Source organism: Cupressus sempervirens, chromosome 8, assembly GCF_028749045.1.
Source record: "Cupressus sempervirens isolate cs-2001-9-10 chromosome 8, ASM2874904v1, whole genome shotgun sequence".
Classification (NCBI taxonomy): domain Eukaryota; kingdom Viridiplantae; phylum Streptophyta; class Pinopsida; order Cupressales; family Cupressaceae; genus Cupressus; species Cupressus sempervirens.
This window is the reverse complement of record NC_143125.1, coordinates 574,807,409-574,879,497: the sequence shown is the minus strand read 5'-3', so window position 1 is coordinate 574,879,497 and position 72,089 is coordinate 574,807,409. Positions and strand designations below refer to the sequence as shown.

Sequence of the window (72,089 nt, the reverse complement as noted above, 5' to 3'; positions counted from 1 at the left end):
AAATAAACCCAAAGTAAATAATTATAAGTATTTATCTATAAAAGAATCTATCCTTAGGAAATCCCCCTCCAAAAGGGAAAAAACATCTCCTAATAACAACCCTTCTTCGATCCCTTAACCAAGAAAAATTGAAAGAAAAATTATTGATGTTTTTGAAGTACTAGATAGCTTCCAAAAGAAAATGGGTCTAACCCCAAAGTACAAAAAGGGCTGACAAAAAATAGTTGGAGGTTACCACCCACCTATCTAACCAATACTAGTTTTAAACTTCAAACAAAAAATATAGAAAAGCTCCAAACTAGAGTATTTATTACAGTCCACCCTATTCTTAACAAGCATATAAAAAGTAAAAACATACCAGTAGCTAATAGACTTATTATTACTATCAGTCTAGTACATGATAAAAAACATATATAACAAAACCTCATAGGGCACCAAGTTTGTTGGGACCAAAACATAAAAACAACAACAAAAAATAGAACCACAACTAGTTACCCACTTTCTTTCCAACTTCCTCATTTGTCTTCCCCTCAAGCTCTTCCTATTTATGTCCACCCCCTCCTCTTCGATAGATTTCTCAAGGAGAGTTTTGATCCAATCCTTCATGATAAAGATGTAAGTGGAGCGAGTAATTATTGATGTTCATAAGAATGGGTAAGAAGATATCTATGGTAATAAAACATGAAAGCCCTAATGCCAAGGATAAATATGATTCTAGATTTTGTGAAAGTGTTGAAAATTTGGCTAGGATAGACATTATGATGTTGTCATTCATGGAAACATATAAGTCATGTGAAGTGTGTAGAGCATGAAGATGAAGTTCTAGAAATTAGACTTAAAAAATTGTGTAAGTATTATGTAGCTTATCTAGAAGAATAGTTAGAGTTTTGATTAGCGACCTTCATAGGAATATTATGGAAATGTGTGGAGTTGTGTATGTCTAATAGAGACTATAATGATGTTGTGTGAAATTTCACAAAATAGTATAGTTAGTATAAACAAAGTTATAGTGGTTTTACCAATTATAGTATTTTTTAGGTAGAAAATAAAAAGCTAAGGAAATGAGTATTTTATCTTAAGAAAATATTTTGTTTAAGAAAATAATTACTTAACTAATTAGAGAAGACATCCTATATGCTAAACCTAATTTAGTGAGAGTTAATTTTCTATTTTTATAAGTATAATAAAGGTACATGAAGGCCGATGGAGCAAAAATTCATGAAATAGCAAGGTATAAAGGAAATATTGCAAATGTGAAGTTAAGCATAATATTTTTAGTGATCAAATAAAATTGTATATGATTTGAATTCTGATATATGATAAGAGGAATGCAACTTTTTATTTTGTGATGAAAAGCTAAGGCAATATCAGATATTGAATATATCTACAACAGTACAAAGACTTTTGTATCTATCTTTTGTATTGAAAAACATTATTGTACATTGCATGTTTCAACACTGGGTTCATCTTGCATACATTTCATAATTATATATAACAACTCCTAATAGGGTCAATATTTTTAAAAATAATTTTAATTAGTGGATCATTTTGTAGATACCATCCCCACCACAATTTTCCCTTAGCTAGGGTTTTCCTAATTAATAAAATATGATGTTATGACTTACTTTGTTTTATGGTTATTTCTACTCTAATTCACCTCACTTTAAGCATTTCCTTTCCCCCATTAATTCATCGTATTTCATTTTCCTCAGCCTAATGCTTTTGAAATTTTGGAGTGAAATGATGTCAGTGTGCACCTTTTCTGTATCACATCTTGAAAAGAATATCGCAAAGATGATTCTTGAAAGCATGGGTCTGGATGCCAACACTTTCTACAACTCTCACTTGATAAATGTGCAGTAGTATTGCATACAAATGACTATCCAAAAAATAACCTATCTATAAAACAAGAAGCATTTGCTGGGTATACATGTCAAGTCCAACATTATTTCATTTAGTATTGTTTCCCTCCAACTATTTGCCTCTTCACTTCCCTTGAGACTCTGTGTGTGTGTGTGTGTGTGTGTGTGTGTGTGTGTGTGTGTGTGAGTGTGTGTGTTGAAGGTTCATTATTACATATTGTATTCAAAGAGCTAAAGTTGTAGCTATGATGTAAAGTTCATAATTTAACACTAATAATAAATCTTCCCTATAGTACTAATTTGTTGTCAACCACAATAAAATTATGTGCTTGTATTTTTCCTCTTTCTTTCTATTTTGTTCTTTCTTAGTTTGCACTTTCAGCAAACTTCACAATTGGTATTAGGAATTGGTGTAGATGTTGGAATCAATTTTGGTGTTTGAAAATCTAGAGTCATGGAAGATTTGCTAGTGTAGAAATTCTCAGGATAGAATTTTAGTTTGTGGAAAGTTCATATGCATTTGTTGCTTGTCAAGCAAGACTTGGCAGTAGAAATTGATGGAAAAGAAAAGAAACCAGCTACATGAAGAATGGAGACAAGGATAAAGTTGGTGAGAAAGAAAAGGTGATAATCTTTCTTTCTTTATCATAGAATATTTTATTCAACATACACAATGAATCTATGACCAAGGAATTTTGGGATAAACATCAAACTATATACGAAACAACCTCAATTGCAAATAAAATATTCATTATGAAGAAGCTCTACAAGCTGAAAATAAAGGATGGGACTATGATGTCAAATCATATAAATGATTTGAACACTTTATTATGTCAAGAAACCTTGGTTGGCATGACATAACATGAAGAATCTAAAGCTATCATATTGGTGTCTTCCTTAACTGATAGCTAGGATCCTGTTGTTACAACAGTTAATACTTCTAGCTCCTCAAAGAATAAGATAGTATATGATAAAGAAATGGCCACTCTACTTAGTGAGGATATGTGTAGAAGAAAAAAGGAATCCTCATTCAATGAAGCCTTGATAGTGGTCAAAATTAAAACTATAGAAAGAAAGCAAAATAGGGAAAGAAAAAATCATCATAGAAGATCAAAATTAGCTAGGTGCTCAAAATCAGGGGAGAGGAAAAGAGGAGACTACTAGTTTTGTGGAAAAAGTGGTCACATGAAAAAGGATTGTAGAGGTTATAAAAGAGCATGAGTGTGGGAAAGTCAAGAAACACCATCTATGACAAAGATGATAGTGTATTGATTTTATCTACAACTGGGACTACTTCATCCTCATTGGTTTTGGATTCTAGAGCATCATTTCACGCCTCTTCATGAACAAAATACTTCTCAAATTATCAAGAAGGTAAGTTTAGTCAAGTATAATTGGGTGATAATAAAGCACATGAAATAGTAGGCAAAGGAGATATGTTATTATCTTTGAAAGGAGGTGTTAAATGGCTATTAAAAGGTGTGCATCATGTTTCAAAACTAAAGTGAAATTTAATTTTTGTAATTCAGCTATATGCACAAGGTTTTGTCACATCTCTAACTAATTCATGGAAAGTCACAAAAGGATCCATGTTAGTTGCAAAAGGAGAAAGATTGGGACTTTATATATTGTAGAAATTATCAATCAAGTGGGGGCTACCATGACAGATGAAGATAGTAATTTAAAATTGTGGCATCAAAGGCTCAGTTACATGAGTAAAAAGGGCCTTGTTGTTATGCATAAAAGGGATTAATTATTGGGGCTGAAATTAGTTGACTTGCAATTTTGTAAAGATTATCTCTATAGAAAATAGAAGCAAGTCAGCTTCTTATGGATTGGACAAAAGAAGAGAGGCACTCCTTTGACACTTGTCTATTCCAATATGTTTGGATCCATCGAGGAAAGATCTATTGGAACACACTTATCTTGATGATTGCACAAGAAAACTATGGATTTACATATTGTGTAAGAAATCTAATGTTTTCAAAAAGTTAAAAAAAATTAAGGCTTTAGTTGAGAATCAAATTGGCCACTAAATAAAGTGCTTGTAAATGGATAATGGTAGAGATTTTTTCTTAGTGGAGTTTGATTCATTTTGTGTGGATAATGGCATCTGCAAAAATAAGATTGTTCCATTCACCCCACAAGAAAATGGAGTAGTAGAGAGGATGAATAGAAAAATCCTTGAGAAAGCTTGTTGTATGCTTTCTAATGTCAGGTTAGGCAAGGAGTTTTGGGCAGAGGCATGTAATATAACATTCTACTTAATCAAGTGAAGTCCCTTTTCTCGGTTGGATTTTGGCATACTAGAGGAAGAGTGGCTAGGATATAAAATCTCATATTCTCACATCTAGCTATTTGGATGTGAATTTTATGTACATGTTCAAAAGTAGAAAAGAAGAAAGCTTGATCCAAAATCACAAAGAGGCATATTTATGGGCTATGGTGAAGACTAGTTTGGTTTTAGAATTTGGGATCCACTTAGCAAGAAAATGATAAGGAGTAGAGATGTTGTCTTCAATGATATGGTATTTCCAACATTAAACAAGGAAGAAAAAATGGTATGTGAATATGCCCCTTTCTCTATATTTCATAATAAAAATGTTGATACAAATTAGAATCTTATCTCTCCAAATGTACTATCTCCCACCTTAGTCTTAGCCCCTGCCCCTCCATTCTCTTCCTCTACTAGTATGTGGAGTCAATCCAACACAAATAATGATCAAATATTTGATGAAAATAGTCATTACAACATCCCTCTATCTCACAAAAATTGATGAAACACTCCCACTAGCTACAGAGAAGATACTTCTCTATTTGAGTACATAGATATAGAGTCAGTTTGATCACAACATGTTGATGATGATCAAGTCACTATCGATGCATTTGGTCATGAGTATTTTAATGTTGAGCAAAAGTCACTCACAGGTGAGTTGGAATCCATATAGGAGCCTCACCCATGGTCTTGCCTACACCCTAAGAATGGAGTCAACATTGGGCAAAGACTCTCAAACTATGGACCATCCACCATTGTAGTCAACCACACAGGAGAATCTCACATCACTGGTAGTCAGCCGCCTATCATTCATAGTACATTAGGGTTACCTATCAAATAGGCCATGTAGGAATGGTTCGGACCACTACCAGACAACATTCCCAAGATAGCTTTGAGCTAAGCCTACTTACAGTTGCATTCACACATCTTGAATTAGGTGATGCAGTTGTCAGACCCACAGGTAAACCGAATGAGCTATGATCTTCTTCACACATTTTTCTCCTAGGCTCCCTGCAAGCACACTCTCACACCGACCCTCATCACTACTATGAGCATGGTCTCCACACAGAGCCTGATAATCAATCCAAGCATCTTGAACCACATATAGGAAATTACAGAGGGAGTTTCTTTGACAAGAATAATGTGGATCAACTCATACAAAACCATGACATTGTCACCAATAACCATATGAATTCTGATAATAGAAATAAAGAGTTCAATTAAAACTTATAAAACTCTCACATGGATGCTGGAAATAGGAATACGAGTAACATCCACACTTTGCCAAGGGGTAGCCCATATGAACTACAAAAATTCAATTCTCAACCAAATACCAACAATGCTGATAACAGTGGAAATTAGGATGCACATAATGGGGATAATATTCAAGGGCTGAAAATTCTACAAGATAGAGAAGGCTTCCTGCAAGATTCTCTTATTATGAACTATTACATCCCAAAGAAGTAAAGCCAAAATGTTTTCTTTTAGACCAAATTAGAAAACACTCAAAAATCAGGAAGAGATGGATTCTCTATTGCAAAATAAAACATGGGATTTGGTTCCTTTGCCACCAAATTAGAAAACACTCAAAAATCAATGGATTTATTGGTTGAAAGATGAAGGAAAAAGTTAGGAGCGTTATAAAGCCAAGTTGGTTGTTAAAGGTTTCAATCAACAAAAGGGTATAGATTTCAATGAAATCTTCTCATCCATGGCCAAGATGACTACAATCTAGGCTATTCTTCATGTAGTTGTTGCGCATTATCTTGAATATGAACAACTAGATGTCAAAATGACATTTCTCCATGGTTATCTGAATGAAGAAATCTACATAATCTATCCTGATGGATTTATTAAATGTGGCAAAGAAAACTTATATTATAGACTAAAGAAGAGCTTGTATGGTCTCAAGCAAGCTCTAAAGTAGTGGTACCTCAAGTTCAATCAATTCATGATTAAAACTAACTTCATTTAGTGTGAATTTGATCCATGTGTCTACTACAAGAAGTTATCTAATGGTTCCTTTGTTCTTTTATTGCTCTATGTTGATGACATCCTAGTTACCAGTTCTTCTGTGAGGCTGATTTCAGAATTGATAGAGAAGTTGTCACAAAGGTTTTCTATGAAAGACTTAGGGGCAATGAAATAGATACTTGGCATGGACATTATCCATGAAAGACACAAGAGGGAAATAAAGATTTCTCAAGAACACTATGTTCTCAAGGTGTTAGAAAGATATGGCATGGTGGATGCCGAACCGATCAGCACTCCTCTTCCTAATCATTTCAGATTATTTTCAGCCATGCCTCCTAAGACACGAGAAGAATAGAACTACATGAAGAACATCTCATATTCTTCAGCTGTGGGTAGTTTTATGTATGCAATAGTTTGAACTCATTTGAATATTGCCCAAGCAGTGGGGGTTGAAAATAGATGTATGAGTAATCTAGGTAAACAACATTGAGATGTGGTTAAGTGGATCTTAAGATATCTTAAGGACACTCATGATTTTGTATTATATTTTGGTGGCAAAGACACTTCAATCAGAAGTTATACTGATTCAAATATGGCTGGAAATTTAGATAATAGAAGATCTACTATTGGTTATGTATTTACCTTTTCTGGAGTCGGGATTAGTTGGGCATCAAAGTTGCAACAAGTGGTCTTACTTTCTACTACTAAGGCTGAATGCATTGCTTTCACTAAAGGAGGTAAATAGTTGATTTGATTGCAATGTGTATTTGGTGATTTTGATTGTCCTCAACAAGGATCAGCCTTGTATTGTGATAGTAAAAGTGCCATTGGCTTAGCCAAAAATGTAATGTTTCATAGTAGGACTAAGCATATTGAGGTATATTATCATTTTTTTTGAAGTAAACTTGAGGAGGGAAAACTTGAGGACTTGAAGATTAACACCAAGGAGAATCCAGCTGATTCACTCACAAAGGTTGTTCCACAAGAGAAGTTCGAGCTCTGCCGAGATTTTCTCGGCATTGTAAAGAAATAATAGTAGGGGATTCAGAGGAGACTCATACATTACAGCAGTTGGACTTCAAGTGGGGGTTTTTTGGGTGTACATGTGAAGCCCAACAGTCTTTCATTTATTATTTTAATCTATTATTGTTTCCCTCCAATTGTTTGTCTCTTCATTTCTCTTGAGACTCTATATATATGTATTGGAAGTTCATTATTACATGTTGTGTTCGAAGAGCTGAAAATACAGCTGTGATGTAAAGTTCATACTTTAACATCAATAAAATCGTGTGTTGTGTTTTTCCTCTTTCTTGCTGTTCTGTTCTTTCTAAGTTTACACTTTCAGCAAACTTCACAGCGCTGTCATCGCATACAGATCCAGGGTGCGTCACTATTCCTTACTAGGATGATGTTGGAGGGCTTCAGATTCGATCTAAGGAGAGCGAGTGGTTCAACGTGACAGCTCTTCCCCATTCTTTCATTGTCAATTTCGGGGATTCGCTTAAGGTAAGATGTTTTCTCAATGTATACCATTTGAATGGTCTCTTTCCATTATTAGGGTTTGATATCAGACAAATGTTTGGAGGCGTGGAGTAACAGGCGATACTGCAGCCCAGAGGATCGTGTTGTTTACAATGTCTTGAGAGATTGCGTTTCAGCCAGCTTTTTCAGTTTGTTTCCAAGAGAAGACGAAAATCTAGGCACCAGTAGAGCTTGTGGACGATGACAATCCAAAGCGTTACAAGACTTTTCGATACTCAGAATTGCTACAAGGCCATCAGAAGGATACACGAGTTAATTCACTGGAAAGAATCAAATGTTTATAAAGAATTGTTGCATTCAGCTACATGTTCAATGCTTCTGGTATCGACTCATTTGCTATTTTATGAGGGAATCAATTTAAATATATTAATTTCAAATAAGCTTTTAACAAGAACACCAGATATCCACATGATAATATTTTTTTTTATAATTTATGGAAGTTAACATAATTAAATACGAGTAAAATTGTTATAGTTTATCATATAAAAGAACATTAAGCTCCAAGCAAACTCATTTGTTGAAATTGGGAGTAAATAACTTTTTAGATCGGTCCTTTTAAACTACATGTTTGTTTGGAATAATATATATTAATTCTTCAAAACTATACATTATTTTTATTATTTTAAATATTTTTAAAAATTAGAGTTTTTACTCTAAGTTGTGACAATATAATTTTTTCTTTTATACTCTTATTTTAAGTGTATGAATTAATAGTTGTAAAGGGTCCACAATTAAACATTTAAAAATGAAAGATATAATTCTTCTTTTCATTTGTCTTTTATATAGATCTTTTAAGTATGACTTGAAATAGACAATTTAATATTACATTATGATAATACGATCCTTATTGGTTTTCCTCAAATAACATGTGAACTTTGATTATAAAAGAGCAAGCGAAAAACTAAAATATCATATTCTATTCTTACTTTAGACCCAACTAAAATAGTTTTTTATTTAGATAAATAGAACATGTGGTTCCGTGACTAAATGTTAGACATGAAAGAGAATATATCATAAACTAATGAAGGTCCTCATCAATTTTTGTTTAAATAGTCAATGGAAGAATTGATAATATATACAAAGGACAACTAAATTGTTGTAGATTTCTTTAAATTTTGAAAATAAAAGGGTGGGCAATAAGAAACAAGATTTTTTTGATAATTATATAAACCCATGCATAATGAAGGTCCTTTGTAGACAAGGGACTTTTTGAAGTTCTAAAATTAGGTTGCTAAGGAAGGAGGTGAAGAGAGTAATGTCCAACAAAGAAGTACGTTTATTGGAGATATTTCATAAGTAGAGACCTCCTCTAGAAAATATTGATGATTAGAACCTAGATTATGCATTAGAAGTAGTAGCGTTATGGTGACCTCATGAGCTTAGAAGAATTAATGAGAAAGGGAGATAATCTACAACTGAATATAATAGGGGAAGATATTAATTTGTTCATCTAGTCTCTCAAAGTGGTGGAGGTGAAGAGGTTGGTGGCCCAACTTTAAGAAGTTGAATTCTTTATTTCTATTATTTATTTTTATTGATTCTGAAATAGTATTTAGATTTTACAACTCAATTGGTTTCACTAGTACTAGTCACAAAAATTGCTCAATTGTTTTGAGAAGAGTTTGACTATTTGTTTTTTGACAATTATAGTAGCTAGTAGCTATAGTTCTATGGAGAATTTTCTATTTGAATATTTGACTTGCTTCAAAAGCATTAAACATTGGTAATTATTTTAGATGATTATGGCTAGTTTATTTTTTATTTTTTATTCTAAAGATACTGATGAATATTTTATTTTATATAATCACAAGTATATTTTAAAATTTGCTAGTATAGATGTAAACATCACTAACTTAATGCTTTTCACACATAAAAAATTATGGTATACATAAACTTAAGAAATAAATAAAAATGTCATTGGCTCTGATCTTGTATATAATAAAACATAGACTTTAGTAGCTTAAGACCATCATACACCATACAAATATTTTTAAAAATATAACTAACACAATAAGATTAGTTTTGGAACAAGTCTTAAATTAGGGTTTATTGAATTATAGCATAAAAGAACACCTATCATATTCTAAGTATCTAATAAATAATTAGGAAAAAAGAGATATGAATTATATTATTGAAATGAACCTTCCATAATATATCAATTATCATATGTTTAATTTTATCAAGCCCTTAAATAATCAACCCATCTTAGTATATTATTAATTAGAAGAAACCAAACAATTTATTTGTGAACATATGACCCTATATAAATTAGAAATTATGTAACCTCCAAGAAAATTGTCTTAGGGAGTCATGTCAAATGAAAGAGGCACATCTATCCATATAGAACACAATTATCTCAATTTCTTTTATCAAAGACACTATAGGTAAGTGCACAAAATCATGGTATCAAAAATGATGTTTAAGGTGCCACTTTATTTGGAAGTCATTAATTTTTGAACTTTTCCAAAAACATAAAATTAGTTAGACTCAAAAAAATTGAGATACGACACCATGCAGTTTTAGTCCTCTGAATCAAGTTTCTAACTACTATCCTTTTTATGAAATAATAGATTTTAAGGCCCTTAAAAAGAGGAAGCACACAAAGTGGGAAATTGTTTTTGAGTAAAAACATAACATAGTGTCAAATGTGGTCCCCCTAAAATGCTAACACTTTTTTTGAAATTCTTTAATCTCTAGTAATAAGTTACCAAACACCACATATTTTATCCCAATTTTTTTTTCTAATGTTTTTATTTATATTGATCTTATTACAAATCTTGTAAGCTGACACATCCAGAATATGTGAATATTTTTTTCCCTATCCTAAAAATCATTGAAAACTAACATTGAGACAAGGAAAACCTAGGGAAGACACACCAAAAAAATTATGAATTTTTGGTGAACATTTTGGAAAATAGATGTTAGACCTACTTGAGGGTGCCAAATCTTTGGGTTAGATCTCTAAAGCGAACCCAAACATTAGGCTGTATGGATTTTAATGCATTAATAAATATGCTGACCCTAGAGTGTGAGCACACTATAGTGTGAAAAGGCTACTAAAATATAGTGTATTACATAGTACATTTGTGCTATCCTATGCATGCACTATAGTGGATATGCCCTATGGGGAAATAATGAGAGACTATAAAAACAATTTAAATAATACACTGTCATGAAATTTTTAATACTAGAATAATACATTAAATGTAACATTTAAGTTTAATTTGTAAACTCTTCCTTTCTAAGAGTTAAGTTATATTTTAGGTATATATATAGGATGTGAAATCATCCTTCGTTAATGGTGTATTGAAAGAGTAAATATATATAGAGAAGCCTCTTGGTTATGAATTTCTTCATAAAGAAGGTAAAGTGTATAAGCTATAGGGGGCTCTTTATGGGGTGATGCAAGTGCCTACAGCATGGTCTAGCCAAATTGATTCATAGTTAATGAGCAATAGCTTTAGCAAAAGCAATGGTGAGCTTATTCTTTACATTAAAGAAGTTGATGATAAGATTTCAACTATTATCTTATATGTTGATAACCTAATTTTCAATGGGGATGATGATTTCCATATTTTGAATTTCAAAAAAATTATGAAGAATGAGTTTGAAATGAAAGATTTAGGAATCTTGAGATACTTTCCAAGCATAGAAGTTTAAACAAAAAAATACATGATGGTATTTTTATTTATTAGGAGAAGTATGTGATGGATCTTCAAAAAATTATCCTTCATAAGAGAAACTATCTCAATTTTCATGTTTTGTTATAGAAAAAATCATAACTTAGCAATTTTTTAGAGTAATGGATATGTAGTAAAAGGATGGTCCTGATTTCACGATTTTAGGAATAAGATAACTTGGCTTCTCTAATTTTTTGTTTTTGTTGGATAGTAAATATTAATTTTCTAAGTTCTCAATTTTTATGAGCACTAAAATTCAGCCTACCAATTCCATTATTTCACATCACACAAAATTTTTTGCATCCACTTTCACCATTTTATAATTCATGATTTTATAACATGTTGATTTCATTATTTCCCATGACGAAGAATTCTTCCAAGTTATAACTATAAAGATCAATATTTTGAGGAAATATTTCTTTAGTACTATGACAAGACTTGTGCATTGAAAAGATAAGTATATTTTCGTTTCTTTCTTAAATTAGTACTAAAATAGATATAATAATTTCTTTACGTATATGTATCTAAATAAATGGTTCAACTAAATGCACTACTTGACCATTTTTAAAAGGATATTGTGATATTATTTCATATGCAACATTATTGTAGAGAATTTCTTGTGTTTTTTTTGAGTAGATTATAAGGATTGTCTGCAATGGGATTGCCAATTCATGCTCGTAATGAAGAAGATTTTCCAAAGTAACACAACCAGATTTGACACTTGCATGAGAAGACTAGCACATTTTCCTAAATAACACATATGCAACTTCTTAGGATCTTTGAACAAGTTATGCCATTCATGTTAGCAATACTCATGAATCGAAACTTGAAGAAGATAGAGGTGAGGTTCGTACCCTCCTTGCTGAGTTTTCTTACCTTTATGGAAACTTGCATTATGAAGTAATTCTTGATATGATACAAGAATTATAGTTTTGTTTTAATCTTAATTATTATTTATGGTTGTTATTTTTGGTGAATGGTTAGAAATATTTTTTAGTTAGTTTCATTTATTAACATATGAAGGTTTTTTGAACTCTTTTATTTTCTATAAGAAAGGGTACCAAGACCTTATATGATATAGATAGTTACAAATAAAAATAAATATATAGAAGGCATTTTTATCAAAATTTATACATGTAGCATAGGGTCGATATTGCAACTAGTCACAACTCAATTGTACTTATTTTTAGAATCAATAAAAAATTCATATTCTCTTTTGAAGCACATGAATTGCTTATAACTATTCATATTTGCAAGTTGACTTCTTGGATTTATATTATTTTTTTGATTGATTGAAATTGGGGAAAATCCTTGATAAGTCAAACTCACAAGGTTTCTTTTTGTAATTAATCTTCATCTTTTTGAAGTTAAATACTGTTAGAAGTTGTAATCTTTCCTTGGTGTGTTTATAAACCAAGGTTAGACCTCCTTTATTTATTATTATAATATATTAGGATATAAGCCAACGTATCCTAATATATTTCTTTTTTGTCCTTTTTCCACTACATCTTATTTTGTCATCTAGTGGAATATGTGAGGATAAATATGTATTGTAATTTCTAATTTTAGATTATTCCTCCTTAAGAGGAATCTCACACTTGGCCTCACACACATATGAATGGTGGCATTCATAGACATGGGAGTTACATTCTAACTCCTCTCTCTCATCTCTATTTAAGAGATGACCCTCTTCTCTCATCTAACAATGACGTTTCTTCCTCTTCTCAATTATTGTATGAGCATTGCTCTCTATCTCTCTCTCTCTCTTCCTTCTTAGGCTTTTCATGCCTCATTCATAATGTCACAAGGGGTTTTCTTTGCTTTCCCCTTTCCAAATATCTTGTCTCATGGTGTTGGAGCTTGAAGTTTTCTCTCTCCTATTTTATGGTAATATCTTTTCATGCATTTACTCACTTAGATTCTTTCCTGCTATTGCTTATGTACAGATTTCTTTTTCCATTTCTAACATGGTATTAGAGAAGTTTAATCTTTGTTTTGAGTGTTTGCATGAAGGTACGATTCGAAGGAGACTCTTGAGAGAGATTTCACTAATTTCTCCTTTAATCTTCTTAAGATGGAAGAAATTGAATTTTCTTTTGGGTTTGGTTGGTTTACCGCCAAACCTGATTAACTTCTATTTTCTCTAATTTGTGCAGGTTACTTCTTATTTTTTATTAGTTTTTATCTCACTCCTTTGGCAGGCTTGCCGCCAAAAGGGTTTTCCTATCTAGATATCAATTTTTTTTTACTCTTGTTAATAGCAGATCAAAACATTTCTTTGTGCCTCTATAAAACAAAGGAATTGTTCATTTTTTCAGTCTGAGTCATTTGGAGCTCTATTTAAGAAATTGCTCTTTTTCTAAATCATTCTAAAATTTTGTAAAATGGGTGTGAGAATAGTGAAGTCTTTGGAAGGACTTATGCTCTTGCTGAATGTCTGCATGTACGTGACTGTTGCTGGAATTGCTAGATGGGCACTCAAATTTTGTGGAGTCTAGTCATGTGGATATGCATCAATTTGTTGCAAATCTGAACCTTCCCAGTTCAAATAAACCCTTCTATCGTCTATGACTTCATCTGTGGAATTCTGGTCAGGGACATCCAGGACCATATCGAGCCAATCATTAATATCTATGTGGTCTTCAAGGATATCAATGCCCACAGAAGGGTAGGATTCTGGGAGCAATTGTAGATTTCCTTTAGCATCATTTTCCTACAAAATATTTTGTGACCTTTCTATAGGCTGATCTTCAACAGGGGAAGGCGCTGCCAGTGTGCCAGGGGAGGAATCATTCTTTTTGGATAATGAATCTTCATTATTCTCAATTATTGCAAGACTTTTGTCATCATCCTTTGTCCCTAACCCATTCTTCTTGAAAACACGACATTACACAAAGGCATCTTGCAAACCTGCCCCTTGGCACTCCCTTTCATCCAAACGATATTCATGCATAACCCAATCTGTCCATTCTCCGAAAGGAGGCAGGGTAGCATTATCTGTAGTTGTAGTGCAAGATATCTTTTCATCGTATCCTCCCGATCTGCCAAGGTGAGAAGGGCCATATAATGAATGGCTCTCCCACCGCTTGGAAACCGTTACATCAGGCTTGGAAGATGATGGTTGTAGTAAACTGGGGCAAGATAAAGCTGGTTTGGAGTGTTGCTTTGACAGATGAAAATCATCCCCATTATGTTGTTTGAAATTTGGTATCCTCTCTTCCCTAGCCTCAAATTTGGCCATCTTAAGGGAACGAGTAGTCTCTGTTCTATCCACCGTCATCTAAATTGTATGTTGCTCAATAGTGTTTGTACTGGAAGATGGAGGACTATCCCTTTTCTTCCTGGCTGACTTGGTTTCATTCTCAGGCCTACGGAAGGCACTTCTATTGCCATGTGATTGAATCCCACCTCTCGACTTATCCACCGCCAATCTCTCTGAATCCCTACTTGAACAACTAGGGTCAGCAAAAGCGAGAGACGGCCCCCCTGTAAGCCTTGCCAGTGCTGAACACACACTGTTCTCAGCACAAATGTCAATAATAGCCCTTGAAGAAGATTTCACAGAAGCTACCCCCTCTAGGTCAGGCTGAGCATAAGCAGAAGTCCCACCATTCCTGAGATTTCCATTGCCATTACATTACCTATTTTTTTCTTGTCATTGAGAACTTATGGCAGGTTTTTTTTAGCTAGCTATGATTTTATTTGGTTTCGTCAGTCTATTCCTGAAATCTATTATTTTTAGTAACGTTTTCTTGTCTTTTCATGCAAGATTCTTTTTCTTTTTTGAGCTCTTGACAGAGGCATCATTTTCTTTTATCATTGCCTTTTGTCAACCTATTTTTGGCATGAAATCATTCATTGTCAGACAAGTGCAATATTCTATTCTAAATCTCTCTTACTCATTACAAGCTTTTGTTCAAACTTTTTTTAGAAAAGTTTTTTAACTCTTTTTAGTATATTCTTATCTACCAGATCTGACCTCTATCATTAATTACTAAGCTTTTTTAGTTATATCTTTCTTAATGTTTTATTTCAAAAAAATTCTTTTTGAATCTCTTCCAATCTTGAAGGCATAGTATGAGAAAAATGGGGAGATCTTTTTGCCCCATGACTTTATGTTCTTATTACTTTGAGGTTATATTTTTGAACCAATGTAAATCTTGTGACTTTTTATTGTGACTTTCCAAAATATTAAGTATGGAAAGGTGATTATTTTCTTTAACCAATCTATTTTCGTATATTTATTTGAGTATATATGGGGGCCCACATATATGCCCAGATAAATATATAATTTATGACTATAATATTTCAAAAATTAATATATACCTTTGCAAAATGAATTAAATACTCATGTTTACACTCAATGGAGTTTTATACCTGATATCTATATTTAGTTGATCTTCCTTAAATCATTTTACTTAATTGGATTATTAGTAATCTTACACTATTGCCTTCATTATTTAATGATTTGGTTTTATTGATCTATCTATACATGGTTGCAGTCTTATGCTTTTATATCATCGTTCCATGCCCATGTTGGCACTTTATGATTTTTGATATACATGATTTAAATGATATTTTTTGAGTTGCATAGGGAGCCAATTTTTTCAAGGTTAACTATGTAGGTCCCCTCAGTATAACTGATACATAGTTTCCTTATCTAGCCCATGGAGTATCCCTCCATCCTATATTGGTATGCACTCATTTTATATGGAGTTTCCCTCCATTTGATCCTATCTATTCCATTTTGATAGGATAATATTTTTATGGAGTTTCCCTCCATTTGGTTCTATTGGTTCCATTTTGAAAGATTGATATTTATGGAGTTTCCCTCCATGTTGTTCCATTTTGTTCCTCAATGAAGAGGATACTATTATTGGAGTTTTCTCTCCAAATTCAGATGATTTGATCCAATTTGAAGGCAATATGTTGTTATATCCTCATAATTCATTCTTTTGATTATCTTAACAAATCATGATAATTCTGTTTTGATTAGCATGTCTCTCCTTTATGTTATTTTCATATATTAATGTGATAATGATCTGCATACATTACTGCTTAGATCATGAGTCATGCATGTTATGGAGGGACGCCCCCATTAACTTGAAGTGGGATGATTCATTAAGTGGACTATCTATATCCACATGATTGATGCAATGTTGATGCATGTTTCATTAGTTGGCCTTGTCTATGGTCATTTGTGCATTAGTATCATATACTTTTCATGAGAGCATTGATCAAGCTTTTTACTCAATTTGTCCTTGTTGACAATTTTTTAGCATATAATTTATCTTGATATCAGGTCATCTCCATTGTTTTGTGGTAACATGTTTTACTCATTGTTTCTCTATGAGACTTTTATTATCCTTATTCAAAAGGATTTCAAATTTTGCATATATGATGGCATTCTACTTGTGGATATTTGTCTTGTTGTTCTCTTTTTTTTCAGGTGATCCATCAAGAAACCTTCTTGGTTTTCCACATATGAAGATGTGTCTATGCTTCCACATTCAAAGAACTCGTGTGCTTCTCTTGGATCTACAAATGTTCCATATGGCTTGAAGACAATCAAATTACTTCATATTGAAGATTAAGTTGCAGATTTTTGTAAATTATGGGTTTAATACCCTTTGATGTAATTACCCCAAGTAAAGATTAAAGGGGGGTGTTAGAAGTTGTAATCTTTCCTTGGTGTGTTTATAAACCAAGGTTAGACCTCCTTTATTTATTATTATAATATATTAGGATATAAGCCAAGGTATCCTAATATATTTCTTTTTTGTCCTTTTTCCACTACATCTTATTTCGTCATCTAGTGGAATATGTGAGGATAAATATGTATTGTAATTTATAATTTTAGATTATTCCTCCTTACGAGGAATCTCACACTTGGCCTCACACACATATGAATGGTGGCATTCATAGACATGGGAGTTACATTCTAACTCCTCTCTCTCATCCCTATTTAAGAGATGACCCTCTTCTCTCATTTAACAATGAGGTTTTTTCCTCTTCTCAATTATTGTATGAGCATTGCTCTCTATCTCTCTCTCTCTCTTCCTTCTTAGGCTTTTCATGCCTCATTCATAATGTCACAAGGGGTTTTCTTTGCTTTCCCCTTTCCAAATATCTTGTCTCATGGTGTTGGACCTTGAAGCTTTCTCTCTCCTATTTTATGGTAATATCTTTTCATGCATTTACTCACTTAGATTCTTTCCTGGTATTGCTTATGTACAGATTTCTTTTTCCATTTCTAACATGGTATTAGAGCAGTTTAATCTTTGTTTTGAGTGTTTGCATGAAGGTACGATTCGAAGGAGACTCTTGAGAGAGATTTCACTAATTTCTCCTTTAATCTTCTTAAGATGGAAGAAATTGAATTTTCTTTTGGGTTTGGTTGGTTTACCGCCAAACCTGATTAACTTCTATTTTCTCTAATTTGTGCAGGTTACTTCTTATTTTTTATTAGTTTTTATCTTACCCCTTTGGCAGGCTTGCCGCCAAAAGGGTTTTCCTATCTAGATATCAATTTTTCTTTACTCTTGTTAATAGCAGATCAAAACATTTCCTTGTGCCTCTATAAAACAAAGGAATTGTTCATTTTTTCAGTTTGAGTCATTTGGAGCTCTCTTTAAGAAATTGCTCTTTTACTAAATCATTCTAAAATTTTGTAAAATGGGTGTGAGAATAGTGAAGTCTTTGGAAGGACTTATGCTCTTGCTGAATGTCTGCATGTACGTGACTGTTGCTGGAATTGCTAGATGGGCACTCAAATTTTGTGGAGTCTAGTCATGTGGATATGCATCAATTTGTTGCAAATCTAAACCTTCCCAGTTCAAATTAACCCTTCTATCGTCTATGACTTCATCTGTGGAATTCTGGTCAGGGACATCCAGGACCATATCGAGCCAATCATTAATATCTGTGTGGTCTTCAAGGATATCAATGCCCACAGAAGGGTAGGATTCTGGGAGCAATTGTAGATTTCCTTTAGCATCATTTTCCTGCAAAATATTTTGTGACCTTTCTGAAGGCTGATCTTCAACAGGGGAAGGCGCTGCCAGTGTGCCAGGGGAGGAATCATTCTTTGTGGATAATGAATCTTCATTATTCTCAATTATTGCAAGACTTTTGTCATCATCCTTTGTCCCTAACCCATTCTTCTTGAAAACACAACATTACACAAAGGCATCCTGCAAACCTGCCCCTCGGCACTCCCTTTCATCCAAACGATATTCATGCATAACCCAATCTGTCCATTCTCCGAAAGGAGGCAGGGTAGCATTATCTGCAGCTGTAGTGCAAGATGTCTTTTCATCGTATCCTCCCGATCTGCCAAGGCGAGAAGGGCCATATAATGAATGGCTCTCCCACCGCTTGGAAACTGTTACATTAGGCTTCGAAGATGATGGTTGTAGTAAACTGGGGCAAGATAAAGCTGGTTTGGAGGGTTGCATTGCCAGATGAAAATCATCCCCATTATGTTGTTTGAAATTTGGTATCCTCTCTTCCCTAGCCTCAAATTTGGCCATCTTAGGGGAACGAGTAGTCTTTGTTCTATCCACCGTCATCTAAATTGTATGTTGCTCAATAGTGTTTGCACTAGAAGATGGCGGACTGTCCCTTTTCTTCCCGGCTGACTTGGTTTCATTCTCAGGCCTACGGAAGGTACTTCTATTTGAACAAAAATAGAGAGATTTTAACACAGCAAAAGACTCAGGAAATGAGCGCTGCTAAACTCCAGGCCCAGCCAGTCTATTTATAGCTGAATGTACAGAGTATTCTAGAGAAGAGTTTGGTAATGTTTTTAATGAGATTAGTTGGCAGTTGGAGGGATGGCAGCACATGCCTTCTGGAAGCATCTGGTCGGTGCTGACCATGCTTTGTGTTGGAATTAATTTACGTTGACATCCCCCCTAAATTAATTACAATAGCTATACTAAATATCTAATATCTAAATATCCCCCCATAATCTACATATGATGGGTCCTGGCCTAAGGCCTTGTTAGGTACCCATTTACAATCTGTTATTTCCTAAATACAGTGGTTGGAATTCATAAGAATTCCCCCTGAATGACAACCATGAGACAATTATGTCACTACTCTTAAGCCCAAAATATGTTGAAGAGATACAAACTTGGCTTCACTTAAAGCCTTGGTGAATAAGTCAGCAATCTGGTCCTCTGTCTTGCAATATTGAAGATGAATCACCTGTTGTTGGAGGAGATGCCTGATATAATGATGATAAACTTCAATATGTTTGGTTCGAGCATGGAACACAGGATTCTTAGACAATGATATGGCACTTTGATTGTCACAATGAAGTAGAGAAGGCCCTGCATGATGTTGCCTAAGGACTGATAAGATAGCTCGTAGCCAAGTGATTTCTTTTGCTGCTTCGTTTGCCACAGTATATTTAGCTTCTGTAGTGGATAGAGCTATGGTAGATTGCTTTTTACTACACCAAGAAACGGGACCTGCACCAAGATAGACAACATAACCTGTAGTGGACTTACGATCTTCCATGCATCCTGCCCAATCAGAATCTGAATAGCCAACAAGGGAAATATCTCCATGAAATGAATAATAGATGCCCATCGTTAAAGTCCCTTTCACATATCTTAGTATTCTTTTAGCAGCTATCCAATGTGGGACTTTAGGTGAGCTCAAAAATCTGGAAACCACACTAACTGCAAAAGAAATATCAGGACGAGTGTGTGTTAAATATACAAGACTACCAACCAATTGCCTATATAAGGTAGGATCAACATCTTCACCTTCCATGTCCTTGCTTAATTTCAACCCCAGAGCAATTGGATTAGATACACTTTTACAATCTGTCATTTGAAACCTCTTCAATATGTCTAGGGCATATTTAGTTTGAGAAAGATAAAATCCATCATCTTTTTGCCATACTTGTATACCAAGAAAATAGTGTAGAAAACCAAGATCTGTCATCTCAAATGTATTTTGCAAGCTTAACTTTATGTCACTAATTTTATCCATGCTATGTCCTGTGATAATAAGATCATCAACATAAAGCACAATGATTATGATATCACCACTAGAAAATTCTTTCACATACAAATTTGGATCATGTGGACTATTATGGAAGCCTTGAATTTGAAAATATTCATCAATTTTAGCATACCAAGCCCTTGGAGCCTGTTTGAGACCATATAAAGACTTCCTTAATTTGCAAACCAAATGTTCTTTCCCTTGTATTTCAAATCCTTGTGGCTGAGTCATATAAATCTCTTCATCAATTTCACCATTCAAAAATGCATTTTTAACATCCATTTGGTGTAGAGGCCACTTAAAATGAGCTGCTAATGCTATAATAACTCTGACAGTACTAATCTTTGCTACTGGGGCAAAAGTTTCAGTGTAATCAATCCCTTCTTTTTGTGAATACCCTTTGGCTACTAGTCTTGCCTTATGTTTTTCAATACTCCCATCTGACTTGAACTTGGTCTTATATACCCATTTATTGTTAACCATATTCTTACCTTTTGGCAACTCTACCAATTCCCAAGTGTTGTTTTTTATCAATGAATCATACTCATTTTTCATAGCTTCTTCCCATTCATGTTTTCCTTTGGCCTCTTCATATGTTTGAGGATCATTATTCTTCATTATGGTGGTCATCAAAGCATAATTAATTTGATGAGTCCTTTCATAAATTTCTTGAATACTCTTGGTCTTTGGAGAAGGACTAGATTTTTCATCCATGTCAAAGGGTTCCTTAGAACTTTCACCAGTTTCAAAATCATTAGGATCTTCATGATTCTCAATGGCCATATGTGGAATAGGAGTGGATATTGGCATATCGTCAAACCCTTCATTAAACTTGACATCCCTACTTGTAAACACATCTTCCACACTAGGATCATATAACCTATATCCTTTCCTTTGGTCATCATACCCCACAAAGATGCACTTAATGCTTTTCTTATCAAATTTCTTTTCTCTAATCTCATCTGGCACATGGGCATAGGCTTCACATCCAAACACTCTAAAATACTTAACATTAGGTTTTCTTCCACTCCAAGCTTCTTCAGGAGTAATGTTTTGCAAAACATTTGTGGGAGATCTATTCAAAACATGAGATGCAGTATTAATAGCTTCAGCCCATAAAAACAAAGGAAGATTCTTAGATTGTAGCATACAACGTGCCATTTCCACTAAAGTCCTATTCTTCCTTTCAGCAATACCATTTTTTTGAGGAGTATATCTATTAGTCATCTCTCTTTTGATCCCATGATGATCACAAAATGATTTGAACCTATTGTTTACATATTCTCCACCATTGTCAGTTCTAATTCTCTTGATCTTATTTCCACTTTCATTTTCCACAAGAGCTTTAAATATTTCAAATTTGTTAAACACTTCATCCTTTTGTTTCAAGAAATAAACCCAAATTTTCCTTGAAAAATCATCAATAAATGTCAAGATATACCTAGCTCCTCCCTTTGATGTTGGATTCATAGGACCGCACAAATCACTATGGATAAGTTCTAGACTTCTCTTTGCTCTCCATGTAGACCTCTCAAAAGTGTCTCTATGTTGTTTACCAACCATGCATCCTTCACACACATTTGTATTTAATTTTATCCAGGGCAATCCATCAACCATATTCATCTTTGAAAGCATAGCCAAACTTTGATAATTTAAATGACCATACCTTTGATGCCATAATTCACTTAAGGATGATCTTGTAGTGATATAAGCCTTCTTAGCAACACTAGCTTGAAATTTATATAGTCCATCATTCTCAACTCCTCTAGCAACTATTTTGTATCCATCATTAATATTCTTGATTAAACACTTATCTGAATAAAACTCCACCTTATATCCATGTTGAGTTATTTGACTCACTCATAGAAGATTTTTAGCCAATCTAGGTACAAAATTCACATTAGTTATCTCTAAATTTTTACCATCATTACCTTTCATTGAAATTGTACCTATTCCTTCTATGTCATGTGAACTATCATCACCAAGAAATATTTTTGCACCTCTTGTTGCTTCTAAAGAGTTAAAAATATTTTTTTTGTGAGTTAGATGTTGGCTAGCTCCTGAATCAATATACCATGCATTACTTGAATCACCTTGAGCAGCCAAAGAAGCTATCATTATATGATGATCACCCTCTTCTTGAACAAAATTTGATTGCCTTCTTTGATTAAATCTCTTTTGCCATTTCTTAAAACATTGATCACTTTTATGCCCTTCTTTTCCACACTTGAAACATTTGATAGTATTTGCTCCTTTGAGATTATTATTGTAATTTCTCCCTTCATTTTGTGGCCTTTGATAATTTTTCCTATTTTGATTATCTCTTTGTTGAGACCATTGTCTTTGATTATTTCTATATTGATTCCCTTGATTAGGTCTTTGATTTTGATATGTTCTTTCTTGATTATAATACTTGTATTCCCCTCTAGCTACAAATGCTTAACTCTTGCTAGACTCACTTGTAAACTTGTGAAGCATTTCTTCTTCATTTAACAAAGCACCATAGACTTCTTGCAATTTTATATTTTCAAATTTTTCAGTTAATTCTAAAGTGCGAATGAAATTATTATACTCCTCTGGAAGACTTTCAATTAAAAATTCTATGATTTCATCATCTTTGTACTCAACCTTCATCATTGCAAGCTGATTTCTTAAGTTTTTCAATCTAGCAATATGATCATTCATGCTATCTCCTTCTTTCATTTTCAAATGAGTTAATTGTCTCTTAATATCCATTTCTTTTAACTTACTTGTTCTTTCATACATTGTTTGTAAAGTTTCCCATATTGCCTTTGTTGTTTTTAAACCTTGAACATGAGGCCTAATCCCTGGACTAATTTGCCACAAAAGTGTAGCACATGCATTCATATCTTTTTTATTCCATTTATTAAGTTTATCTTGATCCTCAGGTTCTTCTTCTATGACTAGTTCCCATAAATCTTTCATTTGTAAAATTAACTCCATCTCACATTTCCAATTAGCATAATTTGAACCATCCAATTTTTCACTAACCACAAGATTAGACATCTCACCAGCCATAGTTAGATTTCAATCAAATACCAAAAGACCACCCTTGATATTGGCCTTCTTATGAACTAATCAAACAAGGACTTTTAAATAAAAACCTTTATCAAATTTGTCTTTTCCACACAAAGTTACCCACTTTCTATTCTTATCAATCTCTTCACGATAAATCTTTAATAACACTTCTTAATCACATACATCCACACACCTTGAAGCATACATAATTTGTATCTTCCAAAAGATACGCTCACTTCTCAATCATACAAACATATCTAAACAAACAAAGGATTAGTGCATCTTCTAAATCACAAGAGCATTCAACACTTCAACTGTACTTGAAAAATCACAGTAAGATAGATAACCATAATAATATAAATGGCACCCAATTCTGTCCCACATAGCAACTTAATCCTTCAATATTTCAAATAACTCTTCATCAACACCACTACCATGAACAAACTTACTCAGTTTCTTTGAAATAACCAAATGGTCATTAACAACTTCAGATTTAAAAACACATTCGATAGTTCATTGCTTATTTCAGTGGCACAATATAATAGAGAAAACTCTATATTAAAACAATAAGCATTACAGCCCCACACAACACTATTCTCTTTTATCTTTCAATACGTACCTCTTAGAAATTCAAATGTACTCTTTGACCAACAATAATTTTTGCTCCTTCAAGAATGGCTGCAACAGATCTGCTTTCTTCAGCACATTATCTTTCTTCTCTCAGACAATGCCAATGCCAACAATTCAAAGAAACACTTCAACTCCAACAGCAGCTTGTAGATTGTAACAGCAATCTCCTTCAGTTCACACAGCAAAACAAAACATTCACCAATCATTAATCATGGCTCTAATACCATGAACAAAAACAGAGAGATTTTAACACAGCAAAAGACTCAGGAAATGAGCGCTGCTAAACTCCAGGCCCAGCCAGTCTATTTATAGCTGAATGTACAGAGTATTCTAGAGAAGAGTTTGGTAATGTTTTTAATGAGATTAGTTGGCAATTGGAGGGATGGCAGCACATGCCTTCTGGAAGCATCTGGTCGGTGCTGACCATGCTTTGCGTTGGAATTAATTTACGTTGACACTATTGCCATGTGACTGAATCCCACCTCTCAACTTATCCACCGCCAATCTCACTGAATCCCTACTTGAACAACTAGGGTCAGCAAAAGCGAGAGATGGCCCCCCTGTAAGCCTTGCCGGTGCAGAACACACACTGTTTGATACAAATAGCCCCTAAGTGGGTCAAAGACAAGTTTGATAAACTTTTGGGTGTGATCAAATACCTTCATGTCAAATATAATAAGAGTGAGGAAACAATGTCAAGTAGAAATGTGAAACCTTGTTACAAAATAGCTAGATATATATTGCAACACATGCCTTATGATACATCTCTAAAATATGGTAGATTAGTGAGAAATAATGAAACCCATGATCCTTTGAACAAAAGTAATAATAGTGGGGAATTGGTCCCTTGTGTTATCCTTGGAAACTACCTCATATTCCAAAACAATGTTTTCGAGAAAGAAGCATATCATAAGAATAATTTCACCCAAGAGATGATCATCAAAGTGTGAATACATTATCATCTGAACCATTTTGGGGAGAGGACATGATTCTTCTTAGGAAGAGTACAATGCTAATATCCATACAAGGAGAATAATACAACAACATACTCATCAATTTTATTTTTTATAATGATGAAAAACCAATGTAAAGGATATCATCTAAAGAAAAATGAAGGGCTTGTACAATTATAGTAGTTGAACAGGAAAGGGGTAATTATAAGATTAGAAAGAATACTGTAAGTCATATGGAAGGAAGATAATTAAAATAACTACTTTATACATAAATAATTATGAGAAAATGGTATCGAATGACCAACACCAAATGAACCCACATGCAATTCATCCTACATGATATAGACAACATGTAAGTAATAGTTCATTCATTTCTAATAATTTATCTCAATTGAAGATTTCAATGCTCTTTTTAGAAATTCTCAAAATTTTAGAATGTGGAGAATAAGTCTTAAATATTTTGTCTCAAACTAACAAAAAAGGGTTTATCAATATTAGTGAGACTTGTCTTGTTTGTTTAGGGAAAAATATCAAGGAGAATGCCTTGAAGGTGGATCCTTTTACTCAACCTTATTAATAAACAATAAATTAGTAAGAAACCACACAATTGAATTAGGAGCAACTTTGACCATAATGCTTGTTGAAATTATGAAAGTAGATATCTCTTACAGAAAGTGCTATGTTATGGATAAAAGATCAGTAGGGCTTGTATGATTATAATAATTGAACAAGAAAGGCATAATTATAAAATGAGAAACAAGACTATAAATCTAGATGTAGGAAGGAGAATTGAAATACCCACTTTACATAAGAATGATAAAAAGAAAAGTGTATCCAATGACCAAAACTAAATGAACTACTAGGTAATTCATCCTATAGAAAATAGACAACAGGTAAGTAATAGTTCATTCATTTCTAATACTTCATCTCAATTGATGATTTCAGTACCCTTTTTAGAAATTGTTAAAATTCTAGGCTATGGAGAAGAAGTGTTAAATATTTTGTCTCAAACTAACCAAGAAGATTTTTCAATATTGGTGAGAATCATGTTGTTTATTTAGGGAAAAATATCAATGAGAATGCCCTGTGGGTTGATTATTTTTACTTAACCTTATTGATAAACAATAAATTAGTAAGAAAATGGACAGTAGACTTAGGAGCAGCTATGAACATAATACCTTCTGATGTTATGAATGAATTAGGATTGCAAGTAGAAATCCCTTATGAAAAGTGCTATGCTATGGATAAAATATTAGTACCTATGGTGGTTGTGATTAAAAATATTGACTTCATATTTCCTACCTATCTTGATACCTTCTACAGGATAAATAGTCAATATAATGGTCAAATTTAGTTGGTGAACATATATACAATTGGATTTGTACTATGCAACTATCCAAATTAATGGCCACAACATTAGGATTGGTAAAGAGATCATGTATGAATACCTTATTGAAAACTTTCAACCCGATAATAGAATTTTTTTTCCTAGACACATATTGACAATTTCCAGGTAAGTATAGGTAATCCTATTGAGATTATAGAGGACAAGAATGCAACTCTTATATAGGAAGAAGATAATGAATTATGGAAAATACATTTTGATGGAGCATGTAGTAAGGAAGGGAATGGAGCTGAGGTGATTCTCACAGCACCATCAGTTAAAATATTTAGGTGTACCTTTCTATTGAACTTTGAATGTATAAACAATATTGTTGAATATTAAGCTTTGATTCTAGGTCTAAATCTAGCCAAATTTCATAAAATAAAGTTAATTTCAGTATTTGGAGATTTAGAGCTGATTATATATCATTTAGAGATAAATTTATGATGAAAAACTTAAAGGTTGAAAAGGTGTAGACATTATGTATGGGATTTATTAGATTTTTTTGATGTATTTTGAGTTAACTAGATTCATAGGACATATAATTGTTTAGCTGGTATAATGGATAATTTAGCGTTTAAACAATTTAATATCCAATTACAAGAAGTTTGTATAATTTGAGATTAAAAAAATACACCATTTGTTTCTAACATTGTGCACAATTGACATGTTTTCAAAGATGAAAATTATTTATTGGAATTCTTGACATGTAAAAATAATTATTGGGATATTAGTATCTATTGGAATGGGCTAGTGAAAAATAAAAATGGAAAGGCTCCTATGTTTGGAGAAGAGATTGTGCAACTTAAGTCCAATAAGATATCGAAATGATTGGTAGCTTTGGAACACATTTTTAATTAACATAAAAAGTTTTTAAAAAAATCTCTTGTCACCTTGAAAGAACAAGTTGAGAAGGTTAATCTTGGGATTGAACACTCTTCAAGGGAACTTTTTATTGGAAAAAAATTATCAGGTAGGATAAAACTTGAGCTAATTGCCTTGTCAAGGAAATAGAGACATGTTTTGGAATGGTCTTATTATGATTTGAATGCATATATAGAATATTTATTTTAGCTACTAAAATCAAGTGGTAAACCTTTTAGACAAAAGAAGAAACTAATAAATCCTATGTTAGCTTTAAAAATGAAAGAATAATTGATTAAAATGGGAGATGCTAGCATAATTAAACATATTAGATATTCTATGTTAGTCTCAAATATGGTCTATCTTAGAAAGAAAAATAGAGATATAAGATTTTGTGTCATTAAAAGATATTTATGTTTTCTAAAGCATGGATGTTTTAGTGTAAAGGGTAACATGAAATAAATTGTTATCCATGATGGATGGTTTTTCTAGCAATAATAAAAAAAAGTCAAAGAAATAGAGCAATACAAGACAACATTTACTACTCCTTGGGAAACATATGTCCATACTAGAATGTCATTTGTATTAACAAATGCTCGAGCAACTTTTCAAAGAACTATTGATGTTTCATTTTACGAACTTACTAATCATATATTGGTAGTCTACCAAAATGATCTTATTGCCTATTCCAAGAGGGTTGAAGATCATTGTAACCACTAAGAGAAGATTTTTAAGAAGGCTTTTTAATATGGGATGTCTCTTAATCCTAAAGAATTCCAATTTTGTGTTAAGGAGGGAAAATTATTGTGACACATTGCTTCCAAGGAAGGAGTGAGAATAGATCAAGAGAGAGTTAATGTCAATGAATCATTTTTTGGATGGACTAATTTTGTAGGAAAATTTGTGTCCAATTTTGTAGAAATTATTAATCTCATATCTAAAATGTTAAAGAAAGGAGATAAAGTGTTCTAGGATGATGATGTTGTACAAGCATTTTCTCATATAAAGAAAGCAATAAAAGAACCCCATGTCCTTAAAGCCCTGGATTTTAAAAATCCATTTAATTTTATTTTCTTTGCATCGTATCACACAATTGCTCTAGTCCGACTTCAAAAGGCTAAAGAAGGATATAAAGAACCTAATGCATTTCCTAGTAGAAGCATACATAGTTCAAAGATGAATTATGATATCAATGAGAAGCACATGTATGCTTTGGTAAAATTTGTTAAATATTTTAGGCCATGCTTGGTAGGTGATGATGTAGTAGCATATATTCCTAATGTTCCACTTAAGGGCATTTTTAGATAAACTGAGACTACAAGGGGAAAATGTAGAAGAGTTAATCAAATACAATAATTAATATAGATTTTCAAATGATCAAATTGGTCAAAGGTCAAAGGTTAGCAAAACTTATGGCTGATTAAAATTTGGAAGTAATATAGATAAATTGAGCAGAAGAAGAATATCCCCAAGAAAGTATTGAAATATGTCCTTTGTATTCTAACATTGCCTACTATTTGAGGTGTACAAAATATCACAAGGGCTTGAGTAATAATCATAAGTGAACTATAAAATTGGAAGCAGTAAAATAAATTTTCATTCAGGGTGATCTTTACTCCAAAAAAAGATATAATATATCATATTTTTTTGTCTTCATATGGGTCAAGTACCTATGATTCTTAAAGAAATACATGAAGGAGTTTGTGAAAGACATTTCTCTATGAAAACCTTGCCTATAAATTCTTTAAAATGACTGCATTGGTTATATTATAAACTGTGAAGTATGCCTAGAAATTTCAAGAAAGCTTAAGTATGAGGGAGCCTTTCCTTGTAGAACCTACAAGTTGAATAACTATTTAAGATGTGGAGTATTGACTTCATAGGTGAAATAAGAAATAAATCAAGTAATGGACATAATTAGATTGTTTTTGCTACAAATTAATTAACTAAATGGGTTGAAGCAAATCAAACCAAACATTCCACCAATATGATTAATACCAATTTTTTGATGAATAATGTCATCACTAGATTTGGAGTTCTTAGAAAGATTGTCATTGACAATGACATGTTGTTTAGATCAGAGGAATTTCAAAATTCTATAGTAAATATGGTATTCAGGTTTCCTACTCTTCTCCTTACCATCCTCAAGGGAATGGCCAAGTGGACTCCAATAATAAAAGTATAATTAAAATGATCAAGAGGGTGTTGGGTAACAATAAGAAATTTTGGGGGTGTTGGGTAGCAATAAGAAATTTTGTGATTGTAAGGTACATATTGTAGTATGTGGAGACAAAGTTAAAAAGGAAAAGGCTGTAGGGTTTTCAACATTTGAGCTTGTGTATGCGAAAGAAGCTATACTTCCCAAAAATAATTTGTTACCAATTTACATGTTTATCAAGAAATAATTGACAAAAGATATGGATTTTATGGATGAGAGGCTGAATGTAGTAGAAGAAATAGATGAAAAAATAAGAGCAACATTAGAGAATAACACTGAAAGACAAAAAAGGGTTAAATATCTTAATGACACAAAATCATCGGATGGAACTTTAAATGTTGTTGATTAGGTTCTAAAGTAGAAATTGAAGTATCAAGACAAAGAAAAATATGGAAAATTTAATACTCTTTGGTTAGGACTTTTTGTGCTATTTGACAAAGAAAGAGAGCACTCATTCTTTCTGTAAGAAAGTAATCAGAATATACAATAATTTCCCATTCATGTCCAATATCTTAAACCCATTTTCTTTTAAAATTCCATGTCATTTTTATATATTATTAGAATAGGTTTATTTCCATTTAATCTATTTACTTTTGTTTCTTGTTTGTTGTTACAGAGATATATGGATTCTTGTCATATTCTGATGAATATGCATCCCCAGAAAGAGCCACTAATGGAGCTTAAAAATTTAGTTCTCCATAAGAAAAATATTCTCCTTTTTCATATTTTGTGATACATAAAATTGCAATTCAATGATTTTTTGGATTATTAGATATGTAGTAAAATGATGGTCCAAATTTTAAAATTTTAGGAACAAGATATCTAGGTTTCTCCAATTTTTTGATTTTGCTACATAGTAAATGTTGATTCTCCAATTTCTAAATTTTCCATGTCGTATTTTCTTAATTTTTTGATTCCCCATTGAGCATGGTTTCTCATGTTGTATTTTGTCATTTCACAGTTCATAATTTCATGGCATGACAAGTTTGTAATTTCACATGAGGAAGAATTATTCTAACTCATAGTTGTGAACCATAGTTGTGAAGATCAATATTTTAAGGAGATATTTTTTGGATACTATGACAAGACATGCACATTAAAAAGTTAAGTATATTTTCATTTTGTCTTAAATCACCATTGAAAAGGATGTGAAAATTTAGTTATTTTTTCACATGCAAATAGATGGTTAAATTAAATGCATTCCCTAATCATTGTTAAAAGGACATTGTGAGATTATTTCATCCACATTATTCTTGCTAAAATGTTTTTTTGTTTTTGTTGTATGGGTTATAAGGACTCTCTTCCATGGGATTGCTAGTTTAGGCTTATAATAAAGAAGATGATCCAAAGCCAATAATGACACAAGATTTAATGTTGGTGCAAGAATACTCATTGGACCCTTAAATATCATGTATGTTGCTACCTAGGACATGCAAAAAAGTTATATTGATTATTTTTGTGATACTCATAAATTCAAACTTGAAGAAGAAAGAGTTGAGATCTATGCCCTCCTTATTGAGTTTAATGACCCTCATGGAAACTAACATTTTGAATAAATTCTTGATATGATACAAGAGTTATAGTTTTTTCTAAGAATCTTTAAGCTTTATGATTGTAAATTTTGGTGAATGATTGCAATTAGTTGTTAGTTAGTTAATTTTGGTGAACGATTGCAATTAGTTGTTAGTTAGTTTCTTTTGTAAAGGTCTAAATCTTTTTTGGGCCCTTTTGTTTTCTCTAACAAAGTGTACCAAGACCTTATAAGATATAGATAGATACAAAAAAAATAAAATTTTATATATATATAGAAGGTATTTTCATTGAAATGTATACATGCATCACAAGGTATATATTACTATTGACATTAAGGTCAATTTGTCTATTAGTGACTTAACACTTAGTTAGTTGGCTATATTGCTATCAAGTTAAATAGTCAGAATGTAGTTCATGCTAAGCTTCACAATGTCTACCAAGCATGTGAGACAATTTACTATATCACTCAAGCATAGTAGAGCCTACTGAGCTATCCAATAGAAGTGATCAAGATCTTAGTGTTAACTAAGCTCTATAGTGTTAATCAAGTTCTATAGTGTCTACCAAGCTTGCAGTCTTAATGAAGAGAATCCAGTGTTGACCAAGTCATGCAATGTCAACCGATTGACTGAGTATCTACTGAGTTTCTCAATGTTCACCAAGTCATATAGAGCTAACGAAGTTTGAGCTACTCCAAGTGATTAGTATGGATTATGCTTCAACTTCAACTGAGTGCCAGAGTATGTCGAGTGTCAGAACATCACTAATATTGTCTTTTGAACCCAAATTAAAATAATGGGTTGAATTTGTGAATTATGATGAATATGAATGATTCATTCTTTGTGCCCGGAGCTTCCCCTACAATTTTAGAATGAGGATGTTTTTGTGGGTGTAGCATATTCCTTTGGGGAGCTCCTATCAATTGATCTGACTATAGCCTCTAAAAGATGCCTAACCTATGCTTGTATTTACATACATGTAAGGAAAGGAGTGGAAATGTTGGAAGTTTTGACATTCCATTCAAAGCTAGGAGTGTATTTTCAAAAATTAATTTATGAGATGGTGCCTTTTGCATGCTTTCACTATTTAAAATCTGGGAACAAGGCCAACCATTTCCCTAAAGCCAAAGTAAAGAGGAACAAGAGTAAGCCTATCACTACTCCAGGGAAGGAAAAGAAATTGGTCTAGAAATAGAAGAAGACAAAAAAGCTAGAGAACTAGGTAGAGGCTAAGGGGAAGACAAAGGCCTTCGCATAGGAAGGAGACCTAAGTAATGTAGATGCTATAGAGGCAGAGGAGTCAAAAAATAGGGTTCAATAGAATAAAAACTAGGCCAAAATAGTGATAGAAAAAGATTCATCAATTATACAAGAGCAAGGAGCAAGTATTCCGAGGGATTATGGATCAGGAGTACAACCTAAGGATAGTGTCCCCCCTCTCAGTTCAGGAAGTAAAGGAGCAAAGGTGAGCTAGTCACAAGAGGAGTAGAAGATGGTAGAAGAGGTGAAGGATCAAGAACTCTCATTGGACCTCCCTTTGGTTCCTTTGGGGAATCTACTAGTTTCCACTGATCAGGGGCTGAAGGTTTTGGAACTAATCAACAACTCTTCCATAGAACATATTTCAAAATTGGAAGAATGGATACATAGTTGTTCTAAAGAAAAAAAAGGAAATTGGAATATGGTTAAAAGGAATAAAAACCAAGACCATCCCCTAGTGTCACCAACAATGACCAAAAGCAAGGTTAAAGTTGATGCTCGGGTAAAATCTAACGCACCAGGTAGAAAATGCTTGAGCTAGGTAATGTAAGAGGAGGCTAGAAGGAAATTGGTAGATAGGAGCCAAAGAACCATTAAGGATTGCTTTATTAAGATGAGGTGAAGATTATTTCATGGAACATAAGGGACCTAAATGGTGCCCATAAATAGGAGATAGGTAGGAATATGTTTAGAGACTGGGTCAATGACCTAATTTTTTACTGATCCAAGAAACAAAAATGAGAAAAGACATGACAGAGAAGTCATCTTTCAATATTAATATTTGTAATGGGTCCATGGACTCAGAGGGAGTTTCAGAGGGGTGGGGGGCTTATGCTCTTCAACAAAAAGGCTTACAATATCTCCACAGTTATTAATGAAGGAAATGCTCTCCTTTGCAAAGTTTTTCATATCTGTAGAAGATACATTTGGTTTCTCTTAAATGTGTATGCTCCCAACTCCAAGAGGGAAAGAAAGATTTTTTGGAAAAAGATTCATGATGCCATTCAAAGTAGTAACATTAATAAAGGTATTATTATGGGGGATTTCAATACCCCTCTCTCAAATGATGAAAAATCAATGGGGTTAGCCCTAGATTAGGACAGTAAACTAAATCTTTCAAATTTTATCAATAGATTGGCTTTTATGGATGTTGATCTGTCCGGGGGGAAATTTACTTGGTCAAACAGGCACTCTGGTGGGGATTGCATCTAGGTCCTTCTTAATAGAGCCCTCATGTCTCCAGACTAGATGCAAACTTGAATGTACAGACTCTCCCTTCTCCCTAGGGTTGGATCAGATCACTCACCAATTTCAATCTCATTTAGCCCTTTGATGGCTAAATGAAACTTCCCTTTCCACTTTGACAAGATGTGGACTTCCCACATGAATTTGTATACTACGATTTCCTCCTAGTGGAACATTGAGGTGGAAGGTACAAATATGTTCAGGATTACAAAAAAAATGAAAAATGTGAAAAGAAATATCAAAGCCTAGAATAAGATAGACTTTGATCATATCTTCTAGGGCAAGGAGGAGAAGATAGACATGCTCTAAAAGGTGCAAGAGATGATACAACATGAAGCATACAATGATCAGAATAGAATCGAAGAAAAGTCAATCCTTACAAAACTCCATAATATCATAAGTAGGGAATAACACTACTATAAGAAAAGGTCTAGAATCAATTTTCTTAAATAGGGGGATTAGATGACTAGGTTCTTCCATCTATCTACCTTAAAGCACCAAGCTAATAATAGGATTTTGGATATAAAGAAGGGCCAAGGCTTTTTGACAAATGATAGTGAGATCGCAAATGAGGCAATGAAATTCTTTTCATCTCTTCTTTCTAGGGACTCTTTGCTATTAAAGAAGGACTAGGAGGAAATTTTAACTTCAATCCCCAACATGTTACAAGACCATCTTAATTCCATATTAAAGGAAATTCCCACTATGCATGCAATTAATCAAGTCCTATTTTCACTACCAGCTAATAAAGCTCTAGGGCTAGATGGCTTCTCGACCTTCTTTTTTCAGATATATTGGGAGGTGGTCAAAGGGGATGTGGTGAAGGTAGTGCAAGAATTTTTTGGGGCTAGGAATCTATTGAAGGAGCTCAATGCTACCTTCATGGTGCTTATTCTAAAATCCCTAGGGGCTGATTTGATGGATAATTTTAGACCCATTAGTCTTTGCAATTCTTCCAATTAAATCATTTTAAAAGTGCTAACCATCAGGATTCTCAATGTGCTCCCTTTGATTATCTCCCCGCAATAAACTATCTTTTTCCCAGGAAGACAAATCCTAGACTCAATAATGATAGTTCATGAGGTGATCCATTCCTTAGAGGTAAGGAAAAGGGAGGGCTTCCTCCTCAAGTTAGACCTCTCTAAATCATACGACAGGGTGGATTGGGACTTCCTTAAGGTTGTTCTCCTCGCTTTTGAATTTGATGCTTAGTTATGCAAACTTATTCTTCAACTAGTCTCTTCCCACTCTTTGGCTATTATAGTTAATGGTTCTCCCTCCAATTTCTTCTTTCCATCAAGAGGGCTTAGATAGGGTGATCCTTTGTCCCCTATTTTGTTCATTATTATGGCAAAGTGTATTGAGAGGTTAATTTAGAGGAAAAGATAGGAAAGGACCATGCATGGTATAGAGCCCTCCTCTAGAAAAGTTTCTTTCACACATTAGCAATTTGTGGATGACACAATTCTAGGTGGGGAAGTTATGGTTCAGTAGGCTAAAGTGTTAAAAAACCTGCTAGACACCTACATGAGGGGTACTGGCCAACTAATCAAATGGGAGAAAAGTTCAATTTTCTTTGTTAACACCCAAAATGACCAACAAAGAAAGATTACTCAAATTCTTGTATGTGGACTAGTATCTCTCCCATCTAGTTATCTTGGAATGCCCATGGGGTTGAAACCTCTAGAATCTTTTTGGAATGGAATTAATGATAGATTCAATAAGATTTTGGTGGGTTGGAAAGGATCCACCCTTAGTCAGCCAGGAAAATGAATCCTAGTAAAATCTACTCCCTAAAACCTCCCAACTTATGCTCTAAGTCTATTTGGGATTCTGGTTAAATATGCTGACAGAATGGAGAAAATCCAAAGGGATTTTTCATGGATAGGATTAGAAGAAAACAAAAGATATCATTTGGTGGCTTGGGATACTGTCTACCTTCCCAAATGCTATGGTGGTTTGGGCATAATAAAAATTAAACAACTCAATATTTCTCTATTAGTAAAGTAGACATGGCACATTTTTTAGAGCACTAGAGAGTGGAGGGATATCATGGTGGAGAAGTACTTGAGAACACCTTCCCTTAGCTTTCTACTCAGTAAAATTGATATTTCACAAGTATCCTTTATCTGGAATAGGATCCTCAAGGCAAGATCTTTGGCCAAATCAAAGGCAAGGTGCAAAGTGAAGAATGGTGAAAGAATAAGTTTCTAGCAAGATAATTGGTTAATTTGAGGGCCTCTCATAGATTTCCCTAATTATGAGAGATGTGTTGACTCATGTATAAGAAGATTTGGATTGAAAGTTAGTTACTATAGGATAGACCAAGGGTGGAAAGATCTATCCTTAGTATCATAGGACCTCAAACCTCTAATGATTATACTAAATGCTATGGTTTTAAATAATAAGAGGGATGAAATTATATGGGGGGACAATACCAATTGGTGATATTCAGTTTCTTTTGGCTATTTTTCACTTTGGAATAGGATGGATAAACCAATTTAGGCTAAGGCTTGGATGATTGGTCTCACCCCTAAAATCAACATCTTCTTTTGGTTGATGTTAGAAGATAAAATTCTTACCATCAACAATCTAGCTAAGAGAGGTCAGTATATTCCTAATAGGTGAAATCTTTGTAAGAATGATCTCGAGATGGTTAACGATATTTTTATTCATTTTCCCTTTTCATTGGAGGTATGGGAACTTGTGACCTAGAGCTATGGGGTCAGCTAATGTAAATTGGCCAACATCTAGGATTACTTTAGTCAATGGGATTTTTTTCATAAAGGCATGAAGACTAAGACAATCTACTCCTAGACCCTACCAAATTTTTGCAAGGGAATATGGAAAGAGAAAAATAATTGAATCTTTAGAGAAAGGGAAGATCTTGCCTTTGATCTTGCAGATAGAATAGATAGTACTATGAGAGAAAAATATGCAATTAGACAAGGGGGAAATATTGAAGAAGGAGAAAAAAATATGGAAAGGAAAAAGGATAGGGAGTTGAAAAGATAGGAGGCAAAGTGGTTTTTTCCTCATGAAGAATGGCATAAAGCCAACTTTGATGGTGCAGCCAAAGGGAACCCAGACCTAGCTGGTTGTAGGGGAATAATTAGAAATTGTCATGGAGTTGAAGTAGTGGCCTTTTCCTACCCTCTAGGGACTTAGATGAACCACTACATGGAGGCTAGTGCACTCTTCAAGCTATCAAGTTGGCTCTTGCTATTGGAATTGAAAATCTTGGGTTTGAGGGAGACTCTTTAAATATAACCAAATGTTTAAAAGGATGCTCTCATCCTTCCTGGACCATTTCTAATGTGGTGGAGGAGATCCAATTGGATTTTGGAAAATTCAAAAGGGTCCATGTCAACCATGTGTATAGAGAGGCAAATTCTATTGTAGACTAGTTTGCAAATAAGGTGGTGACCAAAAATACAATGATGATGTGGCATAGCGAAGCCAACTTTCTAGTGGCCTTGAAAGATATTTTAATGCTAGAATGAATCCAAGGGAGTACAAAGGTGATCTTGAGTTAATAATGGAAATATATGTAAGATGAGTTGGAGGACAAGGTTTTAATGAGATTCATGGGAAGGTAATGAGATACCATCATTTTGTGCACTTCTAGCATTTTTTTTGGTCACATTTGGATCTTACATTAATAATGATATAGGTGAAAAGGATTTTGTGAATTAAATAGGTAAAAAAGTAGAATATTGTGAAGGGCTAAGGAAATAGTGTAGGGTTTTCATACAGGAGAGCAAGATGGTTGGTGAGAGGAGCAGGAAGGAGCTGGCTAGGGAGGTAGAAAAATGGGGAAAGAGAACAAAGGTCTAGAATAGACTGGAGAAGGGTGGAATAGGGAGGTACATAAAAAATCTCCATGGTTCTAAAAATAATATTACTAAGCTCATGGTGAACACCTCGAAGGATGGTCATGTTAAAATTGACGATGTTTCACACCAGGTGAGTGTGGAAACAATTTCTCTTGTGACAAAGATTCCTTAGGAGGGGATAAATTTTTTCAAGGACAAGAAAATGTTTGGCAAATGCAGTGAAAAATTTCATGAAGGATGAGGTAGAGAGGAATAAGTTAGTGAAGGTCGAGACTTATTATGAAATGGATTCAATAAAAAGTTGTGGAGGTATGTCTTAATGGCTATCATTGAATTCATTTCCTTGGATACTAGATTCGACAGAGTTAGAACACACCACTTTGTTTTGCTAAATCACTTTAGACATGGTGCTAAAATTTCTTTTCCTTTCTATCAATTTACTTATTTGAGCAAGAGCATTGAGGGTTTCAAGAATAAACCTAGTGCAAACTCAGCTCTTCATGAGGGTTTTCTCCTTCTAGTTTATGAATATCTTAAGACCTAGACTACGGGAAAATCTTTAAGCCATTTTGGGGATGCTTTAGAGGATTCAAGGAGCTCAAATTATTTTGACTTTGAGGAAAACCAAAGCCTAGAAGAAGAGGAAAATACACCTTCATCAGGTAAGAAGTCAAAGGGGGGGTGAAAAAATTTCTCCTTCCACTAGTAAAGTTCCAAGCAGGAAGAGTCTCAAAGAAATAACACCCAAGCTTGAGGAATAGGGGGAGAGGAGTATAATGAGGATGAGGAGGAAATGGAGTTTGAGGATGAGAAGAATGGAGAGGAAGTCACTATTCTGCCTGGAAATCCTAATAAGAGGAAGGCTAAGGAGGATTTGCCTTTGGAAAGGAGAAGTGATGAGACACCTGACATTTGTGGTTGTCCCCCTTCCCTCTCTTCACCCTTGGGGAAGATAAAGGAGATCTTGGTGGAAGATAGTGGAGAGGATGTAATTAAAGAAAGGAGGAGGTCATAGAGAAACTTCAACACTAGAACTGGGAAGATGGGGATCATCAAGGAGACCTTGAATTCCCAAGTTATCAAAGATAAGGAGTGAAAAGCTAATTTAGAGGAACTCATATACCTAGCTTCGGTTGCAATTTTAGAGAATGTAAGGGAAATAGGGCTCGACCTACTCAATAATGCCAAAAACATCATGATAGACAACGTCCTCTCAACTAAGTGGATTTTCCATGAGATTGAAGAGCTTAAGGAGACAAAGGGCCAAGAGGAAGGCCAAAGGAAGAGTAGTGACCAAGGTCTTCTAGCAGACTAGGATGATTATCTTTCTAAGGTTTAGAAAAGGGTGCAAATAATGGAGATATCGAACAAAAATCTTGCCAATCAGGTGATTGCCACTCTGAACATTCTCAATGAGAACATCAACAGCCTGGGTGAATTGCTAAAAAATGTAGGCATTGGTGCGGAAAAGAATGAAAGGGCCAATGAGGAATCCAAGCAAATTGAGGGGGAAATGAATGAGACCAAGGGCCTAGTGGAACATTCTAATGATCTGAACTAGGAGCGTGTGATCGAGGAGATCTAGTGTGCTTATGAAGTAGCTGAAGTAATGCAGGATCTTGATAGGAAGACTAAGTAGTAAGGGTTTTATTTCTTGTCTTGTCCTTTTGTTGTTGGGTCTTTTTGGCTTTTCCTTTTTGGTCATTGGCCTATCCTTTGTTATGGCCTTATGTAGGCAGTATTACTAGGTTAGGGCTTTATTTAATATTATGTGGCTAGTGTATTTGTAAAAACTTTTGGGTTTTAGGACTGCTGTAAAACCTATTTTTCTTAGTAAAAAATGTATTTTTAAGTAGAAATTCCTTTTCATCTGAATACAATAGAAGTATTAAGAAGAGTTGTCATTATTACTTTAAAGGATCTTAAAGTTACCCAAAAGAAAGCAAAAAGGAGATGTTGACATTTCCAAGAAGTCCTCCTTTAGATTATACAAGAAGGTTGTGGTTGCACAAATGGGAGTCACAGAATTGAGAAGATTACCAATCTCATATCAAAGATACTAGTTTGAATTTAATTTAAATAGAGTCCTTTTTGAAAAATGAGGATCAAAGGATAAATACCACATGATCTCTATCAATTCAATTACTAGAACAATGAAACATTCACTATGAACATGGATGTATTTATATTTTACATAGCAAGTGGCATGATAAAGAATATTCATTAGCACCAAAACTGGTCCTATTGAGCTTGCGACCACTAAAGGAAAGTAACATATAAATAGAGGAGCCTCACTACAAGACATAATGAAAGGGCATTCAATTTTTTTTTTTTTACCAAGATAAGTAGGTTTACTCAAAGTTGTGACATAGAGATCCTCATAAATAAATCAGAGAGTTAAATTACAAAGGCAAGAACAAGCCTATAGTTACATATTTTCATCAAATATTTTATGAAGAGAAGAATGAGGACTTTAAACAAAAGATTAAAATTCAACGACTTTAAGAAGTCATAGTCACAAATATAGAACAAAAATTCTCATATCTCACACCAACTTCATATTATATACAAATATGAACATCATGTTCAATAGATGCCCAAATGCAAAATGAAGGCAAATCAGAAAAGAGTGGTTTGTAATCTACCAAGTCACAGTGAAAAATAGTGTACAGTACCAAGAAAAAAGAGAATGATAAAGCTAATTGAAATAAAAGTCCCTCAATTTTGTGGATATAAAATAACCAAGGAATTTTGAATCCTCATGATATAGACATTTTAACATACAAGGGACATAAATAAGTAATTGGCTTAAAATAAGAAGTGAAGGTCTTTGATATATTAAATAGCAACCAAAAAAAAGGAGGTTAGCTTTAAGAAATGCTAGATTTGTTTTTATCAAATACCTTTTCACTAGGGTTGGCATTCAAAATATTAACTATAAAAAAATTCTTCCTCCATAAGATTTAATTTACAAAAATAAAAGAAACCTTAGCTTGTAGATGTAATCTCCAAAATCTTCTAGAAAATTAGGAAATTACAAAATGTGTTCTTTTGGGGTTTATCTACATTAGGGAGAATTGAAAAAAATAAAATAAAGTAGATTGTATAGTATGTTTGAGTCTAATCACCTAGGTTAAATTTATGTTAATATATTTTCACGCTACATATCAAATTTTTTAACAGCTTTCCTCTTTACATTTTGTTTTAATTTTTTTACTTGATATAACTGTTAGGAAATTTTTTTCATTTATATATATCTTACTACGCATTAAATAGGAAATATAGTTGAAATGATTATAATTTATTCTCACAAATATATTTTTCCTCTACCAAATATGCAACTATTTTCTCAACAATTCATCCAATAGATATGCATGCAAAGTATACAAACATATCTAAGACACATGTAATTGTTGATATAATTTCTCATAAATTTTTCATATTATGAAATGCCATTGTTGGAGGATATGTAATATGTATGATCATAGATAAGGAACATAACAATATAATAATAATTAAGAATTAGATTTTAAATTAAGTATATTAGAATAATGTATTACTAAATATTAATTATATACAATAATTTATATTACTTATATAATTTTTTAGAATTCAAATTAAATTAACATTAAAATTAAAATTCAGATTATATATTTTTATATATAATTAATTAGAAGACTAATTAGGAGAAGTAATAAAACTCCTTGAAGAGCTAGTAAATGACTCCAATTGGAGAAATTCAAGTCACCCCAAGTCACCCCTCATCTAAATAGGACTTTAGCTCCAAGTCTATTAAGAGTGAGAAAAATCCCACCAAGAGGAAGAGGTTGCACCAAGACATTGGAAAGAAGCCTATCTATAGCCCACCTAGTCCCTCACACATCTCAAGTACCCTGGAAGCTGCCTCATCCTTGACTAGAAGTAGGTAGAGGACATCACCTCCCTCATGGAAGGCACTCCCAAAGGTGGGGAGGAGAAAGGGAAGCATAGCCATGGCCAAAGCCAAAGCAAGGCTTAGCTTGAGAGGCTGGAGCATTCAATAAGGGAGATGGTGAATAACCACATTGGCCTTTGCCAAAAATTCAATACCCTAGCTAAATTCACCATGAAGGTCATGCATTTGGATACCACTACAATATATTTTGCAAGTTAATAAGGACAATAAGTATTCAGGCAAGGAGATCAAGACTACCCTCTTCATTTATGGCTTCCTAGTAGAGGATTCACTGGAGACACTCCTAGACAAACCTATCAAAGAGGAGGGGGTGGACATTAATAGGGAAGAGCATGAGGAGGAGAAGAATGAATATTGGAAACTAGCCATACCTATGATTTTATAATAGCTTTTAATGTGTTGGATCACTTTGAACTTGGTGCCCTACATGGTTTTATTATATATGTATATGATCAAGTACTGGGTTGATCATAGTAATATGCCCCCTTATTGCTGGCATGTTTTTTTGTTTTATTTGTTTATTACTAGTGGGATTTGTGGTAAGGATTACTCTATTTTCGAGCTTTCCTTTTTTTCTTTTTTTGAAATATAAATACAAGGATATTTGAAATTCTAATTCCCTATCATTTATCCTCCTCCTTTGATTCTTCTCCTTCCTTCCAATAATATCTCAATGTGTATGTGTGTGTGTGTGTGTGTGTGTCTATGTATATATATATATATATATATATATATATATCCAAGAACATCTTAGGAAATAATGTCTCTTGCTAATTCTTGCAATAGAAGAGAACTATTTCCCATGCTTTGACTTCACTAGTGATTAATGTTTTTCTACATAGCCAATCATAATTTTTCATTACCATCTATTGATGGGAACTTTTAATACTTTAAAAAAAAAACTTTTTAAAGATGATCGATAGTTAGCTGGATACTATGCAAAACAATGCTTTTACATAATTCAACAACAAAGAAGGGGCAAAAATCCATGTAAAGGTCTTGGGGTTAGGATCCTTGTATAATGACTTCATGGCTGGCTTTTTTGGCATGACTACAGAGTCTTGGGCATTCCATTCCTATGAAAACACCAAACATTTTTGTTTGCAAGTAAGGCTTCCTCCCCTTCATGAAGGTGAGATGTGTAGCTACTTATTAAGCTTTTTGCATGGAGATTGATCTATAGAATAATTCAAAATGGTGATGCATTCATAGAAACCCCATCTCCAAAATCTTTCCCATATGTGTATAATGATAGCATATAGATTATGGGTATGTAGAATATGTATGCACTCTCTCCAAAGAAACAACTAATTCTTTTCCTCGGGTTATATGCTTTTTATACTAGAAGTCTTACATATCTCTTTGCCTCTTCTTATTTATTTTGTATACTGGTAGAGTCTTTCATATCTCTTTCCCAAGGGTAGTTCACCATTTATTATTTGATTATATAGTAGTCATTACTATACCTTATACAAAGGAGTATAATGCTTCCCTAAAACCAAATACTATTTCTACACATCTTTTTCCCAGTTTCCCTTTTACAAATTTTTTATTTATCTAAGATATTATTTTCCTCTTGACTTATAGTTTTAGGTTAAGTTTACCTTGATTAAATTCTCACTCTTTATTTATAGTTCTTGTCATAGCAAAGAATTATTTCCTGGTCTTCAAGTTAACCAATGATTAATGTTTTCCTCTATACCCAATTAGACTATTTCACTTAGATTTGCTAATGGGAAAATTTAATATGAATTCCTTTTTAATTTCTTAAGTCATTGACAGTTAGCTAAATACTATGAAACAAAATTCTTTAATAGAATTCAACAATAGAGAAGAGGTAAAAATTGATGTAAAGGTATTAAAGTTAGCATCCTTGCAAACTTCCTTCATAGCTAGTATTTTTTGCATGACTACAGAAGTCTTGGGCATACCATTCTTAGGAAAGAACAAAAATAGTAATTGGCAATTATGTCTTCTTGCTCTTCATGCAAGTGAGATGTGTAGCTAGTTATTAAGCTTTATGCATGGGCATTGATCAATAAAATGATTAAAAACGGTGATGTATTCATGAAAGACCCATCTAGTAAAAATTTCCCTTATGTGTAATATAATACCATATAGATTATAGGTATGCAAAATACATATACTCTCTCTCCCAAGATACAAGCAATTCTTTTCCTCTACTTATTTGTTTGTATGCTGGCGGTCTTTCATATCTCTTTCTCATAGTTGGTTGGCCTTTAATTATTTTTTTAGATAGTGACCATTGATATGCCTTGTACAAAGGAGCGGGAATGCTTCTTTGCAATAAGATACTATTTCTACATATCTTTTGCCCACTTCCCCTTTTACATTTTACCACATGCCTCTGAATTCACCTAATACAATTCAAAAGGACATATTGTTTATTGTTTTTTCTTTGGATTATTATACAATTTATCGTCCCATTCATATTTTCCATCTTTCTAGTGATTTTTGAGTCCTAGGAGGCTCTATCTAAAATCCAAATAATTTATTCTTGCCTAACCTAGGCACACCAAATTTTGGACCTTCATCTTAGATTGGTATGGGTTATTAGGTGTATAACTAAACCTTAATCTTATCTAGAAGAATGTTTTTTGTTCAAATCCTTTTTTAATATCCTTTAGGTTCTTATTCTTCTTAATTTCACCTCATGAAATTAGACCTATGATATATTGTGGTAAAAATAATTATAGACACTAAAATAGTGTAAGCCTTTAATGGTTTAGTAGGCAAGGGTTTTGTTGGCAAGGTTTTCTTCTAGTATGTTATGATTTTGTTAGTAGGGGTTTCTTTTTCTATTATATGGAATTATTAGTCTTTGGTGCATGGTTCTATTTATTTTATCTTCTTTAAAGACTTTATAAGAATGTTCAATAGGCTAGGAATTTGTTAACAACATGTTCTTGTCTTTCTCTATTATGCAATCAACAATACTACTAATTTGATTTTATTTATTATTTTTAGTGGCTATTGTCAATTGAATATCTTGTGCAATATTTTGGGGGAATTCGACTTTTTTTTAGAACCAAGTAAGGATCCTTCTTCAACCTTTTTAACAAGCACTTTAAAAAAAATGATCATGGAAATAATGCCTAAACCATCTATTTATAGTAAAATCATTTGAAAGCATCTATAACAATGTAATGTTTTAGATTAGACCAGTGTTGGAGAGATAGTCAGACATATTGCATCATTCATATTAATAGTAGTTATTTGGTGACATAATTTAGATTTTTCTTGTTTTCATCTTAATATAGTTTTATCCCTTTGTTTTTTTGATGGAGTTGTTTTACATTATCGCCAAGTCCACATATTAATGGTTGAATGTAAAAATAAGTTCAATCAACCTTTAAAAATATTTGGCTACCTTATTTTATTAGTGGTGAAGGATCATAAACCTTGTCATGAGGAGGATGAGGTTACCTACTTGGCAAGTATCTTTGCTAATTAATTATTATTTAGAGAAGAATACTCAATATAGTATAACATGGAAATTTTGAATAGTATTAGATTTTTAAATCATGAAAATATTTTATTAACAATTTTAAAATAGTTTCAATAGCTAAAATTAGAGTGAAATATGACATTTGGGAGAAATAATTTTTGAAGAGGTAAAGGTGATGCGAAAATAACTAGAGAAATAATGGGATATCATCCAAGTTAGAGGTTTAAATCTATTGCTAGGTGTTATTGAGTCAAGGTAAGGACATTTAGGTGTGGAATTAGTATGAATAGAAATTATTCTCTTAGTTCTTCATGAGTGAATTCATAATGCTTTGGTTACACAATGTTAGTGTTCATGTATTGATTTTGATGAAGTTGAAAATGTACATTATAAAATTAAATTCCCTTGATACATTTATCATTTGATTGCAGGTGTCCTTGTGGGAAACAAAAACTAAGTTGATTCACTAGATGTTTTAGATAAATTAGAATTTTCCTCTTTTTTAATGAATTAGTGCATTTGACTACATTAAAGGAATAATATAAAAATATGGATGTATGAAAAAGTCATTTTCTTCTATATAGAGTAATATTTATTCCTTTGGTTAAGGAGTAAAGGTAGAGTTTCAAGTGTAAAGGCTTTTTTGTTATTAATATAAATTTGAGGTTATGTACTTTATATTGTTTTAATTATATTGATTTTTGTTGTATGTTTTTTCTCCATTTTTTTTAGTCTATTGCATCTATTTCTTTATGAGTAGCGAGTTGGTAGTTCAAAGGTATAAGGATAGAATAGTGGCTACATCATGAAAAAATGTTTAAAATATAATTATACAATGTATCTAATATGATCTCTAGTGTTTCATAGTATTTGACTTATATAACTCTAAATTGGAAGTAAACTTTAAGACAAACTATTGTGATACAGATTGAAGACACATCTATTCTCTTTTCATTCTAGGTTGAGTACATGTGGAGAAGGGGGAGTTGATAGAGTTTAATTTTAGATTATGATGCAAATAAATATAATCATGGGCTTTCGTAGCAGCTTACAATCCCATTTTGTCACATAGATTGTTAGCATCAAATGTTTATTATTTATACATTGTGTTTGGCTCAAGTTATGATGGATAAATAATTCTTAGGACTTATAAAACTAGATAAGAATATTAAGTGAGGCTGGTCATATTTATTGATGTTGACCTTTATTAATGGACTCTTATGTTTTAAATTTGTCTTGGGACTCTTATAGTTAGTTTTTGATCTTTCCTTTTTGTAGAATTTTCTTTGTAGGTTTAGTGCATGTAGCGAAGGGAGATATTTGTGATTTATTTTTTGGATTGATGTTACCTTTATTGTGTAGATATTATATTGTGTTCTAGATTAGTCTTTGGAATCTCATGTCTCGCATCTATCTTTAGGCTTTCATGTTCTATTTTAGATATGTCTTTGGATTCTTATGTTTAAAATATCTCTTTGGACTATTAAGTAAAGTATCATATCTTGGTTTTATTTTTTCCATGTGGAGAAGAGATAGCTGAAATATTTTGAGTTGTAATCTCAGTACAATTAATTAAAATACAAGACTTTTGTAGCATCTTAGAATCACTTTTTTTCAAATAGAATGCTAGCTTCAAAGGCCTAATATTATGATCTTTTTATGCAGAGCATCCATGCACCCATTCCTATATACTTCTCTTTCAGGAAAATTTTGTTATTCAATTTAGTTGGTACAAATATTTTCATTGATTATCAACATCCAAGTCACTATCATTATTACCTCAACAGGATCAAATTTACCTCCTCTATACTTGACTAAGTGACCTTTCAATGTAAGACTGAACATTTTCCCACTCTCCCAATCCTCAATATTTTAAACACAAAATAGTTAATCAACCCAAATACTAATCACACTTCAATAGGATTCTCACTATAAAACCCAATGTATTCATTCACTATCCTTATCAATCTTGTCTACATACACCTTCCTCTAGCACCCTACACTAGAAAACTCTTTCCTTGTTTCTCCTGAAAAACCCCTGTCATATCCCTCAATTTCCTAAACCACCATGCAACCCTCATCATTAATTTTCTAAGGCTCCAAAAATGCCTAAAATTTAAACAAACTAGACTATATTTTATAATACTATTGCCTTTATGTTGTCTATAGAAAGGTTATTCTTTCTTGGCCATTACTTTTTATCCTTTGGATTTATAATTCTTACAACCTATTGGAGTTCTCTCATTGTTTCCTCCAATACCTATTGATAGTTTCAATTATAAATTTCCAACCCATAACTTTATTTAATATTCCTTGATGTTGAAACAAGTGTATATGAGCAATGTTAGTATGCTAATAGAAACCAAATTTAAATAAAGCTTCTACAAACTAAACAAAATTCATAAACTTCAAGATAGACTAAGATGAACTCTCAATTGAGAATATGAGCCATTAATGGGCTCTCTCAATGAGAAGCTCTCTTGTTGAGTAGCTTTGTCTAAATAGATAGGATGTATGCTCAATATGCTTCCAAAGGCTTCAATGGATGATTGTGGATTTTTGGTGTGGATAGATGGCTTTAGTATGGATTTGGCTCTCAAAATAGCATTATAACTTTACTTCATGGATTGTGTTATTTTGCAAAGGGGAAGGATCCAATTTATAGGCAAGAGGCTTGAGGGATTGAGGGCTAAGATGCAAGGATGGGAAAAAGCTCATGGAGGGCTTAGATTGCATGAGAGGAGAGCACATGGATTGTGCTTCCTTACAACCAATCAAGGAGTGACACATGTCACATGGTGAGAGGATGGAGGAAAGGGAAAGGATGAGTCAACAAAGGAGGCTCAAGGGATAAAATCTTCATAAAGACCCTCATAATGACTTGTAAGAGCAATAAAAGGGCTTGTAAGAGTCATTTATGACCTAGTGGACTTCATAAAGTTTTATGGTTGAGATATTTTGAGGGTGATGAGAGCAATTTCGACTTGGACTTGATTAGGAAATTTTTAAGCTTGTTTAGGCTTGTGCAAATGATTAGAGGATGTATTAGGATGGTTTAGGATTAGCTTAGGGATAGGCAAGTGGATGGCATTTAATGAGGGTGGGTGAAGGAGGAGATATTTGTTAACTTTGGCTTGGGTTAGTAAGTTTTAACCCATGTTTAGGGAATGTGACAAGGTTAGGAGGGGATTAGGATTAGGTTTAAAGACATCTTCTAGAAGAGTCTAGATTTTGGATGAGGATAAAGACTTTCTAGAATAGTCTAGAATTTCCTAGGATGAGGATGAAGACTTTCTAGAAGAGTCTAGAACTTCTTAGGATGAGGATAAATTAGATTTTTAGGAAATAAATAAAGTTTTATTTATTTCAAGGGTTTGGGTTCAGGAGATATTTATTAAAACTTTTTTAATAAACATGAGGATTAATATTTAATCTTAATTAAATATTTTGAGTTGGGATTAGGGGTAGGAAATGAAGGGATTAGCTTTTAATCGAAATTAAAGAAGGATTAGAAGATTTTGGAAGAGGTTATTGGTCATAAGGAAATTGGCCAAGTTTTGGGCAAAATTTTTAATTTATTTTAGGATTTTTGGTCAATTTATTAATTAAATAATTAATAAATAAAGAAATAATGTTTAAATAAGATTTAAACATTTTTGGAAAGGATTCCTTAATTAAATAATTTTAATTAAGATAAAGGGATTTAATGGCATAAAAATTAATTAATTAATTAAATAATTAATTAATTAATAAATGATGATGTCATTAGAACTTTTTTAGAAAATAAAAATACTTTATTTTCTAAAGGTTTTTAGGTGTCTACATTTTGCCCCTCTTTGATGTGATGCCACAAGTGGCATGGCATCAAAGATAAGAAAATAAGATGCCCAAGGCTAGAGCAGAAGAGGAGAGAATGGACTGTGAGATGCCCCCTCAAGAAGGCAGCGGGGAGAGAAAGTGAGGCTCGATGGCTTCTTGAAATGTACAAGAATCTCAGATGAGCAAGGAAACTCAGATTGGCAAAGAGAAGGGGCTAAATTAGCTCAAACTCTCACTATGGGAGAATGATAAAGGAGAATCAGATGCACAAGAGGAAGCAAGCTTAAGACTTTAGGGAAGGTGGAGGATGAAGGAGCAGAGCGCTATAAAAAGGAATCCAGGATAGGGAGATGGATGAGGGGATTATAAAGCTGATGCAACAGGATTTCAAAGAGTCAGATTGGTGGAAGATGGGTTTCGGAGATCCCTAGGACTAGGATTGTGGATCTCGAAAGATGAGGCTTGGTGGATTGATTTGGATTGGTGGATCCCTAAGACTAGGATTGTGGATCCCTAAAGCTAAGAGTGATGAGTGATTCAAAGAGATACTGATGCATAAGCTGGGGTAGGAGAGACGGATGCTGGATATGGATGGGGGATAATGGAGATGAAGGAAAACCATTGAAGCTTTTTGAGCGGGGGGATACTTCAAAGAGAAGTACCACCATGTAGTTGAGCACTAGATTTGCTATAGGACTATTGGTTAATTGCCAAGGTTACCAAGAACATCAAGGCCTGTTCACCAACTGTCCAGAGGATTGACAAACTAACTCAAAACAAACACGCAAGGATTGCCCCAACATCACACATGAATCCTAGAGGAAGCAGCGTGGAAATGACATTGGAGAACCCACAAGTAGAAAAGAAAACCAAATGAAAGACCTGATTAAGACCTTACGCTCTAATTGCCCCATTCACAGCATACCATGATATGGAAGATCGTGGCAACCTTGAGGAGGGAACAAGGAGATTGCTTGGAAAAGATACTTCAAGACCCAAAAGGGAAGATCCCAAATCAAAAGAAAGTGAAAATCCAAAAGAGAACCGTTTGCCAACGAGATGGGTAGGACGAGGTACTAATGGACCAAGATCAGACATGAGGAAAGCTATATCCTGCAAGGACCTATCAAAGAGCACCTAAGCTGGTGGATTTGGATGAGTGATGCGTCTGGCAAGCTGAACTAAGAAAGATAACACTTTGGTGACAGGAAATCTAGCTAAAGGATGCGTTGGAATAGCTAACCAAGAGTTGTGCGATGTGTGCAAGATGTTGATCAAGGACGAATTGACACGAAAGCTAGATAGATACAATGGTACTAAGCTAAAGCGGATGTACAAGCTGACGGACCAAGATATTTACAAGCTAAAGCTAACCAAGATAGTTACAAGAAGGCAAAAGCTCAAGATGATAGGATAGCGGGATGGTTTGATGTTGTGCAAGATGTGAAAGCTAAGGGTGGGGTGATAACAAAATATATGGATTTGGCAGGATGCATCCAATGATGATGAGAGATTTTGTGACCAAGGATAGCTAGAAGAGCAGGATGAGATGGCTGGATAGGATGGTAGATAGCTAGGATTATGATGGATATAAAGAGATGACATTGGGTTTGCATGAGGATAGCCTAGAGCTAGATACCAATGACAAGGGAGGATGGACAAGACAAGATCTCCAAGGAATATAGTGCCCCCAATTAGAAGATAACATGCGGAAGGAGGTCTTACGATGGATGTGATAGGATTGAAGCTAAGATGGAAAAAGCTGAAGGGGTTAGGGAGATGGATGATAGCTAAGATGATTGGCTGAAGCTACATAAGATTAGTGGATGGTGTGAGATGGAAGCTAGAGGATGGAGGATGGGTGGATAGATTGGAAGATGGAGTTGGATGTCAAGAGATGACCAAAAGCATGAGGGTGATAGGCTAAGCTGGGGATGGCGGGATTACGCATGATGCTTGTTTGCCAAGTTTTCATCATGGTACTTGTCCAAGGTGCTTGAATTGCCAAGTTTTCACCAGTGGACGCTTTATTTTTCTTTTCTTTTTTGACTTTTTGACTTTGGACTTAGCTGGAATGATTTTGGCTTTCTTCAGCTATTTTGGCTTTTTTGGGATTTTTCACTGGCTGTTGGAATGTTCAATTTTGTTGCTAGCTGTTGGTACACCAGATGTGTGATTTATGCAATAGATCGGATTAGATGGGATTGATGGTAGGAGATGGAGGGATGAAAAGGTTGGAAAGGAGCATGATATGGGGATTCTTGCAAGAGCAACATTGGCACATGTTGGGACGGGTGTGAAAAGAGCATATGGGGGATAGATGGTAGATGCGGGCGTGATGGAGGATTTGTGGAAGCGTGCTTGGGGATATAGGCACCCAAGATGGAGTTAGGAGATGGGGGACATGAGTCATTGGATGGGGGATTAGCAATGGTGGATGCCATTATGCATTGGGTTTCAACTTTTTTCTTTGGGATCCACATGGTTTTGGTTTTTCTTTTCATAGGCGTTTGCATTATTTTGCATTCTTTGATTGGATTTTTCCTTTTTGGAGTATGTCTTTTAGAATAGACATATGATTGCCTAGGATGTGGATTTTTAGCTTTATGCATTTTGAAGTTGGCATTCACATTGCTATGGTAAGCTTTGGGAAGATGGTTAGGAGAAGCTTTGTGAGATGGAGAGGATATGAAAGAGCATGTACGGGGATGATGATGGATGATGTGCCCTGATATGTGCCTTTGTTGATCTTGCATAGGAATGGATGGAATAGGATTTTTATGATGGCTGATAGGAGGATGGAGGATGGTAGATTTTCGGACATAGGGACCCAAAATGGATTTAGCGGATGAAGGGGGGATATGGTAGGTTGTTTTGGGTTGCAAAGATGGTGGAGGGGGGATGACATAAGATTTCTTGAAGGAGTGATGGGAGGCTGGCATGGTGGGCTTGGAGATAGGCTTGGTTTGGGGGTGTGGTGTACCAACACCTTTAGATGGTGAGCCTTTGGATACATATCCAAGACCATGAAATCCTAGATTTTTTTGTGCAATAATAGGCTCTCTGATTCCTTGCTCTTGTGGTCCTAAACCTTGACCTTGATAATGCCATCGATTGAGCATTTGAACAAGCTGAGGAAACTTTTTGCTTGCAGAAAATGGTAGAAGTGATTTATTAGGTGTATTGCAATGGGGAGATATTGTTCTTAATTCTTCTGCTGAGAGAGGGCCACCATGGATGAATGTAAGTGAACCAAGAGGGTAGATTATAGATGGTGGAATAGCTTGGATAGGTGGTAAGATGGAAGGATGGAGCGGGGGAGATGGAAGGATAGGATCTTGATGTAGCTGGTGGGATGACAAGATATCTTGTAGTGGAGGAGATATGGCTTGAGGTTTTGGAGATGGAGGAGATGGTGACTGCAGTATGGATGGAAGACATGGTACGATGATATCTTCATTTATGCGTTGGGGGATGTCAACATGCTTTTGGGTAGGATCTTGATAGGATTGGTTTGGAGTGGATGGTGCGATAGGAGGTGAAGGGATGGATTCTTCAAAGGCAGCGGATGGATAGATGGGGGATTCAGTAGTGGAGATGGGTGAGTAGAAGATGAATGCATAAGGGTCATTACGAGAGATTTGGGAAATGCTTGGAGGCGATGTGGATAGGATTTGGAGGGATTTGATAGGTGGTGGGATTTTGATGCTTGCGGGAAGTGGAAGGATTTTAAGCAATTTGATGGATGGTATGGGGATGATAGATATGGGAGATGGAGGTGATATTATAGATGGGGAAGCTTCATCACTGACTACTTCACATGGTTGGATTAGATGACATGGCTTATCGACTGTTGGAGGCAACTTTTCTTGTATTTCCTCTAGGAGATTCCTTGGAGACTCGTGTGTCGAAGGTGGAGGTGGATTGACAGGAATAGCTAGTGTGATGGGGGTGGAAGATTGGAAGCTTGGTTGATAGGGTGATGGAGGGGAAGCTGGAATATCATATGGCATGACTAGATAGTTTGGAATAACTCTTGGATTTTGGTGGATGCTTGGGGGAATGTTTTTAAGGCTTTCAATATACCCATCATAGTCAACAAGATTTTCATCATCATTGGAATAGGAGGTGGTGGGAGCAAGGACAATGCGACCAAACACATCATGATAGGATTGGTACTTCATGCTTTGATGATGAGTTTGATGGGGATGGGGTCTTGCGTATGGATGAACACGAAAGCTCATGGTTGGATTTGGGTTAAGCACAGATTTTGGATTGGCTGATGAAAGATTTCCTAGGGAGAGTCAAAGTTGCATGATAGACCTAAGGAGGATTGGCTGGAGATTTTTGGCTTTCCTGTGGATGGAAGACTTCAAGGGCATGCTGTCAAAAAGTGAGATTTTTGCTTTCCTATGTGCTGGATTTGGTGGTGGTTGTGTCAACTGGACGATACACTAATGATCCTATGAGCATGACACAAGATTGACCACTTGTGGATCCCAACCTTTAGCTCAAGGTGATGAGAGATGCAAGTGACAAAGCTAGATTACCCTAGACAATGCTCTGTCAGAGGGATAACCTTGGTGAGATTGGTTGATTGGTAGGATTTATTGGATATCAAACTTTGGCAGAGTAACAACAACTCTTTAAAGGCTTGGGTGATTTTGGATTGGGTTGCTAGCTGGCTGGGGGGATGATTTGGATGGACTTTGGATTTTGGATTGTTCTAAGGCAAAGAACTAGATAGATTCGGTTGCAGCGGGGGAGCTTGGATGATTTTTTGATAAGGCAGTGACTACGCTAAGTATGCCTTGAGCTAGGAGATTTCTGCTTTTTTGGCATTTTGACCAAAGTTGGCAAACATTCATTCAAAAGCTATGAACAAATAAGCAGACAAAATTTTTGAGCAAGCACGTCAAACACACCAACATCCTAGGAAGCTTTCTATAAGGATGAAATTTGTTATAGCTAGGGAGTCCTCGATATACGCAAGGTACGTGAGGCCCAAATCCGTAGATGAAACCAAAAAGATGTCACACAGCCGAGAGGAGCGGTAACCCACTTCTCTTGTTTCACTTCTCAAGGGTATAAAGTTCCTTGAGGCTTAGCCCGAGTGACAAAATTTTGATCCCAAGAGAGGTGTCTTTGGATTCACCTCCCGATCTTTATACTCCGCCGAAATGCTCGAGTTGAGGTCGTCCCAAGGAGTGATGAAATCCCCAAGCAGGCCTCCTAAAAAGCTAAGACAAGATTTTGGATCCTAATCTTATGCACCCAAGATGGCCTCGAAAGACGACAAGGGGAGAGAAGACTTGGATGATCTTGGGCTAAAAAACACATTTGTTCTTTTACCAACTGACGCTTAAGTTTTCTGATCTAGACTTTGCAAGCACTCATGTTTAAGATACAATGTTTATTCCAACTTGAAGCACCAACAAAAGTAAATCGATCGAAGAATGAAAACAATAAAAAGAGTTAGGGTCAACAAAAGCAAACTCGCGCGCCCAGAGGCCCTCCACGTCAAGTATCGATTAATTTTCTTTAAGGCATTCAAGATTGAGTGTGAGTTTGTTTTAAGCCCAAAACAAAAGTGTGTGAGATTCGATTTCAAGCGCGCGCCCGGAGGCTCTCCACGTCAGTTGTTGTTCAATTTTAGTGCCCAAACTTGAAGTGTGATCGATTGAATCTAGAGTTTTGATCATTTAAGAATTTTGATAAAGTTAAAGCAAAAATTCAAAGACCAAGTGAGTGAGTTAGATTGTGCAACATTTAACACCTTTTTCAAGTAGACCCATCCCCATAAATGGCGCTGAGATTGCAACCAATGGTTAATATTTGATGGGTGATTAGAAAAGAGGTGAGTCCAAGGAACTACTCTATTTGATTTTTGCAAATTTGTATTTTAACTTAACAAGGTTTCTTAAATGTCCAAAAATCAAACTTTACCTAGATTGCATGTGGAAAAGAGATTTGTTTTGTTCAATTTTTAGAAGCTCCAAATGAAGTGTTTGATATTGCAATAGTTAATTGATCCTTAGAATTCAAGATTGGATTTGTTGTTTTAACCATGCATTCAAGAAAAATTTGATTTTAATCCATGGCATTCAAGAGTGATTTTAGCAACATGCATTCAAAGAAAAGTGGTTAAACATTCAAGTGTTTTCTTTTGAGCATTCAAGATTGAGATTTTGTGTGTTGTTTTAAGAACTTTGAAGTGCTTTGTTTTAACCTTAGATCATTCAAGATTGTTTTGGACTCAAAAGTGAAAATGACTCTTTGGACTTTGCTTTTCATTCAAGATTTTGTGTTCTAGTTTGCATGTTTTAAGCCCAAAAATGATATTCCTAGATTGTTTTGATGCATGAAAAACCTAAGAAACATTCAAGATTTTGCAACAAGACATTTGTTTGGAACAAATAACAAAGCTTTTTAGGACAATTTTGGAAACCATTTAGGACTCTTAGTTTTCATGAGATTTTTTAAAAGAACTTTAGTGTGCACTTAGTGTTGATTTTGAACCTTTTGAAATGGAAACTTCAAGTTCTTTTTAAATTCCCAAAAATGAAGTGTTCCTAATTTTGCATGAATGCATCTAAAACCTTGATGTTGCAAGGATGCAAATGATTAGATTGGTTTAGTTTCACTTGTTAAAAGATTTTTTCTTTTTTGCAAATTTTTAATTTTTCAATGAATTTAAGTATGATTTGCGGGTTCACTTTAAGCACTAAAAAGAAGTGTGTATGATTTTGCTTCCTTAAAAAAAAATGGCCAAGATCTCCCACAAGAAGAAGAAGAAGAAGTAGATGGAATAAGAAGAATATAGACAAGAAGAGGAAGAAGAATTTCAAGGTCTTTGTCCACCTATAAGCTTGAAAAATCTGCAAACACTATGAGATAGATTATGAGTTCCTTTGTCTTCTTCATGCTCATGTGGACCTACAAAACCAATTTATACAATCCTACCAATCACAAAGACAAGAAAAATTAGCCAAAATCAGCAAATAACATACAAAAATTGACTACAAAAGCTAATATAGATGACCCATGCGGGGTCCCACCGGGCGTGCCAAAATGTATATGAGCAATGTTAGTATGCTAATAGAAACCAAATTTAAATAAAGCTTCTACAAACTAAAAAAAATTAATAAACTTCAAGATAGACTAAGATGAACTCTCAATTGAGAATATGAGCCATTAATGGGCTCTCTCAATGAGAAGCTCTCTTGTTGAGTAGCTTTGTCTAAATAGATAGGATGTATGCTCAATATGCTTCCAAAGGCTTCAATGGATGATTGTGGATTTTTGGTGTGGATAGATGCCTTTAGTATGGATTTGGCTCTCAAAATAGCATTATAACTTTACTTCATGGATTGTGTTATTTTGCAAAGGGGAAGGATCCAATTTATAGGCAAGAGGCTTGAGGGATTGAAGGCTAAGATGCAAGGATGGGAAAAAGCTCATGGAGGGCTTAGATTGCATGAGAGGAGAGCACATGGATTGTGCTTCCTTACAACCAATCAAGGAGTGACACATGTCACATGGTGAGAGGATGGAGGAAAGGGAAAGGATGAGTCAACAAAGGAGGCTCAAGGGATAAAATCTTCATAAAGACCCTCATAATGACTTGTAAGAGCAATAAAAGGGCTTGTAAGAGTCATTTATGACCTAGTGGACTTCATAAAGTTTTATGGTTGAGATATTTTGAGGGTGATGAGAGCAATTTCGACTTGGACTTGATTAGGAAATTTTTAAGCTTGTTTAGGCTTGTGCAAATGATTAGAGGATGGATAAGGATGGTTTAGGATTAGCTCAGGGATAGGCAAGTGGATGGCATTTAATGAGGGTGGGTGAAGGAGGAGATATTTGTTAACTTTGGCTTGGGTTAGTAAGTTTTAACCCATGTTTAGGGAATGTGACAAGGTTAGGAGGGGATTAGGATTAGGGTTAAAGACATCTTCTAGAAGAGTCTAGATTTTGGATGAGGATAAAGACTTTCTAGAATAGTCTAGAATTTCCTAGGATGAGGATGAAGACTTTCTAGAAGAGTCTAGAACTTCTTAGGATGAGGATAAATTAGATTTTTAGGAAATAAATAAAGTTTTATTTATTTCAAGGGTTTGGGTTCAGGAGATATTTATTAAAACTTTTTTAATAAACATGAGGATTAATATTTAATCTTAATTAAATATTTTGAGTTGGGATTAGGGGTAGGAAATGAAGGGATTAGCCTTTAATCGAAATTAAAGAAGGATTAGAAGATTTTGGAAGAGGTTATTGGTCATAAGGAAATTGGCCAAGTTTTGGGCAAAATTTTTTATTTATTTTAGGATTTTTGGTCAATTTATTAATTAAATAATTAATAAATAAAGAAATAATGTTTAAATAAGATTTAAACATTTTTGGAAAGGATTCCTTAATTAAATAATTTTAATTAAGATAAAGGGATTTAATGGAATAAAAATTAATTAATTAATTAATAAATGATGATGTCATCAGAACTTTTTCAGAAAATAAAAATACTTTATTTTCTAAAGGTTTTTAGGTGTCTACAAGAAGAACTTATTGGTTTTTTATATAGAACTGTACACAACTAACTACAAATTTTCAATTCAACAACATTTCCCCAATCAATCCAATGACATCCTCCAAAATTTGTATCAAAAACATATCCAAGGATAAATAAAATATAATGTTTCAGTTTTGAGACATGTCTCACACACAACATTTAGTTTTTTGTTGACAATCACACATTCACCTTTGACAATACTATATTTCATCATTCAAAAAAATCATGTGACCTCGAATATGGATCTCTACAATCTTGGTGGATTATAATACATGATTTATACCATCATACAACCAATTTTGGGGACTTATTACATGTTAAAACTCTATAAAATTATATTTGATTGATCTGTTGTTTTCTCTAGGTGAGGATTTGACAAATAAATAAATATACATGGGTGAAAGTACAAAGTTGTGTAACCTTTCAGGTTGACTTATCACGAAAAAATTTGAGTATTTCTGTTTGAAAAAATATATATATTAATCATATCCTCTAGATAAATTCATTCTAGCTAAGTTATATATGGTTGCACACTTTTCCAATTGGAAATGCCAATTAAATACATGTTTTATACTAGTTTGTATCCAATTACTAAAAACCTAAAATTATTTCAGAAAAGTTGTGTTTCAATAACTCTTACTATTTTTTATGATATTTTTTTAATAATACGTAAACACCGTTTTATAGAGCTCAAAGTCAAGAATATTCTCATATAAAGCTTATAGTGTTTTAATTAGATATAGTATATTTTAATTAAAAAAATTTACAACCACATATTTTAACACTCGAAAAGATGTTACTTTTGAGAAAGAAAATATAATTATATCATATCAAACAAATGAAAAAAACATATGATGTTTTAGAGGAGAGAGTCCTATTCTAAGATGTAAAATTTTTCTCTTGGTTAGAATAGATTTGATTTGAATAATGTGGTGGGAGATGAAAACTATAGATCTAAGGTGAGTTGAGATTTCAATCCTTATAAAAGAGGAAACATAGGTCTAAAGCCTTTTTTTTTTATTGTTCTAGATATATATGTTATCTATAACATAGTCCGAGATGAAAGGGAAACAAGTTTATTTTCATATAGTTTTGTGGTGGGAACTAGACCCCTAATTTTCAGCATTTGTCAGCACCTAAAAATTTATCTATAAAAAATTAATAAAATATATCAATCCTTATTCCAAATAATTATTAAAAATTATAATCTTAAACTTCATCCATTTCTACACATTTCATTAGTTATTTCATTTCTAAATTCAAAATAATAATACATATTATTGAAGCTAAACAATTATATTTTTGTTAGCCTCCTTTACAAAAGGGTGACACAGGTTTGTGCTTTTACCCACACTTATAACATTGCTAAAAGTGAATGAAATAAAATGCTTCTAAAGCCAAAACATTATGGACTAGTACCTTAATGTGTCATACACATGTATAGATAAATTATAGGAATCCAATAATGAAATAAACACTAGAACCTACAATGTAGTGCCTCTTCAATTTGATTTCTATAAGTTATCCTAATGGATACAACCCTGTTGATCTCTCCTTGTGAAATGAACATGATTGGGGCCATGAGTTGTCCACACCCTTGAGGTGATTATTTTTATGTTATTGTATCATTTGCTTTGATCATGCATATGGCTGATTTATCACATTATGATGTGTTAGATGGATTCACTAAGGTTTATGCTAGTCATTACCAAGATTGATGTGGTATCATGATGTTGTTCTATGATTACCTTGAGATGTGTGTAGAGATTGCACTGTGTATTATTATCCTACTACACTAGACTAGGTTCCTATAGCAATGACGAGTTATGTATTTGATAATGTTCACCTATATATTTTAAGTGCCTTTTATACTATTTAAAAAACTATTACTAAATGCTTAAATTATTAGAAATGAATTATCCATGTTAGATTTATTGGTTGTGTGCTACAAATATTTACCTTGTTCATTTTAGTAATTTATGCAAAATGGGTTATTTAAGTAAATATTTTTAATGTGATTTAATGCATTTATCACTTTGGCTATATTATTATATGAAATTTCACTTGATCATGTGGTTTAGTGTGGAGCTTTATGTCCCTGGCAGTAGCACATGGAGTTAGTGATTCAACTATTCATATTTAGCCAATGTCATCCTTGTATGGTCAAAATATCCTATTTAATTGATTAAATTAAACCCTTTGGTGCTTTAATAAATCTGAATCATTTTCATTATGTGATTACATCTATGAACATGCTTGTGCATTTAGAGTTTCACAACGCTTGTGAAAGTAATTAAGGAATTTTGTAATTGTTTGTTTAAGGGAATTTTGAGCTTTATTTAATTTAATTTAATTCTTTACAGCTTTACTCATAAGGGAACCTTAATGACTAAAACAACCATCACTTTATGAGTAGTGAGTTCGTAGTTCAAAGGTATAAAGATAGAATAGTGGCTACATAATGCAAAAATGTTAAAAATCTAATTATACAATGTATCTAATATGATCTCTAGTGTTTCATAGTATTTGACTTATATAATTCTAAACTGGAAGTAGATTTTAAGACAAACTATTCTGATACAGACTGAAGACTAGAAGTAGACTTTAAGATAGACTATTATGATACACTGGACTAGGTTCCTATAGCAATGACAAGTCATGTATTTGATAATGTTCACTTATATAATTTAAGTGCCTTTTATACTATTTAAAAAACCATTACTAAATGCTTAAATTATTAGAAATGAATTATCCATGTTAGATTTATTGGTTGTGTGCTACAAATATTTACCTTGTTCATTTTAGTAATTTATGCAAAATGGGTTATTTAAATAAATGTTTTTAATGTGATTTAATGCATTTATCACTTTGGCTATATTATTATATGAAATTTCACTTGATCATGTGGTTTAGTGTGCAACTTTATGTCCCTGACTTTATGTCCCTGGTAGTGGCACATGGAGTTAGTGATTCAACTGTTCATATTTAGCCAATGTCATCCTTGTATGGTCAACATATCCTATTTAATTGATTAGATTAAACCCTTTGGTGCTTTAATAAATCCGAATTGTTTTCATTATGTGATTACACCTGTGAGCATGTTTGTGCATTTGGAGGTTCACAATGGTTGTGAAAGTAATTAAAGAATTTTGTGATTGTTTGTTTAAGGAAATTTTGAGCTTTATTTTATTTTATTTAATTCTCTATAGCTTTACTCATAGGGGAACCTTAATGACTGAAACAACCATCACTTTTATGCCTAAAAGAATAGAATATCTACACACTAATTTGCACAGTTGGGATGTAAGAGCCCATTAGTTTATGATCCTTGATTGGGAATTAAAAACCAATATTGTATCTAGATTAATAAATATGATTTCTAGTTACCCATTTTCATAAGGTAATGATAAAGAATTCGATCATATGCCCTTTATTTTTTATAAATTATTCTATTGATCTAATTTTTGCAATTTGTGTCATTCATGGAACAAGGACATATAGAAAGGTTTGCGAACAATGTGGGTTTGTTGATAGATTTAATTGTACAATGCATTGTTTATATATAAATACCAATTATGTATGTCAGTGACAGCATGGCTAGACTATGATAATTTCATGGTAAAAGAAAATTTGAAAGGCTTTACATTAAGTATTCATGTTATGATGATGTTATGAATTGTATTCACTGGAAGAATTTTAAATCCACACACATAATCCATCACATGCCCTTTATTTTTTATATTGCTAGCATGAAAGAAGTAGTATTTGAATTAGATCTCTATGCTTGACTCTTCTTTCTTTCTTTTTATATTATTTATTTTGCACTTCACACAACTATCAGGATAGCAAGACAAGTTGAGGAAAATACTTCTCAAACCTTTAGCCAATCTAGTTAAAGTAATTATTTTCACCTTGACATTAGCTAGATTAGGCACATTGATGCTCTAGCCACGATATCTTCCTATACTACATGTCTTTGAGTACCAAATAACCTTTCAGATGACACAATTTGTGCAAAATCATCAAGTAATCATCTTGTCATGGTTTCAACAACATCTATTTTTTACATGACTATATACACAATGAGATCATTTTATCAATTTTTTAATTTAATTCTGAAATAGTTCTATTTTTATTTTTCAGTGCCAATAGTTCACATATCTTCTTTTCTATTCTCAATTGATATAATACATTTTGATTTGGTGTTTGTATTTTTTTTAATACTAACAAGAGTCACATGGTAGAATCTGCCTAATATGTGACTAATTCAAAGTATCTTTTAAATACACCAATACTGAGCACAAAATCATATTTAAACAAAGAAATAAATGAGTCTCTTCTTGACAATATATCTAGTTCTATGAAATGTCTTTTTTGGCTGATGGAATACTTGAATTTTAGGCATGAAAATATTATACACTTTGCTACATTAACATTCAAGGACTCCAACGCTTGATGATAAATACATTAATTTTGTCATTGCCATCTTATTCACTGTTAGCAACAAGGACTTAAATTTTGTCTCTAAGGAGACTCCACATTTCCTCAATTATAAAAATCTTAATCTTCATTCTTAGTTTTGGGTCATTTAGTGCATTTTTTCTGCAAATAAAAGAAATGAAAAATTCAACCAAAGCTCTAGGTTTCCAAAATCAATCCTATTAACAACTCCCTTTTTCTAAAGAAATTTTATGGACATTTTGGAGTTCAAATTTCATGATCATGAGAGTTTAATGAAATCTTGTTAGGTTATCTAAGTATGATTTTAGACTCCAACTAGAAAACATAGCCATAGCCAAACATATGGGGTAGACAAGAAAACATATGTATGTAAACAGGGCTACAAAGCAGTACCAAAAAAATAATAAATCCATGGCCAAACAGATGAGGCATAAAATGAATAAAAATGTATAAAATCACAGGCTTGCCAGGTCTGAGCAACACCAAATGGATGATAAAAATAAGAGATCTAATATACTAGGCAATGAAAATCAGAAATAAACACTGAATTAAGAACATATTTTATTCATAAAACTGATTTCATACAACCTATGCAATGGCCTCTATATATAGAGAGCCTATGAGATGAGGGCATTAATAGAAGATGTTTCTAGAGGCTAAGATGATAAGGTTGTATGACCTACTATCAAGGACAACATCCATATCTATTAGCAACACAATAGGAAATGTGTGACAAATAGACAATTCAGTTATAATAGACTGGGTGTATTTGTTGACTATTTCTAACATCCTCCCTTAATTTCTACCACTAATGCTAATGTGTGGAAGAAATTACAATAAAAAAATATAGATAGGATAGGTCCCGACATTCAGCCTTGTTAGGTACCTATTTACAACAAAAGAAAGAGAGGGGAACATGACATGACTATCCCGCCTTAATGTTCACCTCAATCATGTCGAGCATGCCTCGTAGTTTCAAAAATTTGGCCTCAAGCATACTCTTAGTAAATATATCTGTTGCTTGGTCTTCACTTGGACAAAAGAGAAGATTAACAAAATTTGCTTGAACAAGATCCTGAATATAGTGAACATCAATCTCAATGTGTTTTGTTTTAGCATGAAAAATAGGATTATTTGCAACTTGGAGAGCACTTTGATTATCACAATACAAAGGAGTAGCTGAACTTTGTGCAAAACCAAGCTCAAATAAAAGGTTGCGAATCCAAACTACTTCCTTTCCAGCTTCTTTTGTTGCTCTATATTCAGCTTCACATGAGGACAATGATGTAGTAGTTTGTTTCTTGCTGCTCCATGTAATTGGACCTGACCTAAGCTGAGAAATATAACCACCAATAGATTTTCTATCATCTATGTCACCTCCCCAGTCTAAATCTGTGAAGCCAGTCAAAGAAATTGAAGACTTGTAACTATAATGAATGCCATAGTAAATGGTGCCACAAATGTATCGTAAAATTCTTTTGGCAGCCAACCAATGAGTTTCTTTTGGTTCCTGCATAAATCTAGACACCAAATTGACTGCAAAACAAATGTCTGGTCTAGACCGTGTTAGATAAACCAAGCTACCAACAAGCTGTCTATATAAAGTAGCATCCACCTTCTTGGAAATACATTCTCTAGTAACCTTAATTCAAGATTGAAAAGGAGTAGGGGCTGGCTTACATTCAAGCATGTTAAATTTATCTAAAAGATCCAAAGCATATTTTTCTTGAGAGATAAATAACCCATCATGAAGTCTACTAATTTGCAAGCCAAGAAAATAATTCAGTTCACCCAAATCACTCATATGAAATGCCCCTTTAAGATCTGATTTGAAATCACTAATTAGCCCAATATTTGGTCCAGCTATGAGTGAATCATCCACATAAACTGCAACAAGAATAATTTCATTTTGCACTTTCTTCACATAAAGATTTGGATCTGATTTGCATTTTTGAAACCCATGAAGCTGAAAATGCCTATCAATCTTCTCATTCCATGCTCTTGGTGCTTGTTTAAGCCCATAAAGTGACCTCTTTAATCTACAAACAAGATTAGGATGTTGCTGATCTACAAAACCCGGTGGTTGATTCATATATATTTCTTTATATAAATCTCCATTTAAGAAAGAATTTTTTACATCCATTTGATGAATATGCCACCCAAGACTTGCAGCGAAAGAAAGAATAATTCTAACTGTATTCATTTTAATGATAGGAGCAAAAGTTTCTTCATAATCAACACCCTCTTTTTTATTAAATCCCTTAGCAACCAATCTAGCTTTAAATATTTCTATAGCACCATCTAATTTAAATTTTGTTTTATAAATCTATTTACAACCAATGAAATTCTTACCTTTGGGAAGTTGCACAAGTTCCCAAGTTTTATTTTTCACCAAAGCATCATATTCTTCTTCCATAGCTTGCTCCCATTCTTTCTTCCCTCTAGCTTCCTCATATGATCTTGGGTCATTTACTTGTAATACTTTGGCCATGAGAGCACTACCATTCCTCCCTTGGATCTTTGAGCCTTGCCTATATATTTCTTCAACACTCCTTGTCTTTTGGCTAGCTAAAAAGTTATCTTCTTCATCATTACTACCTGTAGAAAATGTCTGATTACAGGTATTAGTTGTGTTGTTTTCATTAGTATTTTCATCATTTGTAGAAGTGCACAACTCATCCTCATCAATGTAGTCTCCATTTCCTCCTAAAATATCTGAAAAATGAGAAGCATTTGTTGTTGTAGAGTAAGAAGGAGTGGCTATAAGTTGTGAATGCTCATCAAACTTCACATCTCTACTAACAAAGACCTTGTTTGTTGTCAAATAATATAACTTATAAGCCTTTGATTCTTCACTATAACCCATAAACAAACACTTATGACTCTTTGGTTCTAACTTTTCCCTTTGTGCATTAGGAATGTGTGAACAAGCAATACACCCAAATACTTTAAAATATCCAATGTGAGGTTTCTTACCACTCCATGCTTCTTCAGGGGTGATATTTGTGAGATTTTTGGTGGGGATTCTATTTATAATATGTGCAGTACAAGAAATAGCCAAACCCCAAAATTTATTATGCAAACTTTTAAAATGCAACATACAATGAGCCATTTCTAAAAGAGTTCTATTCATTCATTCAGCCACCCCATTTTTTTGAGGAGTATAAGGAACTATTCTTTGCACCTTAATACCGTAATTTTCACAAAATGACTCAAAAGCATAATTTCAATATTCACCCCCATTATCTGTCCTTAAACATTTAATTATTTTGCCACTTTGATTTTCAACTAATGCCTTAAACTTTTGAAATACTTCAAACACTTCTTTTTTCCTTTCAAGAAAATAAACCCATACTCTCCTGCTATAATCATCAATAAAAGTGAGAAGGTACCTAGCACTTGAAAAAGAAGGATATCCTGGTTCACATAAATCACTATGAATAAGTTGCAATGGATGATTAGCTCTCCATGCTTTACCTAAATCAAAAGGATCTCGATGATGTTTCCCTAACACACAACCTTCACACACACCTTCACAAGCTGAAATTTTTGTTAATCCTCTAACCATATCCATTCTAACCATATCTTGTAATTTTCTATAATTTAAATGTCCAAGTCTAGCATGCCAATGTTGTGACATTTAATCAGTCTGAGCAATAAAAGGATGAGAGAGTGTATATTTATCATCAAGAAACTCCACAAATTTAAATAGATTCTCTTCATGATCAACTCTACCAATAGCAATTATATTGCTTGGGTCTTTTCTATCTCTAACAATAACTTGATCAACATTGACAACAAACTCATATTCAGCTTGAACTATTTTGTATACTGAAATAAGATTCACCCCCAATCCTTTAACCAATAAAACATTTTTCAAAGACCCATGTATTACATTAATAGTTCCTGTTCTTAAAATTGAAAGTTTCATTTTATTGCTAATAGAAATTTCTTGATCTGAATTCTTTCCTTCATAAAATTCAATAAAAAAAGATCTATCCCCAGTCATGTGAGATGATGCCCCCGAATCTAAAATCCATTCTTCATTAGAATCTGAAGCAAAGTATCCCCCTTTAACACTAGATTTACTTTTGGGTGTAGCAATTATCTCATTTGATTTCTCTTGCCTTTTTAAAGAGATAGCTACAAAACAATGATTATCCTTCTTTCCATCCTTAAACCTTTCTTGCTTGGGCTTATATTGCTGCCTTTCAAAATCCCTCTTCTTCAAACAAAAATTCTCCATGTGATTCTCACCTCCACAATACCTGCAAATAAAAGGCTTTCTTCCAGCTTGTTTTTCTGCACCATCATTTCTAAAAAAATGATTAGAACCTTCACGATTTTGAAATTTATTATTTCCTTTCCAATTCTTTTTTTAATCATTTCTAAAAAATTTACTTTTGGCTGTATATGCATGATTCTTCTTAATATGTCCTTCTTTAATAAGCTAAACTTCTTCATCTAAAACAGATTTGTAAAATTGATCAAAAGTTTGCTAGGGGGTATTGGGATTTAGTTGAAGAACCCTTTTCCTTGATTCCTTAAAAACTTTATATGGCTGGAGAAGCTTACTTTCAACCATTGCAATCAACTGAAAATCCTTTTTTGCATATTCAGTACCTTTTTTTTTAGCTGAGTATTTAAAAAAGTAACTTCATTGAAGTAATCAAACATTTTTTCAAAATAAGATGGATCTAAATTCATCAATTTTTCTTCTATACTAAATGTGCTAGCCATTTTTGCATCTTTATAATCTCTTTCTAAAGTCTCCCACAGCTCTATTGGGTTATCAATATCAACAAATCTTCTATTTAGATTGGGGCTCAAAGCTTTACCAATAATAACTCTAGCTTGCTCCAACGTACATTTCCACAACTCCTTTTCTTTATCAGTTTGTTGAGGTTCCCCAATTTCTTTATTTACTATCCTCCATAAAGCCTTCTCTCTTAGAGCATTCTTGACTGCAATCTTCCAATCTGCAAAACCACTTCCATCAAAGATAGGCAAAACATCATTTGAAGAACCCATGTTTGCAAAAATATCAAGTTCAAACAAATCTAGCAATACTCTAGCAGCATAACAGCCCTGCAACCAAATATTACTCCAAAAAAAATCAGCCCTACAAACAAACCATTTTCAGCAAACTATTTGCCTACAGCAAAACCCTCTAGCAATATTTCTAGCTGAATTTCTAAATTAATCTCCAGCTGAACTTGGCTAAACTTGGCTCTGATACCATGATAAAAATAAGAGATCTAATATACTAGGCAATGAAAATCAGAAATAAACACTGAATAAGAACATATTTTATTCATAAAACTGATTTCATACAACCTATGCAATGGCCTATATATATAGAGAGCCTATGAGATGAGGGCATTAATAGAAGATGTTTCTAGAGGCTAAGATGATAAGGCTGTATGACCTAGTATCAAGGACAGCATCCATATCTATTAGCAACATAATAGGAAATGTGTGACAGATAGACAATTCAGTTATAACAGCCTGGGTGTATTTGTTGACTGTTTCTAACAATGGAGAACTCATCCATAGCCAATCATATAGGGCAGCAAATTTAAAAGAATTAAGAATTCCAACACTTTGGATCTTGCTCTCAACCTTCTCATACGCCTTCCATGAAATCCTAATTACATTAGAACTAGCAGCTTACACGTCTGAGATCATATCAGATAGGTCAGAGAAGAGAATAAAGCTCCCTAGGAACTAGTCCATCCATCCTGTTTGACTATAATTAGTTCTAGAAGCTTTCCATTTGAACATGTACCTCTACCATCTTTGACGTGAAATTGGCTGCCCTAAAGCTCTTGTTGAATTGGTCATTGGTGTCGTAGCTATCTTGAATTTCTAATATTTATAAATATTACAGCTATGGCTTCAGAGTTCGATAGGGATTAAATTAATTTGATCGATTGCTTGGTCATGGATAAGACAAAAAACTATAACTTTGTGCGGATTCTATGATTTTTGGCTTTTTTTTGTGCAAGATATTATCGCTCTCCGAGACAGCCAAATCGGTCGAAACATTGTCGATCTCTCGCTCTCTCAGTCAGGAAAATCGTTGGACGTCTTTCAAATTTGGAGTTTTTTTTGTAATAGTTATCAATATGTCCAAGAGAGGTCCAATTATTACAACTCTGGTTGACGGTATTTAAAAGAGAAGCCCGGCTGATAAGTCATAAAGCTCTTGTCATTTTTCCGTCTCATTGCAGCAAAAATCACAATGACTTCTTCTCTTGAAGCCACCCTGTCTGAAGTCGAACTCCCAGTAATCGATATCTCCGTATTTCCGCAGGACTTTGATGGTGATGATCTGACCCAGTTTCGAGATCATCCCACGCTTGCCAAACTGAGAAATGCCTGCAAGGAATGGGGGTTCTTCCTACTTATCAACCATGGAGTTCCAGTGGATCTGCTGGAGGAGGCTCGGAATGTCGGCCGAGATATATTGTCCCTGCCCACAGATGTGAAAGAGAGAGCCTCAGCAACAGGTGATGTATTCGACGCTTATTTCCGGCATCTGAATTTCGAGTCCATTCGCCTTCAAGACCCAACAAATCCAGCTTCGATTGCCAAAATATATGCAAAAATATGTCCAGAAGGAAGCCCAATTTTTAGGTCTGTTGATCAACCTTTGTTTTGTTTTTTTTTTCCCTTTCCACCGTATTTCGTTTTCCTCTGCCTAATTCTGAGAACTTTTGGCAGCGAAACAATGTCAGCGTACGCTTTGTCTGTATCAAATCTTGAAAAGAAAATCACAAAGATGATCCTCGCAAGCCTAGGTCTGGATGGAAACGCTTTCTAGAACTCTCACTTTGAAAAACGGGCAGCAGTATTGCGTACAAACGGCTATCCAGCAAATAACCTATCTGTCGAACAGGAAGCGCTTACCTCCCATACAGATACGGGGTGCCTCACAATTCTTCAACAAGATGATGTTGGAGGACTTCAGATTCGATCTGAGAAGGGCGAATGGTTCAACGTCAAACCTCTTCCTCATTCATTCGTTGACAATTTGGGGGACTCCCTTAAAGTATTATATTTTCTCTCTACCCATGATACCATTTGAATTGTCTCTTTCCATTATTATGGCTGGATAAGAAATAGGGATATAATATAAATGTTTGCAGGCGTGGAGCAACGGACGTTACCGCAGCGCAGAGCATTTTTACAATGGTTGGAGAGATCGCGTTTCAATTGGATTGTTCACTTTCTTTCCAGATGAGACGGAAGTATGGGCGCCTGTTGAGCTTGTGGACAATGACAATCCAAGGCGTTACAAACCTTTTACATACTCGGACTTGCTGGAATGCCGTAAGATGGATAAGGACAATAAAGATAGAATTACTTCACTGGAACGATTCGCGGGTATATAAAGTCCTGTTGCATTCAATTCCATGTTGAATGTTTGGATCATCAACTCATTCGCTATTTAATGATATTTGATAGTGAGTATACTTAAATAAAAGAATTTCAAAATAAACTTGTAACAAGACAAGAAAATATCCACGAGTATATTCTTTCTTTTTCTTTTTGTTTTTTAAAATTATGAAAGTTAGCAGAATTAAATATGACTTAATAAATAATGGTATAGTTTGTTGTGTATAATACATGTAAGGTTCTAAGACATCTTTTATGTATAATTCTTCTTTTCTTGCTCATTCACAAGAATCAATTAAATATGATTAACAAGAGGTAATGTTGCTTTGTATAGTGATTTTTTAATAGTTTTCTTTTGATAAATTTTTAATTTAGGTTAGAAAAAAGTAAAATTTTCTAGAATGCTTCTTTAGACAAATTATTTGTTTCAAACATTATATCATTATTTTGAAAAAGCTAAACAATAGACACTTTTAAAAACTATTATAATTTCAATTGAGAATTTTTTTAAAATATATTTTTCTTTTTGTCTACGAATTTGTAGATCTTAAATGACATACATCTAAAAATTCAATGATATAGGTTATAATTCTTCTTTTCTTTGTCATTCACAAGGATTGCTTAAATATGATTAACATGAGGTAATGTTGTTCTACATAGCGATTTTTTTAATAATTTTTCTTAGATAAAAATTTAATTTTGGTTAGAAAAGAGTAAGCTACAAAGAATAATTATATTCTATCCCTACTTTTGAACAAATGTTATTAGACAAATAGATAACATGTTTTTATGACAATATTTTATTGATAAATGAGTATATATTATTAATTAATGAAGATCCTTGTCATTTTGTAATTAAACAACCAATAAAAGAATTGATAATATATTCAATAGACAATTTAATTTCAGTATGTTCTCTTAAATTTTGACAAGGAGATGGGTGATAAGAAACATTAATAACATTTTGATGAAATTATATAAGCTTATGCATAGTTGAAGGTCCTTAGTAGATAAGGGATGACTTGAAGTTTGAAAATCTATTTATCAAGATAGAGAGTCAAGAGAGGATTGTTGGACATAGAAGTAGGTCAAGTGGATATCATTGATAAATAGGGTCCTCTTCAAAGATTTTTTTTACTATTGGGACCTATATTGGTCATTAGAATAAGTAGCATTAATATGACATCATGAGCTTATAATAATTGAGCAGAAGAGGAGATAATTTGTAGTGGAACATGTGAAGTAGGTCATCATGACTCTCAATGTGGTAGAAGTGAAGATTTTTGCATCCCATACTTATTGAGTTTAATGTATCTTTCTATAAATATGAAGCCTTGTAATCCTATTCAACTTTTTATTTTTGAATACTTCTCAAATAGTATTTAGATTCTATAACTCCATTGGATTTACCTGTACTAGTTAGAAAATGTCTTGGTTCTTTCAAAAAAAGTTTGATAGCCCTATTTTTGGTGTAGCTAGTAGCTATAGTTCTCTTGTGAAATAACTATTTTGTTTTTTTGAATATGTTCAAAAGCTTTAAATATTGGAGATAATTCCAAACAATTTTGGTAGTTTGTTCTTTTTTTCCATTTATGAAAAATTATTGTTCATACAATTGTATGTATATTTTAAACATTATTAGTATAAATATAAATTTTTCTAACTAAGTCCTTCTTATAAAAAAATAGTAAAGTTTGAGCTTTATTAGTATAAACCAAAACTTCACCATTGTAGGCTCTTGGTGGATGAAATAATCAATATTAGTAGCTAAAAAAAATCATACACCATCCAATCATTTTTTGGGGAAAAAAATTTAAAAAATTAAATCTAGCAATAAATAATTTTTGCTCAATTATAGCATTAACAAAATCCTTAAGAATTCTACATATCAAATATAGAATTTACATGAAAGGATTATAATTATAGAGCTAAAATGGCTTCTCCCTAATCAATTTTTATCGTATATTTAATAGTTCCTTCATATAGTAGGTAAAGTATTGCAATCCTTTCCTTCTAACTTTTCTATTTGACTAGGTCAGGCAAAAACTTGGATTAGAAGATTTAATTATATAGAAAAAACACTTCAAAGTTTATTTACTCATGCTCATTTTGAATATTTAAAAATGCAAATTTTCTCATTTTTTGTTATATTAGGTATTGAAGAAATCCAAATTTTAATATGAAAAAACTTATAAGCTAATATTGTAATGATAACAAATATCTAAACTATTTATAAATAAAATTCTACATTTTACGAAAAATCTATAAGTTTGAAAAAGGAAATAAACAATAATATAGTAAGCTACATATTGGTTATTAAACATTTGTTTTGCAACCTTAAAAATCTCTCCCCTTAGAACTTGCGTTGTAGCGAGAAGCATGATAAGCATGCATTCATACTTTACACATGTAATGTATATAGTATGTTAAGAAAATGATGTGCTCTATGAAGTTTCAAAACGACATCACTTGTACATAATTTTCGTTTCTTTGTTTGGCCAAATGTAATCGGTATCTACCAATAATACTTTTATTATTTGGAGTCCTTTTTTTTGTAATATGTAACCTCTATAGGCAAGTGGGATGCATTGGTGCTTCCTTGTATCTTCCTCATACCCTCACTATAGGTCAAGCAAGCGGCATCGACATTATTTTTTTTTAATATTAATTTAATTATGTGGTTTCATAGTTATTTTGCCTTTCTCTTGTTTCAAAGGTGGATTTATCTGATTATTTTTATTCATAGACCAAATTCATTTTTGTTCCTTGGCATCCTTGATTTGCCTCTACATGTGTGAATTTCAATCATTTCAGAGATTTCTATTAGGATTAACCAAGTTAGATTTAAAACTATTTTTTTATGTTGAATGATTGCTTCATTCTTTTTTGATGTGGTTCAAGGAGGGACGAAAGATGATAATAAAATACTAGGGATTAAAAGTATACCCAAACAAAGGATTTCAAAAAAACTATCCTATAAGGTAGTATCACTAAATTTTTTTCTCATATTTGAAATTTGGCTAAGTTTATAGGGAACTTTGACAAAGTGGTTAATAGAGGTATTCATTTTGGAGAGCCCAACTTTGATGGAGATATACCAAATTTG

At 33.4% G+C, this 72,089-nt stretch overlaps 1 pseudogene; it reads left to right on the top strand.

Moving 5' to 3' along the window:
- The first annotated feature begins 38,105 nt into the window (after nucleotides 1-38,105).
- On the top strand, nucleotides 38,106-68,979 carry LOC149543705 (C4-beta,C20-epoxidase-like; annotated as a pseudogene).
- Nucleotides 68,980-72,089: the final 3,110 nt, after the last annotated feature.